At 36.7% G+C, this 60,948-nt stretch overlaps 5 protein-coding genes and 1 long non-coding RNA gene across 10 annotated transcripts; 2 read left to right on the top strand and 4 right to left on the bottom strand.

Annotated features, from left to right (window-relative positions):
- Positions 1-1,768: 1,768 nt before the first annotated feature.
- On the bottom strand, positions 1,769-4,764 carry LOC147852646 (uncharacterized). Its single transcript, XM_087333437.1, has 2 exons — positions 2,242-4,764; positions 1,769-2,209 (listed from the first exon to the last, which is right to left on the bottom strand). Exon 1 carries the CDS (start codon positions 4,762-4,764, stop codon positions 2,281-2,283), a length of 2,484 nt encoding a protein of 827 aa, XP_087189563.1. The 3' UTR covers positions 1,769-2,209; positions 2,242-2,280.
- Positions 4,765-6,220: 1,456 nt separating this feature from the next.
- LOC147852645 (glyceraldehyde-3-phosphate dehydrogenase, cytosolic-like) lies at positions 6,221-10,715 on the bottom strand. The gene is made up of 14 exons (XM_087333140.1): positions 10,555-10,715; positions 9,567-9,637; positions 9,116-9,186; positions 8,997-9,035; positions 8,791-8,891; positions 8,597-8,709; positions 8,378-8,477; positions 8,102-8,248; positions 7,957-8,017; positions 7,760-7,857; positions 7,353-7,495; positions 7,006-7,089; positions 6,825-6,914; positions 6,221-6,581 (listed from the first exon to the last, which is right to left on the bottom strand). Exons 1-14 carry the CDS (start codon positions 10,696-10,698, stop codon positions 6,518-6,520), a joined length of 1,326 nt encoding a protein of 441 aa, XP_087189266.1. The 5' UTR covers positions 10,699-10,715; the 3' UTR covers positions 6,221-6,517.
- A 4,805-nt stretch (positions 10,716-15,520) lies between these two features.
- LOC147852644 (uncharacterized) lies at positions 15,521-22,570 on the top strand. Of its 5 annotated transcripts, none has more exons than XR_015531305.1 (3): positions 15,521-15,784; positions 16,853-17,081; positions 17,444-22,570. It is a non-coding gene; the product is annotated as an uncharacterized LOC147852644 (long non-coding RNA). The 5 variants fall into 5 exon arrangements; XR_015531304.1 differs by having other exon boundaries at positions 17,164-22,570; XR_015531303.1 differs by having other exon boundaries at positions 16,853-17,102; positions 17,394-22,570.
- A 620-nt stretch (positions 22,571-23,190) lies between these two features.
- Positions 23,191-31,794, bottom strand: LOC147852643 (transcription factor SRM1-like). Its single transcript, XM_087333407.1, has 3 exons — positions 31,241-31,794; positions 26,113-26,650; positions 23,191-24,014 (listed from the first exon to the last, which is right to left on the bottom strand). The coding sequence occupies exons 2-3, from the start codon at positions 26,592-26,594 to the stop codon at positions 23,549-23,551; spliced, it is 948 nt and encodes a 315-aa protein (XP_087189533.1). The 5' UTR covers positions 26,595-26,650; positions 31,241-31,794; the 3' UTR covers positions 23,191-23,548.
- Positions 31,795-38,251: 6,457 nt separating this feature from the next.
- Positions 38,252-42,351, top strand: LOC147852642 (short-chain dehydrogenase TIC 32 B, chloroplastic-like). Its single transcript, XM_087333065.1, has 8 exons — positions 38,252-38,562; positions 39,823-40,054; positions 40,244-40,323; positions 40,494-40,647; positions 40,734-40,812; positions 40,903-40,987; positions 41,546-41,592; positions 42,039-42,351. The coding sequence occupies exons 1-8, from the start codon at positions 38,448-38,450 to the stop codon at positions 42,210-42,212; spliced, it is 966 nt and encodes a 321-aa protein (XP_087189191.1). The 5' UTR covers positions 38,252-38,447; the 3' UTR covers positions 42,213-42,351.
- An 819-nt stretch (positions 42,352-43,170) lies between these two features.
- On the bottom strand, positions 43,171-49,083 carry LOC147852641 (CBS domain-containing protein CBSCBSPB3-like). Its single transcript, XM_087333042.1, has 14 exons — positions 48,866-49,083; positions 47,917-48,085; positions 47,693-47,825; positions 46,953-47,123; positions 46,767-46,845; positions 46,509-46,625; positions 46,350-46,416; positions 46,132-46,237; positions 45,888-45,946; positions 45,607-45,716; positions 45,005-45,135; positions 44,350-44,420; positions 44,136-44,225; positions 43,171-43,536 (listed from the first exon to the last, which is right to left on the bottom strand). The coding sequence occupies exons 1-14, from the start codon at positions 49,009-49,011 to the stop codon at positions 43,312-43,314; spliced, it is 1,674 nt and encodes a 557-aa protein (XP_087189168.1). The 5' UTR covers positions 49,012-49,083; the 3' UTR covers positions 43,171-43,311.
- Between the last annotated feature and the right edge of the window lie 11,865 nt (positions 49,084-60,948).

The raw sequence follows: 60,948 nt of genomic DNA, 5'->3' as shown, positions 1-60,948 counted from the left end.
GATTAGGTTGCATTTGTGCCACCACACTCAACCATCATATAAGTTCAAACCAATATTGATCAAAAGCCCTCGTCCACTTTTTTGACTAAACCTCGAGTCACCAATTTTGGTTTGGGGTCATGCGCATAAATATGCTTTCTGATGAGAATGCCATAACTTTTGCCATTTGATGGCGCTTGTAATTTTGACAAATCGGAGAGCAACTTTATAAATAAATGTATCAATACTCGCGCTTCTTAATATATATGACATTAAAACCCTTATGGTAGAAAGGGACCATGTCTCTATGTTTAGCTTGGTCTACTTTCATGCCCCTTTGCTACCCTCTACCCAGTGAACTCCAAGCAAGTAGATATGTCGTTTTAAAGGGTGGACCTTTATGATGATATTTATTCTTTCACTCTTTAAATAATCATTTGTGGTGTTCATTTCTACCACATGCTCATCCCTAGAGTGTTATATGTCAACGTTAATTATGGTTGTGTCATTAGCTCATAAGTGTGATTAATCATGTTGCAATTACAGAGGTTCTATTGTTTGTGATCGACGGACTAAACCCTCTAGTATCCATTAATGAGTGGACATTGAACAATGTTGTTATCTCTTGTAGGTGTCTAGGATTAACAACGATAAGTCAACCACAACATAAAACAATTACAACAGAAACCCACATGTGAACAATAGATGGAAAAAGGCACTAAAGTTAAAGAAAGGAAAATGTGGTTCGGATTTAATAACCAAGAAAAAACCAAATTATTGGTCAATAATCACAAATAAACAAGGGAGCACATAACATAGAGCTTGAAGAACTAAAACTCCTTTATTCAACCTCTCAAATGTCTTGATGAGATGCCCTCCTTGTCCTCTTTCTCTTTAACTCAATATAACCTCACACTAGTTTGGTTGAGACGTCCTCGATGTCATATTTCTCTTCTTGTTTCTTCTCTAATAACTAAAGTATTGCCTTGGGATTCAACAAATAGCTCATTGAAAACTTCAATTGACAACTTAGTCTCTAGTAGCGGATCCAAATTAGATGTGTTGCCTCAAGGTTATAACATGGAGTGTTGAATCTTTACTGGAGTTATACCTCCACACTAAGGTTGTGTGCAAGATCAAACTATCATCTACCCCTCGTCAGTGACATGGGCATGAACAATCATCAACCACTCTTAAGTTGCTAGAATTTAGTAAAATGCTGTAAATGAACCTATATTGACTATTTACATGCCAATGCCAACATTGCACAAAGCATACAAGTACTCAAAACATTAAAACACCAATAAGATTCTGATTCCCTAACCATATTTCCTAAATTCAGACACACATGTAACTACTTGAAAAGGGACTATTCAAGGGCATCTTTGGAACATGAAAATTTAGGGTCATTTTGGAGAACTAAAGGCAAACACAATACTACTTTTCTATATTTTAATCCAAGATTTATCTATTTGATTTTAGGAGTTTTGTGAAAAATGAGGGCTATTTATTTTCACTTTATTTTATAGGGAAATTTGTAATAAATTCATAGCCTATAAAAGTAGATAGATTTGAAACCTAGAACTTCCCCTTGAACATGAGTGCCAACATTCAAAAGTTGAACATGCAATGTTCAAGCTATCACGCTACAACTATGTTAGTCTCCTGTTTCACTGAATATGCAACACGAAAAGGGTTCTTGTTCTCAAATAATTTACTCAAGCTTCTCACAAAACCAGCAATTATATACAAGTTGTGATGTGCTCACATGTGATTAATTATACTGACGCAACATGAAAAGGGTTCTTGTTCTCAATTAATTTACACAAGTTTCTCACAAAACCAGCGATTCAATACCAAGTTATGACAAAGACTTCAGCTTTTCTTGGCATGGTACTGGTCCAATGAATCAATCTCTCAAAACAAAATTTCTTTGTGGGTTGTAAGTACAAAAGAATGGCATCCTTGTTACACCAGTGAATGTGACTGGTGTTTATTGCTAGAATAAGCTGAATTTACAGGACCTCTCGGTGAAAATCTTATGCTTTGACCTTCATCAACTTCAAATCAATGAGAAAATTTCAAGCCAATGTCTGAATAGAGGTGGTTTTGATGGGTCATAGATCATGAGTTGCATCCAAAGTAGAGCATTTCCATTCCTTTTCTCCAGAATTTCCATTGCCAAGAAAACAATGTGGTTCCATTTGGGCTTAGTGATGTAACAATGAAGGTTTGCCACTCTGTAGTCTATGTATTTTCAAGACAACCCAATGATTATCTATTTAATCCTTCCAACTACAGTCAGTCCGAGGAGGAGGAGCAATCCATACCTTTCAATGCTAAAAAACAACCAAGTTTTATGAGCTTGTGGAGGCCTTGTAATGCTCCTAACTTTGCTTGATCAGCCGATCTGACAAGATCCTGAAGTAATTCAACTGTAAAGAGACACTCGTCACGATAACCTTCACTGATAGGAGGACAAGTTATAAAAGAAGACATTGATCTTCCAAGTGAAATAAATGCCCTCATTTGTGTTCTAATATCACCAATGGCTTTCAAATCATATCCCCCTCTAATTCCTTCCTCTTGTAAGCTTGTTTCAGCTACATCCAAGGCTTTCACAACATCCTTGGAGGGATTTGAGCCATTATCAACAAACCTTAGCAACTCACAATAGGTTCCTTCATTCAATGGCTTGTGTTTGAATGCACCTTCTGCTTTGAAAAGACTAAGAAACTTAGTCTTCTCATCCCCCATTAGACCCTTTGCACAAGCTGTTATATACATTAGCATGTAATGAGTTAACCTCGAATGCACAAACTTCTCGAAGGTTCGGACAGCAAATTCTTTGCGAGATCCATCAATGATCCTTCGCAAGTACAAATGGTTCTTAGCATTACTCTGATCTGAATCTGAATCATGAATGGATTGAAACTTCTGGCTGAAACCAGTTTGCTCTCGAAACTGCTCTCCATTTAGACGTCGAGTGTGCTCTTGACATTTCTCTTCACTTTGCCTTCTCCTCTGGTCTGAATAAGGCAAGCATTCAATCTTCTGCCAAGAACCAGTTTGCAATCGAAATTGATCTTGGGTTTGCCTTTGAAATTGCTCTGCACTTTGTCTTCTACTCTGATCTGAATAAGATAAGCACTCAATCTTCTGCCCAAAACCAGTTTGCATTTGAGTTTGATCTTGGGCTTGCTCTCGAAATTTCTCTTTAATTTCCTCTTGAAATTGATCTTGAATTTTTTGTTGAAATGGATTTCGATTTCGATTTCTACTCTGACCTGAATCTGAATAATGTAGGCATTCAATCTTCTGCCCAGAATATGTTTGCATCCGAATTTGACTTCTAGTCTGATCTGAACCTGAATAACGCAAGCATTCAACCTTCTGCCCAAAACTGCTTTGGTCTCGACTTCCATGCTGGGTTTGATCTCGAGTTTGCTCTTGTATTTGCTCTATTGTTTGATCTTGAAATTGGTTTTCATGCTGATCTGAATCTGAGTAAAGCAAGCATTCAATCTGCTGTCCACAACCAGTTTTTTCTCGAACTTGTTCTTGGGTTTGATCTGAGTAAGGCAAGCATTCAATCTTCTGCCCATAATCAATCTGCTCCCCAGTTTGATCTCGAGATTGATCTTTATTCTGACCTGAGTCTGAGTAAGGCAAGCTTTCAGTCTTGTCCCCAAGATCTCCAATTTGACAGCGAAATTTATCCCTAGTTTGTTCTCTACTCTGATCTGAATAAGGCAAGCACTCAATTTTCCGCTCATTAGCAGTTTGTTCTCGAATTCGATCTCCAGTTTGATCTTGAAATTGTTCTCGAATTGACTCTCGAAATTGCTTTCCAGTTTGATCTTGGGCTTCATCTCGACTTTGCAAGGGAATTTTATCTCGACTTTGATCTTGAGTATACAACTGAGGTTGGTCTCGATTTTGCAATCGAGTATGTAATCGAGTTTGGTCTCGATTTTGATCTCGAATTTCTAGTCGAGTTTGATCTTGACTTTTCAGTTGAATTTGATCTCGACTTTGCAATTGAATACGATCTCGACTTTGCAATTGAATGTGTTCTCGAGGGTGTAATCGAGTTTGATCTCTACATTGATCTGGAGTTTGCTCTTGATGGTTGAGCCATCTCATCGAAGAAGGCAAATTTTTCGTGTTTAGTTGCCTTAATGAGCATACTTTTGGATCAGAAGAGTTACAAGACCTGAACTCTCTACGGTCAGGATGAAGCCTTCTATGAATACTCTCTCTCTTCCATTTCTCTCTCCAAGCATCTAACTCTGAAGTAGAAGAAACTTTGTCATCATCCAAGGTCTTCCTTATAGTTTTCAGCTTCTCTTTCAATGAAGTTCCATGTAAAAACCCTTTCATTTCCATTGGAAGAATAGAGAGACGACTCAATACTGCATTCACATTAGCATATTCCATCATATCCATATTGTCTGCACCATCTTTAGGTCTAGAAAACATAGGGCCATTATATCTGTGTGGATTATTACTACCATGATCTTTGATCCTCGGTGGCGGACTACTGTATCTGTTCTGAACCAAAGAAGCAGAAGTTCCATGGAAGCTTGTCCTTCCAGCAGACAAGCTTCTTGTCCCAGAATTTAGACACACATCTCTTGGCCTGGACAACAAAGTTTGCTTCACACGCAGGCTAGCGGAACCACCAAAGGTTTCATCGTACATCGATGAAGAGACACGTCTAGGAGAGAGATCATGTAATCGCAACCCTAAACCTAAACCTAATTCTGAGTAATCTTTATGCATCGCCCCTCTCTACGTATTCTCATACTGCATTATGTAGATAATGAAGAAGGAAGAACCAGAACCAGAAGGAGACCGAGAGGAAGAAGACATACCTATTATTACTTAGGCTCGTCCTCCACATTTTCCATATCTCAAGAAACCCTAAAATTGCAGAGTAAGGTCTGAAACGACGCCAGCGATTGAAGCAAGCCACATTACGATCGATAGTCGAATTAATTACTCGATTTTTTAAAAATGTGCTCGGATTATTTTTTGTTTTTTTATTTGGCAACTATTAATTAAATTTCATTTCACTTAGTCTTATTCAAATAACAAGGCTTTCACATTCTTCTTTTCGCTCTCGAGTCTCTCGTATTCGAAAATATACGCATGCGCGCGTGCATGCATACAGAGAAATGGAAGCCTTTAATTAGGGTTTGAATGTTTTCTGTGTGTAGAGAATGGACGCTCTGTAATTAAGGTTTGAATGTTTTCTCAGTATAGAGAAATGGAAGCACTCTAATTAGGGTTTTGCAGTGTTTTCAATGTGTGCATACATATACACATAAACGGAAGTTCTCTAATTAGGATTAGAATGTTCTCTCTGTGTAGAGAAATAGAAACTCTCTAATTAGTGTTCTCTGCAGGGTATGTATATTAGATGTACTTTGTATATTAGAGTTGGAGTGTTTTTTCTGCAGTATATTATGCATATATAGGGTTACACTGGTAGTTCTTTAACTGAATACAAATATTTCTGTAAATATCTAGAACAGGAGCACCAGATTATTGCTCACCTGCGACACTTGCCCTACCCATGTACAAATTGTGGGATGAGATCTCGAACCCCAACGAACTCAGTCTTCTGCCAAACCTTAGAAATTTTGAGATTGGTCTTCTAATAGGAAAAGGATTTTGTAGCTTGCATGCCAAACATCAATGGCAGAACCAGATTTAGAGGAGCAAGCTCAAGGTGCATGAAACAATGGCCTAATACAACGCAAGCAAATGGACCAAAAAGGGTGTGTCGCACAGGAGCAGAATCAGTTGTCATGACAGCACCACTCAAATTGACAATGTAGGTTAGTGGCCAAATAATATGTGCAAAGGGTAAGTGAATTAAGACATTTCGCAATACTTTAAAAGAAGAAAATTTTGAGTCATGATTATGTACCATGAAAATATACATAACGCAAAGTCTAAATTTCTAAAATACGAAGCCACATATAACATGCATGTATGATGCATGTTTGACACAAAGACCCGCAAATTATAACCATGAAAATATACATAACGGAAAGTCTAAATTTCTAAAATACGAAGCCACATATAACATGCATGTATGATACATGTTTGACATGAAAGAGAGGACTAAGGCATATATTAAATTAAATGTCTTTAACAATCATTTAATCTCAAGATTTCTAAAATACGAAGCCACATATAACATGCATGTATGATACATGTTTGACATGAAAGAGAGGATTAAGGCATATATTAAATTAAATGTCTTTAACAATCATTTAATCTCAAGATCCAGCAATTATGTGTACTGTTGCATCTTCTGAACAAAATTGTAAATTAAAAAATCCCCAAACTCAGTTAAGTACGGAAAATCTGCCTCTTCTTTATTTCAGATCCAGAGGCCTATATCTCTGATGAAATCCTCCATTATTTGTATCAAGACACTCCCCTACATCAAATAATTCATGTAATATAAAAGGGTTTATTTCTAAGCTCTCATCCCTCCATAGTGCGGACAGAATGTTGCTTCTTAGTTAGCTTTGTTTGCAGCCACTACTTGAGCAATGTGGCTGATCAAGTCCACGACCCGGTTGCTAAAATTCAAAAAGAAGACAAAATTGCAGAATTATTAAAGTTGAAACAATGACTGACGCAATGCACAAGTTGTGTGATTATTAAATAAGAAGATAATGCAAAACCGAGGATTCAAGAATGCTTTTACTTTTACAATACTTTTTTAAAAGGATAACAAATGCACAAAGTTAGTGTCCATTAATAAGATGAGACGCCCAATCTTAGAAGGTGTATATATAAATACTAAGAGTATTGATAATTACCTATATCCCCACTCATTGTCGTACCATGACACAAGCTTCACAAATCCACTGTTCAGGGCAATGCCAGCTTTTGCATCAAAAATACTTGACCTAAAACAAGCAAATAACCCACGTTACATGAGAAGTCCTTCCATATAAATAATATACAACTGAAATCTGGCAGCAAATATATATTAATTACCTTGCGTCACCAACGAAGTCAGTAGATACAACATCATCGTCGGTGTATCCAAGAATACCTTTCAGAGATGTTTCAGATGCCACTCTGAACAAAATTAATCTCAAATATCATTAAGAATGAAATAGCCTTTACTTCACATGTTAATCCATAAATTCCATGATTCACATTACAGGTTTCAATAGGAATTCTATGAGTTTACAAGCCTAACGATATGTCTAATGGATTCAATATGCTCACAAGATTTAATGATAATTATTAGAGGATTCAGAAATTCTCACAATTCACAAGCCTAATGGTAAGTCTAATGGATTCAATATGTTCACAAGATTTAATGATAAAGTGTATACTTGATAGCCGCTTTGATTTCATCATATGATGCGCCCTTCTGAAGACGGCATGTCAAATCCACCACAGAAACATTTGGTGTTGGCACTCTGAATGCCATTCCTGTTAACTTCCCATTTAATTGAGGAAGGACCTTTCCTACTGCCTGAAGGTGTCAAAATGAAGTTCCATTTGTCACCATTTTTATATATTCTCCAATACAATCTATATTTACATTCACTGATCCTAATCAAGTCAACGTTCAATCAGGGTACTTTATTCTGACCTTGAAAAGATAATTATATAATATAAATGATCAAATTCAGAAAATAGTACAAGGATTAACAAAAAAATCTAAAGCAATTAATTGTAAGAACCAGAATGTGTACTATGCATGTAACTCCACAACAAATAAAGGCTTTATTTCAACCTTAGCTGCACCAGTGGAACTTGGAATGATATTTTGGCCAGCGCCACGCCCACCACGCCAGTCTTTGCCTGAGGGACCATCCACAGTCTTTTGGGTGGCTGATAAACTCACAAGAAACTTTTCAATCAATACATTCTGGCCAAGAACAAGTATTTATAGACCAAATTATTACCAAAAATAAGATGAAAATCCATTACCAGTAGTTGCATGCACTGTTGTCATCAAACCCTCCGCAATTCCAAATTCTTGGTCAACAACCTGGAAAAACACTTCAAATTTAGAAAGATAATTCCTCTTCATTTCATCTTTATCTGAATGATTTCCAACATTTGAATGTTTAACCTTTGCTAGTGGTGCAAGACAGTTGGTGGTGCAGCTAGCATTAGAAACAATTTGCATTTCTGGCTTGTATGATTTCTCATTCACACCCATCACAAACATAGGTGCATCTGCTGAAGGTGCAGAGATAATGACTTTCTTTGCGCCTCCCTATATTTACCAACCATTAGTACCAAATCATTCTCAATTTTATTAGATATCACAAGCTACAGTTGGCCATCATTACAAATCATTCTCAATTTGATTATCCATCACAAGCGAAGTTGCCAAATATCTTACCTTGAGATGTGAGGAAGCCTTCTCAATTGTAGTAAAAACGCCAGATGCTTCTACTACATAATCCACTCCAGCATCACTCCATGGAATCTCAGCTGGATCTCTGAAGGCAATCACACAAAACGATTTGAAATTTATGGAATTATGATTAAAAACCAAATTTGAGCGTTGTTCTACACTCACACGAAAACTCAAATCTAAACATGAATTTATATCACAAACCTCTTGCCGAAGACCTTGATGGTGTGACCACCAAGCTCCAAGGTTGACTCATCTACAACCTTAATATCCTCTTTGTAGACACCATGAGTTGAGTCATACTTGAACATATATGCCTGCAGATAACCTGGTTTAGAGGCCTATCATAACCATAGCAATAGTGTCTCAGATAGACTAGAAAAATGAATAACATATACCATGTATTTTGTGTCAATAAATGGATCATTTATAGCAACGACTTCAATATCATCCCTAGCTAACGCTACTCGCAAAACCAGTCTTCCAATGCGACCAAACCCTGAAATTCAACAAACATCAAATCAGCATACAATTTATTTCTAACTGATTCATCAGCATTTCATCGTCATTAGAAAAAACTGTTTTAGTTTCTGACAGATCTCACCATTAATTCCAATTTTCACAGCATCTTTTGATTTTGGTTCTGGTTCAGAAAAATGTAGACACTCAGAATCCTTCAGAAAACAAAATTCAATTTTCAAAAACAAAGTTTCAAATGTATACTTTGCGTTTTGACAGGGACCTCAGTAGCAACTGCACGGATGGCCTGGGAATGTTTTGCTGAAAATTGTGACCTACGAAAGAGGTAAACACATACTCAGTACAATTAACTTAAAACTGCCTTATTACTATCCACTTTTCACTTTACTCTCTTTCTCAATGTCCTACAAATGTCTACAATTTAAAAGTTTTACCTTATTTTCTGTATATTCTTCCCATTTTAATCAAGGTATATCGCTTAGAGAGAATCATGCATGAAGTAACATATTGCACCAAAATTTGTGTAGGTATTTCCTTTTTATGTAGGGAATCATACATCTAAGTCGAAATTCATGGAATAAAGCAACATATTACAAGGAAGTATGTGTGAATTTCATTTTTAAGGACAAATCCATGCGATTCTGTTTATGGAATTCTCATTAAATTTTTTACAAGAGTAAAGTATGAGAAATACCTGGAGCCTGCAGCTCTGAAAGTTGTAACAGAGCTGTAAAAGTCCGAAGATTTCAAGTTCAATCCATCGCTCTGGCAATACAGAACACAGAACAAATCAAACATGAGAATGCGACGAACAAATATCGTAACAAAAAGAATATATAGCTTATTTTTCAGTAGGTGGTACTATTGAACTGAATCGTCTTTACAATCCTCAGTTAAAAGTTCTCAAATTACAAATTCATGACAAATAGGGAGCTAAGAGATCACTCTGAAAGAACAAAACGGAAAGCTTTGAAAGCCTTCCTTGTCAGATCTATGATTAAAAGGAAGAACAAACGTTATGATGGTGTAGGGGAGAGAAGCTATGGACTCAAATGTGTCAGATTAGAGAACATTTGTAGATAAATCGAGGATATGTTGAATGGGTTTATACAAAAAATGTGAAGAGATCGCAAAATCTAACAGTGGCACGACCTAAAAGCTAATAAAGCATTCGCATAAATGCAAAGCATGCATGAACGGAAGAAGCTGAAATGCATGCACACGCAGTATCACAAAATATTTGCTGACTTTTCAAAGATAAGTATACAAAAAAATGTGAAGAGATCGCAAAATCTAGCAGTGGCACGAACTAAAAGCTAGTAAAGCATTCGCATAAATGCAAAACATGCATGAAAGGAAGAAGCTGAAATGCACGCACACGCACTATCACAAAATATTTGCTGAATTTTCAAAGATACTGTGAGAGGAGAGAGAGAAACATGTATTAACAATGAAGGCAGATAGAGCGAGGGAGGGAGGGAGGGAGGGAAGGCATGCGCATGCGCATGCGTGTGCAATATAGAGAAAATGCTAAGGAACCATGAAAAGAAAGAAACATGCGTTAACAATGAAAGGAAGGAAATGCATGCACACGTAAAACCACAAAGTGGTCACGAAAAAATACGAAGAAATAGTGCAAAAAAAATAAACAAACGAAAGAAATAGAGAGAAGGTGAGTATACCTTAACAGGAGCCGCGAATCTGGCAGAAGAAGAAGAAGAAGAAGAAGATGATGACGAGCGAGGGAGTTCAGATAGAGAAGCAGAGAAAGCAGAGGTTGAGGCGGAGACACCAGATCTAGCAATCATGGTGGAAGCAGCAGCCATGGAGAGACAGAGAGGCAAAGGAAGGAAACAAAGGCAGAGGAACGCAGAGGTGGAGATGAAGAAGCAATTAGGGTTTGCAGAGAGAAAGGAGACACGAGTGAGTGAGGAAAGACTGAGATTTCCGTTCGGTATTAAATACAAACCCGCCCACAAAAGGGCGAGAAATCAGACATAAACCCTTAAAATGCGTGCCCTTCTACAGGTGGCAGACCTCACTGCCGTCCGATCTGTTGCAGTCATCCGACGGTCCAGAATAGTCCCTCTATTGTGCAACGCACGAAAGCAACCGTCGGATCCTTTTTGACCCTTCTCTCAATCTAAAGGCTGCTTTGCAAACCCCCCCCGCCCATTTGTTTTGATCCTTTCTTTGTGTGTTTGTCTATTATGTTATGTGGTGGCCCACGCAGTAGTCATATCCTTGTCCAAAAACCTCACATCTGTTTGCGACTCTTTCTGTGGCTACTTTTGTCGTGGTGCCCAACACTCTCTAGGAGTTAGATTCTCCCGTTAGGTCACGACCATGCATGACCTCGAAAACACACACTTTATTGATTGCCCCCCTCGCAACATGTTTCCGGGAGATATGTGATTCAACTCGAATGCTTAAAACATTGATTACCTTGTTACCTCAACTGGGTGATATGTGATTCCTTATGTTACTTCCGGTAGAAGATACCCTCTTTCTAATTACCTTGATCGAGATATACATGCTTTTCTTGTTGCCTCAATTAGGAGATACCTACCTTCCTTATTCGAAGTCTGGTTTGTTCATCGTGTTGCTTCTAATTTTATTAATTGTGCCAACAGTTTTGCTTTCTAGCGAAATGAGGATTCATTGTTAAAACGTGGGAGTCAATGACTCGTTTCCTAATTATGTAACCTTAAATAAATAAAAATAGAGGGCATGATCGTGTGTTTTGATGTGATTGGGAACATTTACATATGTAGTCTAAGAGAGCATACATGTATGAAAATTGAATTTTAATCAAACATATACTTTTCAATATTCGGATACATAAACAGCATCTCTCGGTATACTTCCCATGTTTTTTATTATTTGTTGGTTTATTGCCCATATTAATTTTCTATTGTTTAAGGTGTTCTTTATCCCTCACCATTTTGAGTTTATTGCATCAACTATTGAGAGAAGGGAATAGAGTCTAATGTAAATATGATCATTTCTTGCTAAAATTAGTCCTATTCTCTCAAAGTGTCCTATTATTCCATGCATGAAAAGCAAACAATAAGATTTATTCATGGAACATTATTTCTATCACATACCATCATGTTAGAGTAGTAGTGGCCCAATTTGCCAATGGTTGGTTGGAGCTTTGCACTACAAACACACCCAACGAAAAGCTTTTTTAATCCTGTCACAAGCCCCAATTAGACTTAATACCGCTTTCTCATCTAATTACTAGAAGTTTGGGCTCCCAAGGATTACGAATTCAAAATTTCTTAACTTGCCAATTAGGTTTTCAAATCATCGATGAAGAAACAATCAGTTTTACAATAATTTCATGTTTAAAATGAAAACACCTCAATTACGGGTACACAATGGCATCCATATTCATATTTGTATTTGTTTCTTCTGTGCGCGTAAACAAGCATTGAGAAATGTGATCTCGATGATAAAGTCTAAACTACTTGACATTTTTACCATGGGTATATATTAATATTCTTGAAACGATCATGAATACTTTTATTGATATTTCTCAAACGATCACATATATCGTGGATATCACCATTTAATACGAACAAAATTTTGCTATAATCAATCATATCAAGTGTGTCTCTATGAACAAAATGGTTGGGATTAAAGATTCAAGAAGTAAACACAATTTTGTTTCCATGTTGCCTATTGTGAACAAGTCTTTTGAATTATGACTCTTTTTTATTCATACCGCCAACGTTATGATGCAAAATCAATCCATAAGAGGATTATAATTCTTATGTGTATTTTTCCTCCAATTCCTATATGATAATATTGTAATCTACCCCGTTTATTGTTGTTCATGTAACAATAACCAAACTCATTTCCATACTCAAAAACACTTTTCCAAGCATTCTTCTAACTTATCCAATAATCGAATATTGAATATATGCATACACATTATCAACGTGTTTTTCATTTATTGTTTTCATGCATTAATCCTTCCATATTTATTCGTTGCAACCATCCATGACCTGTCATTTGCTAATAACTATGCAACCATTTTTTTGCTTACCATTCCCCATTTTACTTTGAAGGTACGAATGATTGAAACATGGATATGTATTAAATTTCACTTTCCCAAATTTTAATTCTTCTCTCACCTCAAGAGTTTTACTAGTCTGAGTAGCCGACAATTGTATAATATTCAAAGTCACATGCTACTTCTTGTTTCTAGATATTTTTAAATGACACGTGAAAAGATCTCGCTCAAGAAGTTTGTTGTACATTTATTGAGACATCCCACCTGGATCCATACCCATGTTTATTTCGATTCCTTAATGTATGATAATGTAGAAGGACCAAGGTCCCACATTCATTCTTATAGTAAGTTGAGAAGAGATCCAAGTAAATCGTAAACCCATGCTTGAAATTGTGCTTTATTATGTCTCTCGTATGTCTTAAGTCTTAAGCAACATAATGTAACATTTTTCGGTTTTAACAATCCTATGGTTTTTAATATTTCCAAACTAGAATATTGGTCATAGGCCAAATGTATACAAGAAACTTGAACATACAAGGGGGACTACCCTTTATTAGGTAGCAATGGTTAATGATCAATATGAAATCAACCCTTTATGATTTCTAACTTGTATAAAAGGGTGATGACACCAATGTAAAAAGGGCCTTTGGTTGCCCCAACTTTGGGACCACCTTTTGGTTCTCATTCCCTCCCCTTTTGCATCCACAAAGAGTCGGGTTCATTTACATAGTTTTTCCATACTAAATATTTAAGATATACATGTTTTTTACTTAGTATTTGTCTATTTATTTGAGATTCTTTGTTAGTAATGATTTACTTAATTAAGGAAAATATATATTTTAATCGATGTTCATGACTACGTACATGTTAATTTAAAGTTTAACTTAAAAAGGCTCAAAGGCTCCCATGGTTACATGGATGGAGTCAAGAGAGAAGTGTTATTTTGTGTTGAAGTATGGTGTGGTCTTTTGCCATTGGAAACTAATGCCTCGGTCCTTGGTTAGCCCATCATGAGTAGGACCCCTTTGACCTTGGTAGTAATCCTTGAAAGTGCAAAACTTTAAGGTATGAGTTGCATAGGGCCATTTGTGGAAACTTGTTTCAAAAAGACAAAAAACCTTCACAAAACCATATATTTGTAACCATCAAGGTGTACAACATATTAACACCTTGCTACAAGGAGGTTATGCATTGAACAAACCAATTTTGAAATACATATATATGAGAATAATCTAAATATCTTTTAGAAATAAGAGTTTGAAATCGACAATTATGTTATAAGCATAACCTTAAGGACCAAATTTGTAATTGTTTTTGATGGGTTAAGGGCAAGGGTAGGATTTTGGACAAACCCACGAGGATCCATGACACATGGTTGTATGGGAGCCTTGGGTGTTGGGCTATATAAAAGGGATAATCCCCCCCCCCCCCCCCCCCCAATTACAACATCTTGAGAATTTGTCAAGATTTTTTTGATGAGGCTAAGTCTTCTTCGGATCCATTATTCAACTACCAGTGTAAACCACAGGGTAATCTTGGGTGGTATTTTATGTTTGTCTCATGTCCTTCGCTCAAGGGGGGAGGTTCATGTGGAAAAGCACCCTTAATCCATTAATTCCTCAATCTATCATTATATTGCTCATCATTAGTTTGATCCATAATAGGTTTTTTGGATATCATGGTAGTAAGTATCTAATCATAAGGGAATTCCCGACTTTCAGTATTTCATGATAAAAATATCATGTTTATAAGCCACAAAAGTTGCTCATGCAAAGCTATGGAAGAGTCATGATGTAAGTTAGTACAACCCTTTTGATTTGTCTCTCCATTCCCCTTGCATGTTTGTTCATGTAGGGTCTCTTAGGACTTAACTTTCAGACACTAACATGATGGTGAAGTAGACGTGTGATCTCACCATAATAGTTCTTACTACTTTGATCCACAAGATTGCATGCAAGAATTTCTCATGCATATTCTTATCCTCTCAATTCTTCACATCTTAGACTCCAACCTTTGATCCGAAGCAAGTGAAAGAGATTGGCCACTCTATAATTAATTTTTTTTTTTGTTGCATTGTTTCATTGGAACTATACAACCTTGACTAATGACAACATAAAGGAAGTCAATGAAACAGTTTGTTATGCTAATGAGGTAAAAGGTGGCCCGCCATTTGGTCATTGAATTTGTTCTCTAGACTTCACAATGAACGAATGAATAATACACGAGGTCTCTAGGTATGCAATTTAAGAAGTCACGTTACGTGCGTGGTCAGGTTGATACTCTTAACCATAGTATAAACCATACGCACAATACGTGCATTCGCATTCGAGAATGTTTTAATCATTTGACTATGGTAAACACCCTCGAAGTATGGTAAATACCATGCTTTTGTATTCATTATTTATTATAAGGCAAATTTATTTTAAGGCAAGAAAGTTAAGGTAAAAAGTGTAAAAAAACTTAAGAATGTTTTCATAACATACGCATTCTCTTGCATTCGCATAAAAGAAGGTTTGCCAATGCATTCGAGTATATTACGTACTTATGCTCTTAACGACAGAGACTGAATTCGTAAGGATATAAGAAAGGCTTGTTGGCCCATCCGTTTAACGAAGAGTTCATGAATCTTCCTGCTGGCTTCTTCTTCTTCTTCATCGCATCAGACCTGCATCGTCTTCGATCTTCTGCTTCCGCTTCTCCTTTCTGTTTGTGTTCTCTCCTCCACCGTTGTAGTTTCTTCTATTCCTGGTCATCACGATATCTGAACAACGTGTCGCTGAGCCCCAGCAGGGATGGGATTTCATGAAGAAAAGAACAGCCGAGATTATCAATATTCTTTACGGCGTTTCGGAGCATCGATTCAACCCCGAGGAACAAATGACGCTCTACACGTAAGTCTTTGTGATTTTTCTCTTAGTTTCTGTTTGTATCTTATCTGCTTTTTCCGTTACTTATCGTGGTTTCAGTGCAAATACTTACTCTTCTTCTTCTCTCTTTCTGGTTTAAACCTGTTATTGTCCACTACGTATTCTTAGATTTCAAGTGTAGTTCCTTTTCCTTTTTCTTCATTTTTATCCCTCATTCAATGCACTTCTCTCTTTCTCCACAGTGTTTTTTCCTTTCATTACCTGAGATTTAACGTTAAGTCGGATGGCCTTCAAGTGTGGTATTTCTCTTCATTTTTCGTATTTCCTTGTGTTTCTACATGCGATTTAGTGCTAAATCCAGCAGTTTTCAAGTGCATATCTTCGTTCTCTTTCTCTTCCTTTTCCCTTTGTTTTTTCTTATCTGTGACCGAATACTAAAATCTGATGGTTTTCAATTGCAGTTCTCTCTCAGTGACATTTTACCTGTTTTAGTTGTTATTTAATGTTAACTGTAGTGTTTTTGACTGAAATGGTTTACTCTCGCATCACGTTCACTCATTGCTTTTATCCGAGATGTAGTTCTAAATGTAGTTTGCTTTTACGTGTCACTTTTATATGTGATATAGTGCTAAACGTATTGGTTGTATGTGTACCTTTTCTGTTTCTGCATCATTTTGCGTTCTATTTAATCTGCGATTTAATCTTGAAATGCAGTGTCTTTCACAGTCTACAAATGCGTCTGGTCGTTTGATATCATGCATTACCTTCTTTCTCTTCCTTTTCCCTTTGTTTTATCTTATCTGTGACCTAATACTATAATCTGATGGTTTTCAAGTGTACTTCTCTCTCAGTGACATTTCTCTTTTTTAGTTGTTATTTAATGTTAATGTAGTGTTTTTTGACTTCAATTATTTACCCTTGCATCCCGTTCATTCATTGCTTTTATCTGAGATGTAGTGCTAAATGTAGTTAGCTTTTATGTGTCATTTTTATATGTGATTTCGTGCTAAATGTATTGGTTTTATGTGTTCTTTTTCTCTTTCTGCACCATTTTGTGTTCTATTCAATCTGCGGTTTAATTTTGAAATGCAGTGCTTTTCACAGTCTACAAATACATCTGATCGTTTGATATCATGCATTGAGGACTATATCAATGCGATGGTATCTTGTTATGCTTTCCATAAGACATTCTATAGTACTTGATGTCATTTAATGACCTGGAAACTTGCCGTCCAACAAGTCTTACCTGCAATGAAAGAGAAATATGATGCATATATGTGGAGCGAGCTTGCAAGGCGGTGGGACAACCACAAAAGTTATGGTGAGATGGTTATCTAGATAGGTATTTCATTGCTAGGTGATCTCTCCCCGGTTTGTGTTATGTTGGATTGATTTGCTTCCAGGACCTGGTCAATATTGCAGCATATGTTGGGAATATTATATTCTGGTCTATTCTTTCCTCCATGTAATGAAACTGTATATTTATGTACAATCATTTCATATCTACTAAGACACACAGTTCTTGCGCTGGTAAAGACTTCTGTTTCTATGCAAATCTAGCTTCCAATCGTCTTTTGTTCACTAATTCTCATAGCGCGGATATTTGTTGATCACAACAAAGAAAGGAAAGGAGAAAATATTGATAGAGCTTTGCTCAAGAATGTCTTATGTATATTTTTGCAGATAGGCATGGGTGGAGTGAATGCTTATCAAATGGAATTCGAAGCATCTATGTTAGACATACTACTGGATATTTTTGGAAAATGCTGCTGCTTGGATAGAAGAAGATTCATGTCCAGACTATTTGCTGAAAGTGTCATTGTTTCAATCATACCAACTTGGGCTTGAAATGTCTATTCCTTGTTTTTTCCACACACCAGGTTACTTCTGAACCTCAGGGAGAGGAATATTTGAAGTGAGAGAAGAAAAGAGTTAAGACATTATCTACATGCCAGCAGCAAACTAAAACTCTTGGAGGTAAGGGAAAATATTCAAGATGACATAGTGAAATGAAAACAAGAATGAAAGTGTATTATTAATAAAGATAGAAATTCTGGACATGGATGCAGAAGGAAATATACTCCAGCATTTACTGGTTTTGTGATTTAGAGCTGAGAAATATGTGATGCTAAAAGGCTGATTTAATTTAAACCACAACATTTAGAATTTCTTTTCCCTTCAGAAAGGTCAGCATGAGTTTCTGACTCAATATGAGCAATACCCTTCGTTGGAAAAGGAGGATTCAGGTTGCCATGCATTATTTAGAGATGGCAAGGTGAGGATCTTAATAATGCTTATGATTTATGTAATATCAAATTCATGAAAATAAGTTCTTAAGATTAAGTTTGGATCTCGTTTAGAAGACCTATCAAGGATGTATAGGATATTTTGCAAAATAGAGAAAGGTCCTTGCTAACATTTTTTAAAAGATGCCCTATTTTATGCTAACATAGTGGAAATGATTTTTTTTTCCCACATGTATAATTTTGATATAATAAGCATCAGTCTTCTCATAACTTTGGATGTCTCAATTTTGTGCCACTATACTATATAAACCTCAGGCAGCTTGTTAGTTCGCGCGTCGTAATTTTTTCACTCTTGCAATCGATAAAAGCCTCTGTGATTGTGAGGAACAATTATATTTTTATCTTTGAACGGTTCATTGAATGAGTTCAAGCCATCTCTAATGACCAAGGGTGGAAATTGGAAGCTATAATTCAAATTTGAAAATTATTTGCAAAATTACACATGGAAATGAAAGCAATTAAAAGTATATATGGGAAGTAAGGACAATGTCTTGAAACTGCCTCCAAAGAGCGCCATGGCAAAGACAACAAAAACAAATTTCTTTCATTGAGCAGGGTCCAAGACATCTAAACAACCATGACCAGATGCATCTAGATGTGCATGTAGAGAAAAATCAAGGGGCAAGAGAATGTGAACCCATATTTTACCCAGCCAAAATAGTCTCCACAGGAAAACTGCAAAACTAAACTTCTTTCATCCTGGTAGGTCCAGGACGTCAATGAATGTCGAATTATATCTTTGATGCACATGTACATACCCACTGTATATAAACTGGTGGTTGGCTGAATATTTATTAGCCACCCAGGTTGCCTCAAGATGCGAGAAACAGAATACCATGTCAATTGGAATGCCTCACAGATAAGACCATCAGACATGATTTTCAGGAATTCTTACAAGCTTTATAAAATCTTAATCGGATGAAACCATCACTATTGACCCTAGTTCTGCTGTTTGCTCATCTAGGCAACCACACTACCAAAGGCAGAGAGGTTCCGAATGTTGATATTCAGAAACATGCTTAGCTTCCCATTTTAGCCTTTTATTTTTGTTCTACCATTTAAAAACTATTCGCCTGTATTTAGGAGATGATACTTGGAGATAACCTGGAAGATGAAAATGTGGAGAGCAGGGTCCAAAAGTGCAAGGATAATAACGAGAATCAGAGATACACTTGGAAAGGCTTGAAAGTGCTGGAAAGGATTAATGGATAAGCCACCAATATCGATAAATTAGATAAGGTGTGTTTATGAGTTTCCTCCCATTAACAAATGAAATGGGAATGTGTGAAGCATGAGAGGAGATTGAGCATCAAGTTTGAGGATCACATGCCACATTTTGAACCATTATTATCAAGACAAGGGGACATGACAGAGAATGAGGATGTCAATAATGATTATAAGACTCTGAAGTAGAAATGGAATGTTTGATGATAAAGCTCAGAACACAACACAATCAATGAGAATGATGAGCAATGGGTAATGAGTTGTCTAGGAGAAGAAGTTTGTGGACCATGTTCAAAGACAACAACAGTGGTTACGAAGCACACTATCTTCTGTCACAATATAGCCACCTACAGAGTCTGGGATCATGTAGAGAACTTGCCCTCTGGGAAACTGTAGACCTTCTTTGCCAAAGCATGCGCAAAATAGAGCTGTGCCCAAGACATCTTCAACTTCTTCCCAAAATTAGGTTCAATCTGCCTTATATTTGTTCTGCAAACTACTTCGTGGTTTTCCCGTGAAGAATGCACACTAAAAAACAGAATTGATGAGATTGGATAATATGCACTACTTTTCTTTTTCAAAACATCATCCAGGGTGGTAAGGCATTTGTTGCTCAAAACCAACTTCTTGGTGTTATCTTGAAGGGTTCACGTTAAAAATTCCTTGCATGATGCTCCTCCATTTGTCGCTCAACCCACTTCTTGATGTTCCCTTGCCGGATGCAGACTAAGAAAGAGAATCAGACAAGATTGGATATTCGCAGTCCAGTTTTTTCATATTTTCAAAACCCCATGCAGGAGGCTCCTCTATATGTTGCTCAAAACTCGACGAGCACACCATCTTCTGCATATTCCCAAAAAGATTCATTGAGAAACCGCAGGGAGGAACGTATATTATTATCCTTGATTGACTCCACAAACATTCTGATTTCTTTCCCTTTCCCCTTTGTAAGTGAAAAGTCAGGTGGTATGAGTCCTTGCTCGTGGCTTTGAATGTGAAAGGGTAGAATTCGGAAAATATATCTACTTGAATATTAGCGAGAGAATTCTCGCACTTCGATCTGAATGTTTCAAAAGACTCCTTTTTTAACTCAAATATGAATAGAGTTATTCAGCATATAATGTTATTACAAAAGCATGAAGCTTTCCCGATTCGTACAAGAATCAGTTACATTGTGAAATCTGCAGGTTTTGAACAAGAACCTCTGCTACAGCATATCAGAGGACTAAGGACTTGAGGCAAATGTAGGTGATGGATAGGGTAGAGTTTCAGCAGTGGATATAGTGGATGAGTCAAAATGATATCTATGGATTAACAAGGCAATACTTAAGATGAAGACGAGTGAGTATTGCAAAACAGGGATGCTGATCCGACTGCCAATTGTAGCCTGGTCTCGTCACTGGCAACTTATCTGTCCAGTCACTCAAGACGTTTCTGTTTTCTTCTTTCTCGACTAAAACCATATTCTTTCCTCCCATCCAATTGGTTCTTTTCAATAATTCCCTTCATTGATATGTTCCAAAAGCTCCAGTGATTGAATTAATGCCACATCTTTTAATCCCATAGCCCTCCCATCTTCTTTCTTTGTGTTCTCAAAATAATACGGACACTCTCTCACACACAATCATATTAAATCATATACACAATGTATGTCAAACATGTAAACACTTGGATCGCACACAACTATTCATAACTCCCCTGCCACTCAAAGGGACAGAAATCTGGAATCCGATCCAACAAATCAACACAGAAACAGAAAATTATTCTCTTCTTTCGAGAGGGCATATTTCCAAACATATGGTCTTTTCCCCTTACAATACTGGGTAACGCCCCTTGGACACTGATGATGTGTCTAATAATTTGTCAGTATTGCACATTTTTTTGGGTCTATTGGTCTTTCTTTTGGATTTCCATTAATAACTTTGATGAAGTGAAAGAGTTAATTTGGTAGTTAGAAGCTAAAAACTTATGATTTTTATCATATAATAGAATCTAGTTCTAGATGATGCATGTCCACTTAATTTTCAGGGTAACAGTACATAGTCAGGTATGTGAATCCATTTTGATTTAGTACTTTCTAAGTGTTTATTTATATTTTTGACTACCTATACTCAGCTAGTTGTTTTTATGCCTTAATAAAAATATTCATCTTCATCTGTTTATAATTGTGCCCCCCTAATTATGATAAAGTGAGGAACAAAAATAATATATAGTCATAGATGTGAATTCATTTTAGATCTGACTTCACTTGCAGATATTTGTATGATGATTAAGCATGAATGTTGTACACAAACTAGGGGCTATTATCTGTCTGCTTACAGTTAACCAAGTCTCCATGTTAAATGCGTGGAGACATTTAAAGAATTCTATCAGGCCAAGATGAAACATTGTAAACTCAAATGGATTTCCTCATTGGAAGATGCAACATAAGTAGGAAGTTTGAGGCAAGACTATTGAGCTTATAGTCACGCTCACGACATATCAGGTAATCTGCCCATTAGAAGAACTGAGACCATTTTCCATTGCAACGAAATTCCGATTTTCCAGCATTATTTTACAGGCTGCAGTATTGCTTCTATTCAATTCTGCTGATGACTTGAGCAACTCAGATATTCAGAATGAATTGAACGTTACTGATGAGGAGGTCACAAGGCGTATTCATTCATTTGTCACATGCAGATCACAAAATACTAATCAAGGACCCAGACACCAACTCTATAGGACAAAATGACTTCTTCAAATTCAATGTTACATTCATTACAAAATGAAAGAATCAAGTTAATGATTTTTAAACATAACAAATCAAGTTTGTCTTAATTTGTGTTGTCAAGATTCCTCTTCCTCCTGTGGACAAGAAAAAGAAAATAATCAAAGAAGTAGATGAGAACTGGAGATATTCAATCGATGCATCTATTGTAAGACTAATGAAGAGCAAGAAAGTCTTGCAACATCAACAATTAGTGCTGGAATGTGTGGAACAACTGGAACGAATATTCAAGCTATAGAAGCTTTATCATCAATTGATGATATAACATAAATTTGAATGTAATCTGAGATAAAACATTTCTGGAGCCCAAGTTCAAGATTATAAAGAAGAGAATCGAAGATTTGATTGCAATGGAGTACATGAAACCAGATGGGGAAAATCTCACCTTGTCAAATCTATTGTGAGAGTTTACTCTTTGACATCATGGTGATAATGTAGGATGTAATTGTACCTTATTTATTTATTTATATCAAATCTTTATAATACATTGTCTAATTACAGATCAATCTCTAACTTATCTTTGCAAATTGAGCTATTGAGTTTTCCTATATTAAAAATATCTACTACTATCTGAAACTACTTTGATGAACCGTGACAAAGCACTATGATGGTGATAAATTGACGTCTACCAGGGACCAACATGATACATGGAACCAGCAAATGTATAAGTGGGGAAGCATCACTAGTGGTATCAGGGATGGCTCCACATCCATGAGTCATTACTGGAGCAAAAAATGCGGTCATTACATGTCATAGGGGAAAAAGAACATTAACAGTAGTCACATTAGGTGCAGGTCTTCATAGGGAAAAAATTACGTTCTACATGTCTGGCTGTAAATGCAAATGAATTGTTGTCTAGTCTTTACCTGCTAGTTTCCACCTTTGGAAATTGGAATATGAGAAGTTCGAACTACCATGTTCATGGCTCACATGCATATTAATAGTTTTCTTGAAAAGAACTTTCTATATTTACAAAAACAAACCTTGTACATTTTGTTACAACTGATCCTCTACGTATACTTCCTCTTTCTTAGACCTTGTTTTTTGTGGTAAATTTTCCAACTGTTTTTTGTTCTTGCTTTTATTTGATAACAGTATTTTCCTTTGTTGTATGACAAAGCATGGGTTAAATAAATAACACAAGGAAAAATTTAAACTAGACTACAAGCTACATGATACATGCTAGAAGGCAGAACATCAAAGCTCATTGATCCTTCCGCAGAAAAGTCTTACAAATGCTAGACTATTTTGATGATCGTTCATGCTTGTCAAATGGATTATGGATGCCACATGAATTGTGGATGGAAAGTTACTCAATTTCTCTATATGCTGGATGGCAGAACATAGACAGATAGATTGTCAATGGAACATTTGTCATTCCCAGGTATGGCATATGATGATGATACATGCGAAAAGCTCAAAAGACATGAAAGTATACACTTCCCTTGAAGTTTTAGACTTCTAAACTTTTTGAGCACATCACAAGAGATTTTACCGCTGGACAGCTGGTTGTGAAACTGGTTGTTGAGGAACTGTATATACCACAGGAACTCCATTGATGGGTGATCCAAGTAAACCATGACCGGGTGAAGAACCTCTAGAAATGTATGGCCCAGGTGGTTGAAGAGGAACTGGTGTACCAATGGTTGACCCGCCTTGACCAACTATAGGTTGACCAACAGGTGCACCATATACAGTGGTACCTCCAACAGGTTGACTGACAAATCCTTGCCCAGTCACTGGCCCTTGACTTGGCTGACTTGTATCACCATTATTGTTCACACTTGTGATGTCATGAATGCTCGATCTTCTCCTCTCTTTATTTAATGAATTTAAACGAATGAAATACTTTTGCGCATGACTCGCAACCTGTGTTGGAGTCCTTGAAATGACGAAATTCCTTGAGATGCTGCGCCAATCTCCCTTTCCAAACTTGTCCAAACCTAGTAGAAACAATCTTTCATACATAAAAGATTAGTTGTTAGATCATATGATAAAGGGTAGTATAACTTTACAGAAAGAAATCCCAAAAGAAATACACAAAAAGTGGACACATGGAAAACATATATCATGCGAAAACCTAAGACACTCACATGCTTTAAAATTTGATCTATAATCATAGTTTATATCATAATGGACTTATAATTTATTGCACGTAGAATTAAAGATTCAATTTACTGTAGAATGCTTTTTAGGTTTGATAACAAGGCATTTTTTTAGAAAAATCAAAACCAGCCTGAAATGATATTGAGATATTGCGTTTCCATCTAAACTAAAGGAACTCAAGTTAAACATGTACCCTTGTTGCCATGTCTTCGAGTGAAGCATCTTCTCCGACTTGTCATTTGTGCAAGCTTATTGAGGATTACTCGAAGGTAATTTCATGTCTCTTAATGGTTATATAGAGAAGGGTCGTTTTCCTAGCAATTCAAAGTACAGTCATATTTTCCTTTGCAGTACAATAAATTATTCACCTTGCTTTTGTCAACAGTCCTAGTGTCACAGTTGCCTTCAGAGTGAATATACTGTAAATCATGAGGTCACTGACTCCATAAATCTGCTGGCACTGCGAAGGTGTTAACATTCATACACGACCTTATGACTTTATGGAGACTTGTATTTTTATTAGTCACGGGTTATTTTTGACAGGTGAGTCATGAGTAGTAAAACAAAGAGTTCGCCACCAGTTTAGAATACTTCTATATGGAATAAGCCCAGAATTATGGTGTCATGGAGTTTGTTGTGTTAAGATAACACTCTGGATAAATCAACTTTTGTATTGAACATAGTATGAAAGAGATTCATCCCCACCTTCCTCCAGTTTATCCCCGGGTAGGGTTCCAAACTTAGAGGTGGCAACTAAACAGCTAGAATTTTTGCTTAGAAGTAGAAATTCTTGAAAGAGTGCGTAATAGCTCACTGATCAAGAGTTCATGCACTCAGAATGTGATCATGATCATATAGGCTAGACAATTGTTAGGAACTTTTCACAAAGGAATGTAAGTCAAAGAGTCAAACAAACCTCCAGGCTTACAAGTAACCTTTCAGAGGGTTTGACAAAATATATTTGGAGCCACTAAGCTCTTGCATACAATGAGAAACAACACAAGGGCCTAATAAGTTAATAAGGCCAGTATATAGACATGTGATTTCTATTAAGTACATGACAAAAGATTGACATCCTTGCCTGCTAGCGCTATCACAAAGGAAAGAAATAACATCCACCAACATACATATGATGAAGAAACGTAACATTAAGACCACGAGATGCCCTTCAAAGAATGGAGTTGTCCATTTATTGAAAATGATGTACAAGAGCAATCCAAGATAGAAAAGTTTAAATAGCAGTTAACTAAATGGCTATCAAACTCTACATGTGTATGGCACTCTTCTGTTAAGAGTTTTATATCATCAAATTTCTATGAACAACAGGCTAGATATTTTAGAGAATTTAAGAAAGAATAGGCAACCATAGTATTGGCTTATCAACCTGGCCACTCAAGCATGTTAGTCCGGCTGATTCTCCCACTGTGACGTCTACTTTTAAGGAAGTACAAGTTGGATCCACCTTACTTTTCCAAGCATTCCAAAAATATTTTTGAGTATCCCTCAAATGATGGCTAGCCCATTTAATATGGACTGGGTAAGATTTTCTAAGATGAAGTATTATTAAGTGGGCCAATAAAGGCGCTGGCATCCCCCCTATATGTGCTAATTATGAGTTCAGTTCAGCATATCCTAGAGACAAAAACATCCTTTGGATCGTACACAAACCTATGTACTTTGATTTGTAGGATACACACATACAAATTCAAACATCCAGAATCCAGATATCAAAACTCATATGGCATGCATATCATCATCAAATGGTTATGCTTGTATATCCCCACATATTACAGTTTAGGTTCAACTTTGACCAAACAGTTGGTCTTCATGACTGAACCTAAATAGGAAGATAGAACCACACAGGAGGTCTTATTATAATGGAAGAATAAATCATATATCCAAAATGAATAAAGCAATGTAGAAATCTGAAAGAGTGAAGGAAAGGTTACCTGTGCTCCTCTTCAGTCCAAGGTATCCCTTTCCTCCGTTCTTGATCTGCTGATTTGTTGTTCCCATTCCCAGCCTTTCCACTGCCAACATTTCCGCCTGATCCATTGGAAGTTCCATCTCCCACAATGCTATTCTTTATGTATGAGCTGTCATCTGAATCGATAACTGGTTCTAGTCCACTTTCTGACAGTATTGGATATGTAGGAAGAACAATATTTCCCAAATCAATATTGTTTACATCCTCCACAAGAAATGCATAGTGTCTCATAATTGCATCTGCATCTTTTCCTGGAACCAAGGCCGCAACATTTTCCCATCGTTCTGGTATATCTAGGTCATGAACGGATAATGCAGTCTCAAAGAGCTTTTCTTGTTCTCGAGTCCATGAATCTGAATCTTCTGTGTATGGATGAGCTTCTGATGGAGACCCAGGGCTAGTGGTAGAGCATGCTGCTGATGGACTTGGAGATAATGTGCTCATTTCCCAGTGGCAGGAATGCAAAATATAAGGCAGAAACTGAATAATTTTGGAATCAACTGCAATGATGGATACAGAAGCCGAGTAATTAGCAATAAATCGATGAATACATCCAAATAAGAATAGAAGAGTCCATCTGAGAAGCAATAAATCTGTTGGGGGCAACCGTCGTTTCTGACACATAGATATCCATTACTGCATAAAAACCTACTCTATTTATGGTTCCAAGTTTTCCATTGGACGAGTATAGGGGGAGAATACTGAGAACTGGATCCCTCTTCAAGTTTATCTGCCTGATTGAGTAAAGCTTCACATAATTCCTAGTTCTTTTCTCTTGAGAAGTCTCTGACAAAGCTAGTTGGTACCTTAAGTGAGATTACTGACTTCCTTTTCTCTTGAGAATTGAAGACTCATTCTAGCTGTTGTGGTTTTTGTGGTGGTTCATGAAGCTCCCCAATAATGGAAGAAGCAACCTGTCTGTCATTTTCCCCCTTCTTCAATAGATTGCCCACAAACACAGACGAGAAGTCTCTGACAAAGCTAATTGGTAGCTTAAGAGCCATTGCAAACTTTCTTGATGACTATGAAAGAGCTATAATACCTCAGGAGAAAGTTAATCAGTGATGAGAGAAGAGAATTGTCAGAAAGCTAATCGGTAGCTTGTCAGTGACATTACTGACTTTCTTCATGACTATGAAAGAGCTGTAATACTAAACCAGTGATGAGAAAAGAGGATTTCTCAGAAAATTGTAAGAATATGAGACCTCCCACTTGAAATCCAGGTGCTCTTTTCAGATTGTCAGAAGCACGTGTGCGACCTTTTACAATTGTACATTTTCTAGAGCTACCTTGAGCATATGCAGCATGTCCTCAAGACAAGCTATTATAGTTGTCAAAACGTGTATTTTCCGTATAGAATACATTTTAGAATACTCTTTCTACGTTTTAGAAATGCCATTTCAGAATGTTCCATGCATTGAACATATTCTACATATTTAACTAGTATCTAACGTTTCCAAAAAAAATTAAAATTTGGCTAAAAAAACAATTGCTAGATGCAATACAAATATAAGCATTATTTAATGTATTCTATGTGTAATGTATTTAATGAATTTTATCTTTAGAATAGGTTTTCTAAGTATTTTTTAAAAACAGTAGAATACCTTTATAATACATAGCATACAATATGTATGCTAAGTATTCTACACCTATGGAATCTATACAATAACATTAATGAACTATAACCTTTTGCAGTGTGTTTAGGAGTATTGCAGGCCAACTAAAAAATGGAACAAGTATTCATCCCAATTTGTTTGCTGCTTATTCACTTAGGCTCTAAGCATATCGTCTAGGATCTTGTTAATTCTCATGGTCAGCTCATCCATCTGAGGATGATCAGCTGTTCTAAGGTGGTTTCAAGCTTGTCGAGCATGGCTGTCCAGAAATCAATCGTCAAACAAGCTAACTATGGAACCTTAACAAGTGTCTGAGTTGAAATGAAATGACGACCTATCAATGACAACTCATAATGAATCATAGCCTTTTCATATATATATATATATAGGTTGATGATAAATCCATAGAATGGCTTTCCCCACTTCCCCTGTGGAATATCCAGAATACCCCAGGCTTTTAACCATATTATGCTTTATTGACCTACATTTAGTGTATGCTATTAGAAATCTTCTCTCATCTCTGGCTGTTTTTGCTGATTCGGATCTCATTCAGCAACAGATGATATACTAATATTGTGGCTGCTTACCCGTGATACACCGAGATACATTCAAAGTGACAGGCTATGATAGACCATAGAAGCCGTGCTTTCCAGGTAATAAACAATCCCATGACTCCCACCCAATGTGTGTTTCAGCGGGTCTCACAGTGATCCAAGCTGCTCACGATAAAGCTTCATTTGAGTTTGATAAAGGTGATCTCAAGCTAGCACATTGATCTTTTCTATAGTAAGGCATCCAACACTGGGATGTAAAGAACTAAGGAACGTGTGTGCATTAGATACTAGATTAAGTAAGTTATGTGTGTGCATTAGAGAGAACAATTAATTAACAATTATCAACATCAGATAAAAGATGGGGAACTTGGTTTATATAGGACATACAAGCAAATACACATAGAAGTTAGGATCAATCTACTAATGAATGGGAGGTTGAGGAAATATCTAAAATATCCACTTTATTAAGATGAAGGCATCTCCAACTCATTAAGGAAAATGGACTTGAGAGGACACATGGCAAAGCTTGTTATCTTAACATACGACAATCATGACATTCTTTGAGGAGTCACCTAAACTCTCAACATAGCATCTTTGTGTATACTTGGTAAATGAAGTACATGACCCTTCATTGATCCCCCTTATCCCCATCAGTTATGAGCACCTATACTAGTGGACATACGTATGAAACAAAATAGCACATTGAACATTTGGTTATGGCTCTGGTTGCAGGATTTCTGACCGGCTCCAAAGCTCAACATCTCGATTCGTATAAAAAAGAATCCATTGGAGCTCTTAATGACATATACTAAAGCAGCGTAATTTTGTCTTTGTTGCACAATAAGCAGTAGTAAGCCAAATTTCAATTAGAATTTTCAAAAATAGAACTAGGAAAGAAATATAGACTCATAATAATGTCTTTCTCACATCAGTTAGAGATTGAGGTAGGCAGATATACATGAATATCTCTAGAAAAAGAATTTGCCAATTGAGTCATCAAGGAGTGGAATCCGAAGAACATTGTCATTGTGGTGTCTTTTATGAAATCAGAGGGAGATACCATTGATTCTTTAAACAAAGCTTTGGCCCACTACAAAAGGTAATGGAATATGAGGACCAACGGTTCCTAGAACATTTCTTGCTCGAACTCAAGAGACATAGAAAATTGTTGAAGGACAATAATACAGCCATACAAGCTCATCCACAAAGAACAATCACAACTTTCTTTGGCCCCATCACTCCTACTAATGCTACAAGTCAATCAAGGGATACACAAATGGCCTCGTGATCAGGACATAACAAAGGGATTACAACAGATCAGGCAATAGCAACTTGTCGTGCACATAGGCCCCGGCCCCACAGACCATGACCTCAGCACCCTTGTCATTGACAGATAAAGGCCATTATCTCCCACCATTGCAGGTGCTTCCCTCACTTTGGAGACCTCTCCATTCTGGATCGACCTATGCTAGAGATCTTTCCAAGATAAAAGTTATAATATATCTAACTTGAAAATCTCACATGTGCCAAAAACCAGATTCTTTTGTCTCTTTTTATCTTACTTACTTTTATATTTACTGTGTAATATTTACAGAAAGGGAGTAAAAACTCCATATTTATATATCTTTGGCACAGGAGTACAAAAAGCTTCAACTAAAGTCAATGAAATCAGGAAGGAAAGAAATAACGTGTTTCTCATGCAATCAAGTAGGAGAAAAGCTTCAACTAAAGTTCTACATAAGGAACTAGAAAGGAATTGATGGCTACATAATTATGCCTTTTTCACACATTCAATAAACTCAAGGCTCCAACCTTAGACACAATCATGCAGAAGCAAGGAACCGGTAGACCTCAACATCTCGCTCCATATCAAGAAATCCCATTAGAGCTCTTAAAGGCATAATCTAAGGCCACATAATCATGTCTTCCTCACAAAATAAAGCAGCACTGAGACAAATTTCTCATAAATTCTTTGGAAATGAAATATAGATTCATAATAATGTCTTTCACACACATCTCGGTGTTGCATGCTCAAGCACCAGTGGACACAGTTTCAACTAGATCCTTTAATTATCTTAAGATGAAAAAGGAGACAAAGACTCCATAATCATGTACGTGTCACACAGTCAAGCAGGAGAAAAGCTTCATCTAAATACTTCAAACATGGAACCAAAAAGGAAATAAGAATTCCATAAACATGTTTCTCTGGTATAATCAAGAAGCAGTGAGATGAGCTTCAAGTACAGTCTGTCAAACCAAGAAGGAAAGAACGACTACATATTCATGTCCTTCTTGCACAAAAAAGATGCTGAAAGGAAAGCATCAACTAAAGTCTTTGCATATGGAACTAGAAAGGAAATCAAGACTTCATAATTGTGTTTTACTATCACACTTCAAGCAACTAAAGGCTCCAACCCTTTTCTTACATTTAAACCGAAGTCAGCAGATTTTCAACCAAATGTTTCAAATATGCAATGCAGGACTTCATAATCATATCTTTCACACACATTCATGCAGCAGTGATGAAACCTGAAATCTCCAAATAAGGCACCGGTAAGTACCATTGAGCAAAGCTTCAACTAAATTCTTCAAATGAAATAATGAAGAAGGGCATAAATACTCCATATCATGCTTTTCCCAAACAATCAAGTATAATGAAAAATGGAGCCATGAAGAAAATAAAGGTTTCATATTTTCTCACATATTCAAGCAGGACAGTTAAGACTTCAACTAAAATAATTTAAATTGGAACCAGGAAGGGAATAAATGCACGTCCCCCTTGCACAATCAAGCATCAGTGAGTGAAGCTTCAATTAACTTCTTCAGAAATTGTGTATTTGTTTCCCGATTAAGCAGCAGTGAGCAAATCTGGAACTAACTTCTTTAAACATAGAACCAGAAAAGAAATAAAGACGCTGACCTGATTGTGTTCGTCATCAGAACTGCGTTTTATGTTGTCTCCATACCATGGATTTAGTCTTTAGCAGCTTCTGCTGCACTGACATCGTTTATTTTCTCATAAGGAAATCATGACAAAAAAGCAAACAAAAAAGTGACGCTGAATTAAGCTATCAATATGGTTAAAAATCCAGTCAGCTGGGGGATATGCTCATAAGAATGGCTGGTCACTCGAAATTTTGCCATTTGAAAGTAAAAATGAAGCTCTTATTATGTTTCTTCTTCTTCTTTGCGTTTTTTCTTTTGGAACCTCTCCTCCGTATTTTTCTGCCTCGATCTTCTTCTTCTGATTCTGCTTAAGTTCCTTCTTTTTCTTCTTCAGCATATTTGCAGGAGCATTAACAATACAGAGAGGTTGCCTCGTTCCATAGCCGCGATTCCGAGAAAAACACAGTTGGTAGAGATTCTTCGAAACCCTTGGGGGATTTGGGGGGGGGGGGAAGACGAAATACAGTGAAAGCGGACTTGTATGCCAGTGATGAAGAAAGAGACAAGAAGAAATTGAAGGGAACCTCATCCAATGAAGGGGGGGGGGGGAAACAGCACATGTTTTTATTTATTTTGAAGTGTTCGATTTGGATTGGGATTCAATGAATCTCTTGTATTTTGCTTTTTGTCCATGTCCAACCATCCCCCGTTCTCTGGTCTGTACAAGAAACATGCATGCATAAGTTCTTGGTGCAAATGTACTAAATCTTAAGACCCACTTTCACGACCCAATTCGACTTTTCACTCAGTGTGCATTATTACAATTTACAATGATCTCCAACCAAATTCCAACTAGATTTGGCCATTTGTAGGTAAGATCAACATTCAAAATGTAGTGTTATACGTACACCAATAGGCATTTCCCATCTCTGGACCGATGGATATGCTATCGAGACTACAGACTAAGTTGGTCAATGAGATCAACATTCCAAGTGTAGTGTTATACGTACACCAATAGGCATTTCCCATCTCTGGACCGATGGATATGCTATTGAGATTACAAACTTAGTTGGTCAATGAAATCAACATTACTGAGTGTAGTGTTATACATACACCAATAGGCATTTCCCATCTCTGGACTGATGGATATGCTATTAAGATTGCAGACTAAGTTAGTCAATGATCTACGCCATTTTGAAACAATGGCAGAAGTGTGTGGTGATTTCACATAAATTTGCAAAAGTAACATCACCCACCCACATAGTTTTCACCTTATCATCGGCTCAACATGTTGTATCTTGTTACCAAATTTAAGGTTAGCAAACCCATCTAAACTTCACCAAGAGTGTTGGAATGTATGTTGGTAAATCATCAAACGGCCCATTTTACCTAAAATAAATGTTGATATGTGTTCACATATGTTTTCTATTGTATATATGCATGTGACGCGTCTATTTGCAACCAAATAATAAAGAGGCATGGTGAAGGAATCGCGCCCACAGACAGTGCAGGGTGTGTTTTCATAATCTCATGCGATATATACCGCAAGGTCCTATTCCACAAAAAGCGCGCACTTGTAACTAACCCTACCATTGAAATGGCTAACTCGAGCCCATGTTCTAACCCAGCCCCCATTTTCTAGCCCAACTTTAGTATCTAACCGATGGTGACTCATATATATATATATATAAACTGTGATGTGGGAGGAGAAATTTGAATCTTTATTTCTATGGTGAGCAAGATTGGGTGAAACAAAGAAGATAATTGATTTCTGACACAAAAGCAAATTGAAATCCTAGCATAGAGGCAGTTTAGGGTTACACATGCCACGGTCCCTTCCCTTCCTACTCATGAGACATGGTCCCCTGCCTAACAACAAAATATCTGCAAAAGATCAGTATAGACATGGTCATGGTGTCATGATGAATATCATTTTCAATGATCATATTCTTTCGGTCTTTCATTTGGTCATAAATTTGAGGATGTTAGCAACTCCACAAAAGGATGATATCTGCAATAAAAGGTCAAAAAGAAAGACAAGAGGGGTAGTGGAAAAGAAAAATGGGTTGAGTGTTTTGCAATGATCTTTTGATGGTAGTCTAAAGGATGCATGCAAGATCATAGGTTGTATGCAAGTTATGGTATCTGACAAATAAGCTCACTTGAAGAAGCTTGGGATATTTGGAATAGTCTTCATATTCATGATGTTGGGACATGGACCACGCAATTTGTTGCTTATACGGAGCATGCAGGTATGGTGAGGAAACCCTCGAATGCTCATGGAAACATGGGGTTATATAAGATGAGCAAAGATTTCCATAATGATGTTGTTAGGAAGGGTTTCGATACAGAATCCTTCTTTGACAACGTTTTAGTGGATCATGTTGTTCATTGTTACAACATACGATAGTCTTTTAGCTCAAATTGAGCATACATTACACATTTTACATATGCAACTCTATAGAAGTTTTAAGTTGTGATAAAAATTTGAATATATGTGGTCTTCCCAATATATACGCGGTCTTTTGAATATGTAGTATTTGGAATATATCTGGCTTCAATGATTTGTGATCCTTGCCTTTGTAAAACCTTTTCGGTTGAGAAGATAATTGCTCCTCGCTAGGGCACTGATTACTTCGTGGAAGATGTTCTCATGTTCCAAATTGGTGATAGAAAATTCACTTGTAACAGGAAAAGCCTTGTTGCTCTCTCAACTCCTTATGCTTCCAAGAAGGGGCATTACAAAGTTAATGATGAGCACTCAGTTTGGGAGAGGAAAGAGTGTGCATACAAATCGGCGCTATAAATTTGAAGAAAGACAATCGAACAGTTCATTATTAATGTACTAAAAATAAATAACAATATATTCCAAGAATTGAGAGTGGCCCTTTAAATAACAATGCCCACAAATGAGATCTATCATGTGTAATTTGTTCTCGAAATTAAAGACTTCTTATTGCTCTTATGTTCAGAACTCAGCATGAAGTCATGATAAAAGAAACAACTCAATGTTTTTTATTTGAGAACTTATCATGAATTATGCAAGCACCTGAATTTCACGTAGATCCTTATTTTAGCTTTGTTCCATGTATTTATGCTAATATTCATTCTTTAAACAAAACCAAAAAGTCTACACAAACAAAATCCTATCTTACCTTTCTTTTGTATTCAGTTGCTAAATTTTAGTCTTGAAAATCAAATATTTGGATGCAGTGTGCACCTGCGTTTTTGACAGATTCTTACTTGCATTTATTTTTTCTCTTATTGTGGTAAAATATAATCTTGAAATTTGGAGGTTTTCCTTAATGTAGAGGTCAAAGCTCTAGAAGTGGTCCCCCCCCCCCTCCTTTTGAGAACTCTTCTTCCATTCTAGGAATCATGACTCTTTTTTCAGCATAAATACCTATTTTGATAGAAATTAGTTCTTTTCTCTTTCTTTGAGAACCTTTCCTCCATTTTGGAAATGATGACTTTTTACATGTTGTGAAATGCACATAAGAGATCAAAACCAACCTACTTAGCTTTTTACTTTTTGCTCAATTTATAGTTGATACAAAGGTACCCACTTGGGTTGGCTTAGCTAAAAAGGGCGTGCTAAAATGGTGGGTCCGCTTAGGTACATGCATCCTAAAAAGGGTGTGCTAAAAGGGTGACACAAAGGAACACATGCACACCACATTTCCCCTCGAGAGAAATAAGGAGATTTACGACATGGGGAAAGGACGAGGGTCAACAAATGGGCCTAGGGTAGTATATGGCTTGATGCGGGCAACGTGGGAGGAAGCAAATCAGCCGTTGGTATCATGTCAGAGAAAGTACGTGGTGAATTTGATGGCACAAACTACAGTGAACAAGCCGAATTCCTCGATGCTTCTGGTGTTGTTGTGCGACTTGTAGGTTTTGGGAGCTGGCTGTTAGAACCAAGAATTCATGACACTGGCTTGTTGAAGGGCTGATTCGTGCGGCAACCTCTTGCTCAAGGGTCTTGTTGAGGCGGTCTGTGAGGCCATTGGTTTGAGGATGGTATGGAGACATAAACACCTGCTAGACACCTATTTGAGCTGCAACGACGTTGAGGACATCCTCGTGGAACTAGCGGCCTTGATAAGATAATAGTTGGATGGGGTTAGTTACGGAAAACGAGCTAGCAATTGGGGGACAGAGATCAATCCCTCCTATGGACTGAGGGCCACCTAGACTTGGCTGAGATGGGGCACAAGAGGGCTATAGGTGGATGGAGATCAATCGCTCTTGTGGACTGAGGGTCACCTAGACTTGGTTGAGGTGGGGGAAAGGAGGGGTATCGTGTCGGAGGGGGATCATGAAAGATCAATTGGCAGGGAAAGATCAATCCCTCCTGTGGACCGAGGGCCACCTGGACTTGGCTGAGGTGGGGGACATGAGGGCTATCGTGTAGGAGGGTGATCGGGGGAACTCGTGGGACAAGAAGTTAGTGGGCAACCTAAGGTGAGGGGGAAGAGGTGGATGCTTGGACGTGGGGGATTGGTACCCCGCTTCTCCACCAATATGTGAAATGCATAGAAGAGATTAAAACCAACCTACTTAGCTTTTTATTTCTTGCACAATTTATAGTTGGTACAAAGGTACCCACTTGGGTTGGCTTAGCTAAAAAGGGTGTGCTAAAAGGGTGGGTCGGCTTAGGTACATGCATCCTAAAAAGGGTGTGCTAAAAGGGTAGCACAAAGGAACACATGCACACCACAATATACTTGTTACTTTTTACGAATTATCTCACATTTCTTGTTGTACATCACAACATATCAACGAGAATCTCTCAATTAGAAGATATTGACACCATGGGTATCATAGCTGGTGAGCCACCCTTTAAGCGGTGTTAAATGGAATAATGTACCTGAGTATAGAATCCATGCATGCAATAGCTTATCTACCAAGAGAGCATACCCACCACATGCCAATCATTGCCACAATACACTCTTCCATTCATAGGGACACCTCCAATTATATCCCTTTTAGCACTTTGTCTCCTTCAACTAGGATAGAATTTAGTCACTGGCATTCTCCTCTATTGCTCTTAGCATGATTTTAGTCATAGTATCTACTTGTGAGTCATGCATATTTTGCACCTCGTTGCTTTGTGCATTGACCATCTAGTTTGGGAATATCAACTTTCCAAGAAAGGATCTACATACTTTTGTTTATGATCATATGCCATCTGCGCATTTGTAATGAATATTGTATAAAAATTATCCCATGAGGTTGGCAATGTGTACATCAACATCATGCCTTGCAATGCCAATTTCATCAAATCAAACTTATTAACTAGGTGGTGACCAAATTACATTTCTTCATCCAAATGTCATGTGCAACAAATGTACCAAACATGCATCGTTGGATTCAACTTTTTTCTTGTATGTATCACATGACTTCTTCCAAATCTTTTCTAAGATTTGAGAGTCTACAGCTGAGAAGTAGACATTATCCGTGAGATGAAGTTGGGTTGTATAGAATATCGTTAACTAATCGAAATTCTCCATAGATCTATTTCCTTTGACAGACTTCCATTGTCTCTTTGAATTAGAACTTCCATATGGCTATGTTCACGTCGTCAAACTTTCAACCTTTTGGGTCTACCCTCCTTATAATTGTAAAGTTCACTCAAGAGCTTTTTGTGTATGATGAGCTCTTGCCTCACGCAATATCATTTATTTATTTTATTAATGATTGATTAATTTCCTACTTGTCTTCTTCTTCCACTATTTTTGCTTAACCTCCTCAAAGCATTATCAGGTTTGCAAATGCTCCTCCTAAATAGCTTAGTATTGTGGAGAAACCTCACTCTAATTACCGGTTGTTCACATTTTTACTTATAGAACAAGTTAGGTTTTTAAGATGCAAGTAAATCAAGCTCAAACATGATCAAAGGTGTCCATGAGGGACTTGTTGGAAGTAGTTGATCGCTTGGGGATTGTCTCGTGGCATGGTCAATTGAACCATAATGTTCTCCTAATCTAGAATATGCTCTCAGTTGCACGTTGATTAGTAAATTCTTCAACATCAAGAGTCACTTCTCAACTCCACAAATGTGAAATGTTTCACTATGGTCCCACAAATAATTTTTTCCGAGAATAATAAAAAATATATTTGTCATTATTGAAACAACTATCAACGATATAATATAAGATAAGATTAGTACACAACTACCCATGTATCTTAGGCCTATAATATATATGCATGCACATATACATCTTTATACATTGGCATTGGGACGACCTTATTTAAGAAGCCACTTGTGTTGGACAAGCCACTTGTGTTGAGCATTCTTATCTTTGGTAGAGGAAACCCACTTGTAATGGTTTTTAGGGTCACATTAGGTCATGTTGCTAGCCTTCCAAGAACTATATCGTCATTTCCTACGCCCACTCAATTGATTCCAATTGAAACAAAGAGGAGAGAACCATGTGGGTAAAGAAAACTTGAATATCATTGAGCATTAATGCGAGTGACAAGGGCCTTTTAGTGAAGAGAATTGAGAACGACAATACATGAACCTCAACCATTGTCATGTCTAGTGGATCGAGTGTTCAAATCCGAGTTGAAATGGAGATGGAGACAACGGTGATCCTCGCGTGGCTACAGACTGTAGCCTACAGTAAATCTCAGACTCAAAAACAGAGAGAGGACTAGTACTAAGAGACGATGGCGATAGACTTTGTGAATGTCGGTGTTGAGCATTAATGTGATAACACTCCAAATTGGTCAAGCCTCCTACGAGTACCCACCCACCCCCCAATTCCAATTATGTTATGTAACAAAAGAGAGGTGGGGAAACCGAAGTAAATTGATCAATTACACATTTATGGCATATGATGGATGATTCCAATTTCCACACATCGTATATGTACATAATAAACAAACAGACAAAATAAATAAATAAATAAATAAATAAACAAGCAAATAAATATATAAATAAATAAACACACACACACAGACACACACACACACACACATATGTATATATATTATATTGTGTTGCCTTACAAGTTACCACCTCCCCAACGCACGCCTTGAGAAATTCAATATTTTTGCATGCTCCTTTTAGCTTCATGTTGATGCTTCTGCGGTCTCTGGATTAGGGTTTGGTTCTAGGGTTTCTGCCGTTCCCATTCTCAGGTCCTTCCTATTTTCACAACGTAGTATTGTCTAAAGGACTAGTGTTGCCTTCTCCTTTTTGGCCTTCTGTATATTCATATAAACAGGCTATGGTAGGTTGGTTCCTGAGGAAGCAGACAATGCAGCCAAGGTTTGGCTTTCACTCCACCGCTGAAGAAGTCACACAAGGCATCGATGGTTCTGAACTCACGGCCATTGTCACTGGTGAGTTCTCACAGTCTTTGTCTATTCTATTCTTTTGCTGTGTTTTTCTTCTTCTTTTTAATCGTTCTTATCGCTAATGATCTAGTTATAAATGTTTTATTTATATTGAAGCAAATGAGCATAAATAAACCATTTTCGTAGAAATATTGTATTGGTACGCTTAAAAAATCACTCTAAATAGAACCATTTTATGGGTATAGTGCGCTCGATATGGATGAAAATCACCGTGAAGGAAAAATTAGTATTGATTTATTGTGTAAATGGATGATCTCGTTGTAGGTATATGGAAGCAAAAGTGTATAAATGAACAGTTGCTGCACATATATTGCACGCCTTTCCTGACTGGGAAATCACTGTAAAAGAAACGAGTTTGTATATTTATTGTGCAGGGATGATTTTATTGTAGATATGCTGTCTATATGTATGCAAAATGAGTTAAATGAACCATTTCTGTTAGATTTAATATTTCTACATCCCTGGAAAATGTTTTGTAGATACATTGTGTATGTGGATGTATTATAATTCAAGGAAGCATTTTCTGAGATATATTATGCAAGACATTATGAAGGAAACTTTTTAATGGTAGTTATATTGTGTACATGAATGTAAGGATATCATTATTGAAGATATGCATTGAAAAACACAGTGGATGAAACGTATTCATAGATATATTATGCATATGTAGATACAAAATAGTGTAAAAGAAACATTTGTATAGATATATTCTATTTGTACGTGGATAAATCAGTTTAAAGGAAAGGTTCTGTATAGATGTATTGTGTTTATACATGGATATAAAAAATCATAAAGGAAGTATTTTTGTAGATATATATGTGCATCGTTGAAAACAAAAGTGTAAAAGAAATGTTTTTATTGTGCTCGTGGATGGGTATTCATAAGGCAATCATCATATATATCTGAATATTTGATATTGATGGACATATGAACTCAAGGTCGTCCTATACATAATGTCTGAACTGTATTTATTAATATCATACCTATAGTGCATCGTGCTCAAGGTTTGTAGCTAATGCCTTTCTTATGCTGTGAAAATTGTAAAATGTACCCCTTTCCCATTTTCACGTGGTGCACGTAGCATATATTGCTAATTGGTACTTTAATTATTAAGTAGATTTGATTTATTGACATTGTCAGGGAAAGCAGAAAGGGCTCTTTTTGTTGAAATATTTATGCCAGAATAGAATGCTCCAATTATGGTCTATTTATAAGGTCTCTGAAAATCAATAAAAAACATTTTAGGTGGTGCCAGTGGTATTGGTGAGGAGACATCTCGGATATTGGCATTAAGAGGAGTGCACGTCATTATAGCTGCTAGGAACTTAGAAGCAGCAGAAATAGTGAAAAAAAAGATTTGCAATGATCAACCTGATGCCAAAATTGATACGCTAAACTTGGATCTTAGTTCTTTGGCATCAGTGCAATCTTTTGTAAAGAGTTTTAAAGACATGAATAAGCCGCTAAACATCCTGATGTATGTATTTTAAAATTCATTTTTAAATGTTTTGGTTCCCTTTTTACACTTCTAAAGAATTTTAAAGACGTAAATAAGTCGCTAAACATCCTGATGTATGTATTTTAAAGTTCATTTTTAAATGTTTTGGTTCCCTTTTTACACTTTGAAAGATATGAACCAATTTATTGAATGAAATATGGTGAACAGAAACAATGCAGGTGTGATGTACTGCCCATTTGCATTGTCACAGGATGGTATAGAAATGCAGTTTGCGACGAACCATGTCGGTAATTAATCTTTTCTTCCCTTGTTCCTTTATAATTGGTTATACTGAAGCTAATTAAGTGGAGTTCAGGATAAAGTGCTGCGATTAAGTTTATAAAACTGATACTTGTCTGATATTATGCAAGTTAAAAAGTGATGTAATGCCTGAGATCTACGTGTGAATGGTTTACAGGGCATTTCTTACTAACAAAATTGCTTCTTGACATCATGAAAGAAAGTGCTGTCAAATCCAAAATTAAAGGGAGAATAGTTATTTTAACATCCTGTTATCACAAGTATGGATACCGTGAAGGGATTCGTGTGGATAGAATAAGTGCCAAGGAAGGGTAAACAAGAATAAACATACCACATTAAGTTATTTTATTTGCATGTTTTTATGACAAATAATAAGAACAATATTCTAAATTTGTAGGTATGCTCCTCTGAAAGCATATGGTCAATCCAAGTTAGCAAACATACTTCACTGCCATGAATTGGCAAGAAGGCTGAAGGTTTCAATTTACAATCTAAAAATTCCCATTCTTTTATGTTCTGGAGGTAGCCGAAAGGGAGTCCTTAACAGATAAAACTACGTATTGCAGGAGGAGGAGGCACTAGTTACTGTGAATAGTGTTCATCCGGGTTACATCTTCACAAATCTTCAAAAACACGTGTTACTGTTTGCCTGTAAGTGGAAAAGGAAAAGGAAATTATAGTGATGTCTATGAAAGGCCAGATGACCTATGAAATCAAAGAAGTTGCCTCCAGGTGATCAGTGGAATTCACTTGGACACGGGTGAATAAAGCATGGCTTGCAATCTACCACTATATGACAACTCCAAATGAGAAAATAACTTCGGATTGAAGTCTGTACATACATAGGATTTCTAATGGCATCAACTTTTTGTGCATGAATAACTGCCTTTTTAAAACAGTTGAAAGAGACAACTAATGTGTATCAATTAATTGATACAATCCACTATATCACGGGTTAACATTGCATCTTGTTGGCATGATAGGTCCACAGAATAACCAATAAAAGAGAAAAGGGTGCAAAATTATGAGCTTCTATTATCTAAGTGACATATAGTAATATTGGTGTTTCCTCGCAAACAAAATTCTACAAATTCTCACTGCATTGTGCACTTTGCTAGAGGGGGCATCTTCCCCACAGAGGAAAAATGCAAAGCTTTTTCTTGTTTTGAGTAATCATTATTTACCTTCATAACTTTATGTTTGGTGTAGATATATGGAGGGTGGTATTCTTCTACCTATGGAAAAGCATACCTCAGGTGCTGCTCTCTTCTGATTTAGTTATCATTTGTGTCTACTCTTGTGGAATTGAATCACGAGGCAATCACATTTAATGGGTGCTTGATTGCTACTCATAACAATTTATTGAGTGGACAAGTTGAAATCTCAATCTAACGCCTATAATTAGGCTTTCGTTTTCTTGCTTAAAAGAATGCATGCTAAAATAAATTAAAAATTTAAGCCTCGCATATCATATGGCTAGCACGAAATGGGAGAAATTTTACTGGCTAGCACTTTTGAAATTCCTAATACTCATGAAACTTTAAATGTGCTCAATAAGACACCGCAAAGAAATATACTTAAAAATAAAAACTTCGTGAGACAATTTAGTATTTTTTTTATGGTTCAAGTGATGCCACAAAAATCTGACTATGAGATGGCTTCTAAAATGCATCTTTTTTTCTCTTTAAAATATCGTGTCTAGGGAGCTGCCACAACTTGCTATGCTGCACTTCATCCTGATTTTGAAGGAGTAAGTGGTAAATACTTATCAGACTGCAGAGAGGATAGCCCTATTGAGTTGGCTACAGACCCCAAGCTAGCCAAAGACTTGTGGGAATTGAGTGAGAAGATGGTCTCTCGCTTTTCATGTATTTGATAAGAACATTTTAAATCAATAATGTTTCGTTTTGGCTTGTCAAAGAAACATTCTTTTTGTACTTCGATGGATCTACAGTTAAAAAAAGTGTGTACTTTGTTTGGTTTGGTTTCCATAATGCCTTGCTGCCCTTGTTCGATTAGTGTCAAATTCAACCTTTTACATGACCGCCCAAAACAATGATTATTTTGTTCTTCCATGGAGCATAGATCCATTGTAAGTGAAGGAATGAAAGCTTTGTCTCTAAGGTATAACACTATAAGAAGAGATCTCTAGAAGTCATTGTATTCTTTGCACGTCTTCCATTGGCATGGGTTTAAAGAAACGTTGGTCATTGTCATTAATTAGAACCTTGATATTGACTGGCATACATACACAATCAACCATATCCATTCTTGTAATCAATGGACTTGCCTATTCCCCCACTATGTGCCAGAAGAGGATGTAACCTGTTTATATAGTAGGAAATTATGATACAACTATATATTTTGTAGGACTTATGAAATGTGCTGGTTTTTTCAAAACATAAATTAATTCCCTCCCATGTGTGGAAATTATCATGAATAACTCAAATGGGGAGTTATGATATGCTGATGTAAAAATAGAAGATGTTTGCACTCATATTTGTAATGACTGTCCTACTGTAAACTAAATGAACAAATTTTTCCTTGGGGCTTTCTCACTAGGACAAGCACACTTTAAAACCTCATATCTTCCTAAATGTGAGATTGCATTCTAGAATGTCGCATGTCTTTGAGATGACAAACCAAAACAAATATAACTAAATTAGTACAACTTCCAAGGTACTAGAGAATCTCATTACCTAAGCGTTTCATATTCTGAACTTAGATGACTGAAACTTCTGCCTTGAAAGATCTTTCATATTCAAGATGGAGAGAACTTCATATTACAGCAAGTAGTGAGGTGTAGAGATGATGGGAAGAATATACGACGATGCTACAAAAAGAGAGAGCAGATCTTCTTCAAAGATGAGAACATAACATACATACATGCATAAAAATGCAATCAACCACCACGAGGGTTTTATGATGAGAAGATTTACAATAGGTGGTGTGAAATTGCATAAAACACAGAAGGATCAAGGGGTGGCTTTTTTGAGGTATGTAAGAACGCTTATACCAAGAACAACTGCAGCCCCAGTGACAGCTACAGTATAGGCTGTAGAACTCCAATTTTGTTGTCTTCTCCCATTCTTGCCCTCAAGAGATATGGTGGGTTGATTCAAAACAGGGTTCTTAGAAGATGATATATCATCACCATAGTCATCATGAGCAGGACCAGATTCTACATGCAACTTCAAAACCTGGACACATGAAATGATTCAATGTTTCAGGTACGCAAAAATTAATGCATACTTGACAAATTGTGTGGTTCACAAAAACTAAAATATGTGGGTTCACACATACTTTGTAACACATATGTGGGGTCCATACATAAATTGTAACACATATGTGGGTTTCACATATCATAAATATGTGGTTCAGGTTAGAAAGAATTCGACCTCAAGTAATGCACTAAATGGTGTAGCCCTCAATGTCTCTTCACCGTTCTTATCTTTATCCTTTATCCTTTGTCCTTAGGCCATTTCTTTTCCTTTTGGGTTTTTGATAGATGAGAGGATTTAGATCCAGATGCTATATAGGATACAATAGAGGTATATACGATGTTCTGTCTAGTTTGTGGAAGAGAGAAATCTAAACCCAAATTTTTTACACCATACTTTGGAGGTGTACACTATGTCGTGATGTACAAACCCTAAAAATCCTAAAATTCAATATTAATGATCTATAAACTCATAAACTTTTATTTAGTGTTGCATAATACATCCTTAATCCCACTCATACACGCATGTTATAACCCTATCCGCATACACCTTCATGACATGAACCAGATTGTATTTACCTTCCATCCCAGTAGCTTGGCATGATTCACTGCAGCAACAAGGTCACTATCTGTGGAAATAATTACACGATCACCTTCCTCATCTTGATACTGCAGAAAACAATAAAGAAAAATATTGATATATACTGATACTTGTGATATGGATCACATAGTATGTTATAAATCAGAATTGTAGACAGTATTAAATTAGATCTCAAAGAGATATCTAAATTACCAATATATGTGGAGCTTCTTTTCCAACTCGTTGTGTGACAGCATTGAGGAGCTCCGCTAGACTTTCAGTTCCTATGTCATGTTTCCAGAATGCAAAGATGACTTTAGCACAAAATAGGTCATGGGCATACAGTAATTTTACATATTATTTACATACATATATGAATATACATGCAGACTTTTATGTAAACACATGTACACATATATACATGTGTGTTAAGGGCATAGCCTTAAGGACAACGGTGAAGGGTAATCTTAATGGATCTAAGTGTATGTATGATCAACAGGAAACGAGATACCCTAAGACTTGGGACAACACTTAAGGACTTGGGACACGTGGTGGTGTAGAATATTAAGGAGTTAAGCTGTATAAAGAACTAGTGACCTCCTTCTATACCGCATCTTAGAGAAACTGCTGAGGGAAAGCTCTCATATTTTGAATCTGTCATTGACTGACTTCCAAGGTACAATATAAGGCCATAATCAATGGTATGCAAGGCCAATGGGGTTTTGTATTTGTCTCTTTGTCCTTTGGTCATGGGTGATTAGTGTGGTTAAGCAACTATATAGCATTCTTTTTCTTTTATTATTTAATTAACATTGTTCAAATATGGATATATTCCATGAAGATGGGAAAACAGGGCACACATCCTTACCACAGGTGAATCGGTGAACTCGACCTTTAGGATCCTCAAGTTTGTATGCAAAAGAAGTTCCAAAGCCTGTTGTACGAGATTTTATGAGGTCTGGTCCAAACTCAGCTGGGGATCTTGGTACAGAATTCTCACTGAAATTTCATTATGTTTAAACTAATTATTAGAGAAATGAAATCCTACGGATTTTTAATAGTTTTAACTCGGGTAAAATATAGTGATAAGAAGCATAACAAAGTCAATAATGAACTCATGGATTTTACTTTGGATCAAAAGGAGTCTCTAAGATGTAGCCCCTATAGGAAGTTGGGAAATTTTGTGAGAAGAATTCTTGAAAATAAATGGTTTAATTCAAATTTATTTTAATATAAAAACACCAAACATGTGTACCTATGTGTCGATCGTTCTATCAGTTGATCATTCAGTTGCTTGAAAGTGAATGGTTAAGTTCAAATTTATTTTGATATGAAAAGACCAAACATGTGTACCTATGTATCTATCAGTCTATCCATCCATTGATCGATTAATTATCTATCCATCCATCTACCTATGTATGTATCTCTCTAACCATCTATTGATCTATCTATTTATATGTAGATTCTAACCTGTGTGCTTCCTCTGCATCTTCATGAAGTTCTAGAGCAAGAGCTGAATCCCAAAATTTTTGCATCATTGTATTTGTCACATCAGAGTTCCCTCCATTGTTGCTTCCCAACTACATAGATAGAGAAAAGGTTCAAACCGCCTTCAATAAAACCATGTACCAAACTGTCTCTCTCTCGCTCTCACACACACACACACACATGCACCCTTCCAAAGGGATTCTTAGAAAAAGCAACAAAATAACCATTATACATAAAAAAGCATTTGGCATCTATTTCGTTACCATTGCAAATGCTGCATTCATGAGATAGAGCACATCCAAACAAGCTACAACGACTCCATCTATAGCAAAAATAATAATCAAAGAAAAAAGTCAGGCTTCCTAATTCTCTTCCAATGAATTTTCGTTCCATAAATGCCCTAATTACCTTTAAGTAACTTCTTATAACTGCCCTAACTCAAATCATGAGGGAATTCTTTATAAATGAAAAACTTTCTACAGAAACATAAGACTTGACTCCCACAACCTCGATCAAGCACGGGAAGATGAAGAAATTTCCCATCATGCATGATATGAAGAGCATCCACAATTGCAGTATCAACAGTAGCACACTCAGGATTTGGGGTCATTACCTACATCCCATATCCAAAAAAATTGTTACTGTTTCACCTCAATAGATTTCATCACAGATTTACAACAATGCCTAGAAAACAATGTAATGAATTTGATGCCACCTCAACCTACTTTTTCAATAGGTGTAGTATCAATTGGAAGATTTTGAGCTATTACTCTCGTCAGTATATCCTTTGGCCTATTATTGTAAAAGAACACCACATCATGTGAAAAACGTAATCTACAGAATGTTATGATTCATCGGTGAAGCAAAGGATTAAGAGAAGTTACGTCAAGATTCCTTTGGGTTTATTGTTGCTTATGGTGATTATCACGGCATTGACTTGAAGTTCTTGCATTTTTTTTGTAGCTTCATAGACTGACGCCGAGGGAAGCATGGTAGCCACTCTAGAAAACCAGAAGTTAATGTATCAACATATCACGAAGAGAAAACAAAAGCTATTTCTTTATTACATTTAGATAAATCTAAGTTTTCCTATTGATCAAGTCTTTCACTAGGCAGATGGTACATTTTACTATTCTTTTTACTTGGAATTTTCTTGAATTATTGACTCAAGGGGCGGCCGAAACAGTTTCTCACGAAGCACATCCACAATAGTCAATGGTGCTGAATGGAGCCAAAAAGAAGAGATCAAAGTTAGAAGGAAAAAAAGCACCTCCTATATATACATTTAAAATAACACCTTGGAAATGAAAGAGATATTTCATATATACCTGAAATGACGTTACCATATTGAACCTCTACACCTTGAACTGCAGCAGCAATGGCATCCCCCTTTTCTGCCACCTTCTCCAGTCTGACAATGGCATCATAAAGACATTTGGTAATGTCTAAGAGGGCTGTAACCTCACCATTTTCCACCACCGGCAGATGCCGAAACTTGCCTGAAAATAACCACCATTATTTTAATTTGAAAAATGGTGATTCGATCCTAGGATTGCACAATCCTAGACATCGTGGAATCAACCTAATAAGCATGAATTAACTCATGGATGTCAGTTGTAAAAAGTCTTGATGATCTTCTTATTCTCTCTACCAAACAATATGGAGGTGATCCATACATTAGTAGTGTATATACCGAAATGGATGATAAGATAAAAGTGCACATAGGTAAATACCTCTTTACTAATAATCAAAAGCCTTACGTCTGTATTACAACATAGTAATCTAGATTGTGATCTGACAATGGCATGCAATCGTTAATGCCCCCACTCTAAACAACTTTTCTCTTACTAATGTAATTGCTCATAGCATTCATAATATCACACTTCAACAGCTTTTAGAACGATAAGAATCAGATTTTAACTGAAACCACTTTTTTCAAACAAGTACCCAATACAAATCTCAAGATACTTTTTTTATTTCCTCATGAGTCATAAAACATGCAAAAATGCTACTGCATATCCATCTCAAATATTTGCATCATTAATTATTAAAAGTAAGACACCTTTACCTTGAACCATCTTTTGTAATGCTTCCACAGCTGATGAGTCACTAGGTACAAACATTGGATTTCTTGTCATCACTACAGAAACTGGGGTTTCCTCAGGCTTCAACCCTTCGGCAATGACCCTAGTTGCCACATCCTACAAAAATTTGAAAAAATAGGTTTAAAATAATGTTATGATATACTCATATGAAAAAAGACAAGCTTTAATCATTGCAAAGGATTCTCACATTGTTTGTAAGGATGCCAGATAATAATGCACTTGAATCGGTAAGAAGAACAGCATTGGTTCTACGCGTTGCCATCCGTCGACAAGCCTCTGATACCATAGTGGTTTCTGGGATTGTCAAAGCCTTTGACAGCCTCAGTTGTTTTACACTTCTCTCACTTGATCCAGGCCTATTAAACAAGGTCAAAGTTGGCTTGATCATCTGTATGCACGTGTATGTGTACAAGTACGGTATGTGGTATGTGTAATATGTAATGCATAATATGTATATGTATAGGTATATGTATATATGTATATATGTATAATGTATATGAACAGTGTTGTTATGCATATAAAAGATATAAACCTAGCCACACTTTTGGGCGTTATGTATGATGGATGGTCTGAGTTATAACGAAAGAATGCTAACTAGCCGGATTATTTGATGCAAGCATTTGGTTTTTTACATTTTCAGCATTATGCACTCATATTATATAGAGCTCAAGAATTGAATTTTGATTTTACCTTGGACAGATCGAAATTATTTAACTTTTTGTACATATAAGGGGTCATCGTAAAAAGCCAAGAGCCAAGGAGCAATTTTAAAGCTGACAAGCAGGTAAAACACGAACACATAGAAATACGCATACACATACAGAAGAGTTTGAGGACTCATTATCCCTCCTTTCTTTGTGGATTAAAATGATGTTCTTTTCTAATATAAGACGACGTAGTAGATGACTGAAATCTCCTAAGAACCATTAATATACAATGAAACTGATCCGAAAGAAGGGGAAATTGAGGTTATTTATAAGGGAAATCCCTACACACGAAATGTTATATAATGAGTTAGAATGGGAAATAATGAAACTAATGGCAAGGGCACAGGTCGATCCTCTCGCTTATGATATTATGTATGCATATACGAGTGTGTATCTGCTTATGTGTGTGTATGTGTATACTGAACTTACGATCGAGGTTTGCGTCCAGATATACTACTGTTTGATTGAGAATCGATGGAGAATCGTCTTCTATTGAGTGAAGGTTCTCTCTTGAGGGATGCAGGATTTGTACGCCTCGGCGAATTCGTTGCAGTACCATTGCCATTACTACTCATTCTGAGTCTAGAGAGAGAGAGAGAGAGAGAGAGAGAGAGAGAACCACAAGCCAGCAGGAAGATAAACAATGAGAGGGAGGGGAGACAGAGAGTGGATTAATTAATGGTGGCTACACACGTTCTTTTTTACAATCAAATTAACTACCCAATGATGAGAGGAAGAATGGAGTTTGAGTTCCCTCTGCTTTTCGTATATGTATGTATGTATGTACAACATACATACATTATACATTATATGTGTAAGTGATGTATCTCTCTCCTCTGTCGTTTCCAGAAATTACCAAAATACCCCTTGGCATTTACCTCAACTTTTGCCTTTCCATCTTTTCATTTTACCCCACCCCTCTTCTCAGTCTCTCTCTCTCTCTCTCTCTCTCTCTCTCCCCATATATGTATGTATCATGTATGTATGTATGTACTATGTATGTGTGTGGATGTATGTATGTATGTACGTATGTATGTGTATTTTTAGGTACATATGTATGTACCTAAAAACTCCGCTCCGGTGTTTTCCCGTGGCCTAACAAGTTCCTGATGGGTTCCCGAACGTGTTTGCCCAATATTCTGAGAAACAATCACATTTTTTATGGCTGCAGAAACAGACAATTTGGTTATTGTTGGAGTTACCTTACGATCCTCTTTGTTTGGGGCTGAGCTTTGATGTTTTTTAGCCCATTCATCATCGCTCATATATCCTTTTCCATCTTTTCCCCCGCTTTGTTACCACTATGAATCATTCAATTGTTAAGGTTTAAATGAAAACTCATCATTATCATTCTATTATTGTACTGTGTGTTTTTTAGTGGCATCGCATGGGCAATGGAGATTGAAATATGTGTCCTTCACTTATTATTGGCCCACTTACCTAATCATTCGATAAGAATAACATTGTTTGAGTAACATTTCTCTCCTAATATTTGGTATTGGTGCCACTAAACTAAAACAACTTTCAATACAAAGGAGGGGAAATAGAGGAGAAATGGGGGGCATTTTTTCATCCGATGCGTGAATCCAACTTGGGATGGTTTTTTATCCAAAAAAAGTGATTCCAATATACATACTTGCTTTTCCCTTTACATATATATTTCCTTTTGATATTGTAGGTCAAATAACTAGTCAACTTTTGCGTGTATACCTTTAAAATGCTTTCTTCAAGTTCAAGTCTTTACCTTCGACAAATATTGCGAATCTCTTATGGATGTTTATTCTCTCAAGACGAATATCGAGAATCTCTTATCTATGCTTCTCTTAAGACAAATATCGAGAATCTATTATCTACGCTTCTCTTAAGACAAATATCGGGAATCTCTTATCTATGCTCATTCTCTTATGACAAATATGTATATTTCATGGAGCAAACATTTGTAATAACATTGCATTATAAACCATTGAACTTCAAACCTTTGTCACGGATAGACAAATAGATTGGATGATTTTTGCTTTCTTTATATTTATGCGTAGCTTTTTATTGAGACCCCATATTTCATGTTTTCTCAAGGGAGGTGTTGAAGAGATGCATTCGTAGAACCAGAACCACACAAGTCACAAAAAGGAAGTTGGTTAGATAATAGCATGATAGAGACCCATGCAAGTTTTTGTAACTTTGCATGTAAGCTTGAGTCATTGACCTTTATCATCGTGTTATTGAAATGTTATTACAATAGATGAAAGGCACAAGGTGTATGTACTTACACATGTATTCGGGATCAATCCAAAAATTGTATGACTACAATATGTTGCAAGAGATATGTCTAGTTACACGTGTTAAACATCTTTTGATCACACGTGGAACATACACATCATAAGTTTTAGTGGTTGGTGTTGCTTTGAGGGCAACTATCTAAAATGTTGCAAGTTGAATTATTGTATGTGGTTGAAAATGTTGCATTGAACAATCATAAAATCTTCATTAATTTCCTCCACCTAGTTGTATGCAATTAAGTCAACATTTGCCTTCATTTTAATTCCGAGCCACATGATAATTTTCGAATGGGTATTTTGGTGTTTCGCGCTACTTTTTACAGTAAATAAAACAACAATGCACTCATTGTCTATATGTTTGATTTTTGTCAAAAAGAATAATCATATGTGGCTTGCAAACATGTTGGTTCCTTCTATTTCATGCGTAACAATTTTTATTATTCATCATAAATATTGTCAATTTTATCCATTTCTATAGCAATTGAAACATGTAGAATTAAATGTTTTTCTACCACTAAGACTCAAAACCCATATCAAATGAAACAAAATATGGGCCAAAAACTTGTATGTACATAGTGAATAATTAAAATTGATGCCACTTCAACATGTATAGCGTTTTGAAATCGTGTAGTTTATGGGTATCCCAAAAATGGAATAGTGGGTGAATCTGTCATCCTCAAACAATAACAAGTAGGTGAATCTCTCTCATTCACTTGTACACGACTACAAATTTGTTTTGCCACTCACTTTCATTTCCATTACCACACATAAGTGTTTTGGAGATCAAGCCTAGACTAGAACGTAGAAGGATGTATTCATTCATTGATATACAATTTATTGGAGTGACCCTACATTGTTTTCTATTTAGATTGGACAACCAGCACCAAACTATGAGGAAAATAGTATAATTTGGGATCATGAAATCTATGCAACATAGTTCAATGCACAATTGATCACTTTTTGTAACCTATTTTATAATTTTGTTTGTAATAGTTGAAAATTTTAATTTCAATCATAGGTATCTTAAAATTAGAAGTTACTTAAAGTTTTTCCCCCTATGTAAACGAAAACCATTACCTAAACAATATAGAGATAGAAGCATGCAATATCAAATCGTGGATGCATTGATCACGTCTATGTATGCTTTGTTTTATGATATAATGAAGATTTACCCATGGGAAACAAATTTATTTATTTTTTCCCAAAAAACCCATGGGAAACATTACTTAAAATTATTAAGCATGTGAGTTGATTATTACATAAAGAAGCTAGAGAGAAGCATGCAATATTAGATTATTGCATTATGGAAATATGTAAGCATTTTATGGTATAATCATAGGAAGCAATAGTATTTGGAATGATAGTCGTGTTGATTTGGGTTTCTAGAGCCAAGATTATGGTTTCTAACCTACTTATAACAATGTTTTATATCTACTTCTACTTTTACACAAATCATTGGGATCATACCTATACAAATAGTGTGTCATTAGGCAAAGGAGTAGCCAACTATTTTTTTCCTTTAAATCCATGATGCTCCAACAATCTTTTCAATATAAGAAAAGAAGTGCAAAAGAGGATATGATAAAGTCAAGGTTATATACATGCTTCTGTTGCAACAATAAAGCATTTTTTATCGTATTGGTTCACCTTATCTTTAGCATACAAAATGTTAGAGGTTTGTGGGACTTTAACCCATGACACCAATGAAATACACATAAACATTAACCGTGAGAATATCATGGAGGACATAATCATTACTGTAGCATTTTTCATGCAATATTATACATGTTCACGTTATTGTGACACACTTTGCATTATAATTATCTTAGCATGTTGTATGATAATTATACATGATCGCCAAGTGGAAAGCTTGCATAAGGTTATGAGCAATATATACTTAGAAATCTCAATGTTGACAAACCATTATGGTTCACACATCGATATTTGACCTAATTGTTGCTCTTCTTGTTCTCAATAAAATTCTATTTCTTGGTTTTCTTTTTCAAACTAGTGTTGTTTTGTCTTTAGTCCTTCACCAACCCATATAAGAAGAAGAACAAGAGGAGGGTGAATAGTGACTAGTATGGAGATTTATCAAATCATTTTCTCTACAAAAAAGGAGAATTAACTATAATCACTAAGGTTGAACGTGACCATTATTATGTTGGTTCACCTATGTTTCATTCGTATTTATATAAAGAAGATTATGGAACCTATGAATGACATCGTAGTTATATTAATCTTCCTTAATAAGCAAGATGTTGTCTGCTTATGATGTTGCACTTTGAATGAACTCATGGTTCAAATTTTATATTTTAATGTAGAGGTTTCATGTAGTGGTTTGATAAATAAGGATTGACAAATCCCTTTATTTTCACTCCTTAGTAATCTATGGGGTCCAAATGTTACAAAATATTACTAAAGTCATATTCACCATAAGTCATATGTTTGCATGTTTGGATGATGATTCCCCATTCAACCAAACATTTTGTTGCCTACCATTGCACTAGGTTTTGACAAAAATAATATATCAAATTAATGTGTGAGCGCTTATCCTCTCACTTATGTCTCTTGTTTCATAAAAGTATTATGTCTCTATTTTATATGTGAGCTTAAACACACAAGAAAACGCGAAAGGGAATGAACTTGGGACACAAAAATGCTTTTATATTATATTATCAATTCAAAGCTTACAACAATCCCAAATTTGGGACAAAACAAAACCCAGAGTTGGGACAAGTCAGAATGAATCGGGACAAGTTGGCACAACCCCCAAAGTTGAGTGAGGGAGAAGAGAGAGCGCTCCACACTCCTTGAGCAAATAAAAGTGCATCTCAGAAATCATGAATACTCAAAATGAGGAAATGATCCTCCTTATATATAACCAAAGATGGCCATTGGGACTAGCTGTTTGGTAGTCCCTTGGGAGTACCTATTGGGACAAGGTTTGGGTAGACCATGGTGGGGCCCCTCTTGGGAGTCCTAGACAGTTTTGGGACTATATCTCAGTTGGGACATAATAGGGACACTGCAAAAGCATACTATTTTTGTGTCCATTGCTCATTTTTTCTATTCACTCACATGATCCTTGTTTTTTACCTTGATCAATCCACATTTGTTGGATTAAAGCCAACTTATTCTTCCTAGTTTGGGACATTTGTGGATATTGCAACTTGCTTGTGTCTTTAGCACGTTGTCATATGTTCATGTCAACATGAAGAGAACGACTTCCAAAAACTAAATGCTCTAGAAGCACTCAAATGGCAATCATTACCATATAAGAGGAAGAAGTTCATGTGGTGGGTGGTGGCCTATATAATATTGCAGAAATATACAACAAAATGCATATCCCAATCTCGGCACGAAAGTAATAGTAGTAGTGGAAGAGAAAACTCCATAAGAATGGGTAGTGTCATGAATGAGAGATTGTGCGAAACGAGGGAGGCAACATTCTCAAATAATAATAATTTAGTAACACTTTTATTACTAGTGGGAAACCTCAAAAGTGAGGTGAAAACCCACAAAGAATACAGAGAAATATACAAGTGTCAATTAGACACTAAAGAGCTTAGAAGCACTCAAAGTAAAGATTGTAAATTTGCAGTGTGATGTCTCTAAGTTGCAGACAATCAAATAAGGATTGCCTGAGGGATTGCTTAAAGAAGCTAACTTCATGCAGTTGGTTTCAATCAAAGACCTTATTATTGCAGGTCATCCAAATGGTCTAGAGTGCCCAAATTCGTGTCCATTGGAGAAAATTGGCATTGTTGGATAGGGGGCACGAAATTTGTTCAAATAGCCGAAAGTGTTTCCCAAACCTTCGGCCAGGAAATCTGTGATAAAGAGATGCACTTAGTCTTTGTACAAATGTTGTAGTGAATGAGCAAGTCCATAATAAGTGTGGGACTGTTTCCAATCGTTCACCACATCTTGCACAATGTGACGAGGCTATCGAATGCTTTTGAAGATTCGACCCAATCGGGAGCACACCCATAGGAATACTCGTTGTTAAGTGGAAGACCAGAGGTCCATAAGCTTGTAAGTCTGTTTTTCCACCAGGACTATGTTTTGTGTAGGTTCCATAATGCATTTGCATGTTCGTGAAACCACGGGGCAGGTTGCAACAACATATACACTGAATGTTGTATAATCTTATTCATTGGAATAACAATGTTCCCTATTTGTAACATCCAATCCTGAATCCTGTGATCTCCATCAAGAGGTGGAACAAGTATTAAGGAAAGTACCAACTCTGTGACTTGATTGCAGATAACGCGATGATGTGACCCAAGACTATAACGACATGTCATGTCATTGAAACATAATAGGTGACCTTGGTAATTTACCACATCTACAATTGATTTCAACCCCTACTTTGCTATAAAAATAGCTTTCCTGGGCTCTTGTTCAACAAGTGACTGTGGAATATAGCACTCCAATGTAATCTTTCGAGGCGTAAAGAGTTCCCTGATTTTGAATTTCTACCTCTCCATTTTATGTAGTGCAATACTTCCTTCTAGTGCTTTAGAAGCTTTGAGTTAAACGGACAACCTTTGATGTCGCCATCAAGCTTTCCAAACACTACATCCCAATGGTTAGTATCCCATGAGCCAAATGACTTGGTTTTCAAATTATCAAACATATCAGATAGCATTCGTGCCCAAGGCAATGTTTATTCAGCAAATTTTGGCAGTAAAGTAGCTTTTCTAACCAACATATGCAATTGCAAATTAAGATATTTAGCCCTCCACAAAATCGTGGAGTGCATACCTTCTCTAGCAATAGGGGTCGTACACCTCTACACGACTGCTTAGAGCACCAAAATTTGCTTATGATTTCTAAGTTAATCTTTTGTATCATGTGTTTCGGCCAATCAATCATAATTAAGTAATATTGCATGTAAGCCATGAATATAGATTGCGTTATCCTCAATCTAACATGCAACGACCATGTTGCAATCTTCCAATAGCTTAGCTTTTGTCTCACTTTTTGCAAAACCCATTCAACCTTACTTTTCCCAGTAGCATTCCATCCCAATGGATAGCCAAGATTTCTAACCACCGATGAGGATTTTACCAACCACAACCAGTTGATACACGTGTGTACGTGGGTGGAAAGATCGAAAGGACACAAAAACCCCAGATAAAAAATGAAAGTACAGAGACACAAGATTTTAACATGGAAAACCCTGAGAGGGAAAAACCACGAGAGTCCACAAACTCCAAAGAAATCACTATATGAGTAAGGTATACAATAAGAAACTACAAGGCAACGACCTTGAGTTCTTCTTCGTCAGATTGACGGTTACAGTGAGGTCTCTCTCTCTCTCTCTCTCTCTCTCTCTCTCTCTCTCTCTCTCTCTCTCTCTCTCTCTCTCTCTCTTCTGGTTGGATGCAAGATATAGAAAAATGGTTTGGTAGATGGGATGCAAGAGATGTGCTTCATGATGCATCACTAGATTCCTCAGTAAATGAGGCCTTTTTACAACGCCAATGTATCATGACATGGGACAAATGTGGAGGATCACGCTTCACACATTATACTACACATGTTGCACCTAACTACATTTAAACCATATTCTTTGCGGAACAGGGATACCGTACACATCGATACATGTTAGAGCCCACCCCGTTATCTACCATTCAAACCATTCCTTCCATGCGACTTAGCTCACATGCATCACGATGTGAGACGGGGCATTGGGGCACAAGTGATGAGAGTGGCAAGCTATGCACACTTTGCCCTAAACAAGTTCAAGAGTTTGAGTATCACACTTTGATACAATGCTCTGTCTTTGATCATATTTGACCATGCATTCCACATCTCTTCGACCAAGCCCAATCCTAGCATGAATTTTTCTCACAACCACAATGTGCACTCTCGATTGCAACATTCATTGGTAAAGTTCTTGAACATCGAGAGTCGCTACTCACTATCACACGTATCACGTCAAATGTAATATTTTTGGTTTCATAGGTCATATTTGACCTCTGAAGACGATAATATAATATATCTATCTATCTATCTCTCTTACTCACAGTCGTCGAATCGGTTGTTGGTCGATTATCGGTTCGTTGATTTTTCGGCCTTGGCCGTGTTAGCTATCGACTGATTCAACTCCTTATGCAATATCCAAATTTCAATTCAGACAAGCCGATTATCATCCAGCTCCTCAGTCGATTCCATCCGATCCGGTTCGTGCTCTTCCCATCCGGAGGGACCTATTTCCCAACAACCATTTCATTTGGGCTAACAACTTGACTTGGCCACAAAAGTTGATGCCAACTATATGATGTCAAGGGTAGGAGTCTGAACTTGTTGAAGTTAACATATAGTCCAACATCTAACCCATACAATTTGAGGGCATCCATAATCACTCTCATATCATTTTGATTGTTTTGTGATAGGAATGATGTATCATTTGCATATGCCTAAGCCACAAAATCATGATCATCTTTCATTTGCAAACCGTGATGTTGACCAATTGATACTAGATGATCTATGTACGATAGTAGTGGATGAGTTGCAATTGCATACAACAATGCACTTACATGACAACCTTGTCGTACTGATGTGGCTAAGCTCAATGAATATGTCAATTCACCATTGATAATTCATGACGATGTGCTAGACCCATAAAACCAATAGATTGCTTGAGACATTTTTGGGCCAATCTTAGTTTGACGATTGTGGCTTCCACAAAATCCCATTGGATGGTGTCAAAGGCCTTTTCAATGTCAATTTGCATGATCAATACATCTTGTTTGGTGTATTTGGCATACTCCATTCCAATATAGGCATTAGCAATATTATCTGTAATTTGCCTTCGGGAAATGAAGTTGTGCTAGTTTACATGTATGCCTCCTAACAAAGTGTCCTTAATACAATTAGCAATTATCTTTACAATAAGTTTATAGATCACTGACATGAGAGTGATTGGTCGCTAATCCAAAAAGGATTCACACAATTTCTTTTTGGGTATTAATTTGACCAAACCTTCTTTCCATGAGATAGGCATACCGCATTGTTGCCAACCATTATTTGCCATAGATAGGATTAGATCCTTAAGGGTCATCCCAAAATTCTGCAATGAACTCTAACGTAATACCATCCCAACCAGGTGCTTTGCCTTTTCCCAGACCCTTCTGAGCCTCCAAAAGTTGCTCCATTGTGAATGTTGCATCCAAAGGAATAACTTTATCAACACAAATAGTGGGTTGAACTAGTGACAAGAATGTATCTCTGGCATGTTTAACTACAGATGTGAGAGAAATAAGTTACATATTCCTTGGCTAGTTCAAGTCAGTTTATAGTCCACGAACCATCACCACTTTTGATGAATTTAATGGATTCCTTTTGTCATTTAGATGCAACCTTTGGAAGAAGGATTTAGAACAACATCCTTTGTCTTTCAATGGAAACTGTCTTGACCTAACTTGCCATTTTTCTAAATTATTTTTGTCACGTAGCATCAATGTGTGTTTGGCCATACACAATGCATCCTCTTCATGTAAAGTCAGAGATCTTCTATGTGCTAACTCCGTTAGGGCTTGACAAGTAAATTTGGCTTGTTGAGTGCAATCTCTCTGTCTTGAGACACCCCACTTCCCATACTCTTGTATTATTGTTTATAAACTATGTACAAAATGTACCCACACTATATCAACGTCTATGTTGACTTCTACATACAAAGGAGGTATTATGTCATAGACCATCCTCTTGAAGAGTTCGTGATTGAAGTAATTGTTAATGAGCATAAGTCTGAACCGTTGGAGATGCTCTTCATAGGAATGATTCCCAAAATGAAGGTCTAGCTAGACAAGAGCATGATTTGACAATTGCAAAGCATGATCTATATATATTATACATGTGAAATTTTCATACTGACTCTAAGCATGGAACAAATACCATCTATGAAGCCCTTCATAGTATGAGGAGTGGGTGGCGTGATGAAAGGTAAACCTAGGAACATGAGGGTGCATCATTTTCCATAAATCAACCCAATCCAATGAGCTTTGCATATTATATCATTGATCTTGTTCTTCTCTCAACATATGCGAGTGCCCACTAGTGTTATCACTTGCATTTGGAGAGTTGTTGAAATCTCCACATATAAATGCATTTTGTGGCCATGGATAATCACAAATGCCTTGCCAAAGTAAAGCTCTTTCCTTTGATGCATTCGGGTCATATATTCCAACAAAATAATATGTCTCTCTATTTATCATGCATTGCACAACCAACCACCTCCCACGTTGATAATTATCGGCAACCGTTGGATTTAGCTCATGTTTTATGAACATAAGCACTCCAAATGTTGTACCTTGACCTACATAGAAGATGTCAAAGCCTCTAAATGAACCAACTTGACTACTGAATTCAACTTGTTTATGTTCTTGAACACAAATTACATTGGTTTGAGAAGAGGTAATATAGTTCCAAAATAGTTTCCATTTACTAGGGTTACAAAGACCCCGTATATTGAAGGAAACACATTTGACTTGTTTATGCATGGTTAATACGGTTGACGATATAAAACAAAGCAAAATACTAATCTAACTACACGCCATGCTTATTTGCATGAAGACTAATATTTGCATTTGATCCTTGTTTGTAAATGTCCACATATGAGCCTCTACTCACCCTTTTCTAGGCTTCTAAGACTGAAGAGACCATTGAAGCATTAACCTGTAAAGATGAACCTTGATTCTCAAGTGCGTGTGTGTAGTTCCTCCCCACCACAAGTGTCTTGCTTCTAAAGGATTTCTTAGATATTTTCCATCCTTTAGTGTTCTCTTTGTCCATGTCAGAGGCTTGTCTCAAATCGTGTATGTTTGATCGCACATTATCACTTGTTTGCAAGACTTTACTTTTCACTTTGTCTTGTACTCTTGGTTTCTGGATGGGTTGCATCATAGATTGGTTGGTTGCCTTTGAAGAGGAAACCTAACTATTTTCTTTCAGTGCTGCAAGTTTCAACATTGTGGTTTTGGGTGGCTGAATAGTTCGCATTGGGAATTCTAATTGCATACAAACAAACTTGTTACATGTGTCAGGAATAGTACTGAGACAGAGAAGAAATTAGTACTAAGAGGAATAGAGGGTGTAGAACACGAGAGAGAGAGAGAGAGAGAGAGAGAGAGAGAATGATGATGATAGCGATATATTATGTGAGAAGAATATACAAGGAAGGCTAGGAGGCTTAAGATTGGCATTGAACCAATTTGGTTCGAAATAATGCCTTGTGCTTCCTTTTATAGTGTTCTCAGGAGTACTCTTGAAGTTTCTAGAATGTTCCAGAGAAATCTGAAATATACATCAATTTTCTATAATAAAACTTAAATGAACATAATATCTTTCGTATTATAATAGATGGTATAATGGTGAAGAGCTCGACTCATGTAACATAAGGTCACGGGTTTGAGACTTGTCATATCATGACACTATCCCCCCTTTAAAACGACGAGTGCCACGAATCGTTTTGGAGTGAGGACCCGGTTTCTCTGGATATTGGCGATGGAAGTCTTCAAGAAGAGCACGAGCATTGGTCACATTCTCTATCGGTTCCTAGGTATGGTCGCTGGGACTATATCCTAGCCAATCGACTAAATAGTAGAGCTTGTTGCAAACAATCTTGGAATCAAGGTCCATCTTCAAGTTTGATCGGGGGTGGAGGTTGTGGAATACGTCTTGAGATGGTGTTGTCTTGATAGGGTTCGAGGAGAGAACTATGAAACACTGGATGTATGCAAAGTTGCGGGGGTAGATCAAGAAGAAAAGCGACATCATTAATCTTTCCGATAATACGGAAAGGGCCTAGTCGCCGATAATCCAACTTCTCGCAAGGACGAGTAGTCTTGATGTGTCGTCGTAGTAGCCATACTCGATCTCCAATGTTAAAACTGAATGGAAGCCGATGACAATCAGCATAAACCTTGTGTGTTTGTTGAGCTTGTTGTAGATGAGTAGATAAATCTCCTTGTATCTTGCATAACCGCTCCAAACGATCCTCTGCGCAAGGATTAGTGGGTAACTCTGGGGTTTCAAATACACACCACCGGGGGTGTCAACCCGTATAAGCATAAAATGTCGTAACTTTAGTCGATGAGTGGACAGAGTTATTATAGACAAATTCGGCGAAGTGGAGAATATATGCCCAATCATCCTGATGATAGCTTAGAAAGCACCGAAGATACTGCTCTAGCGTTTGATTTGTTCATTCTGCTTGGCCGTTGG

This window comes from Azolla caroliniana, unplaced genomic scaffold (assembly GCF_043228905.1).
Source record: "Azolla caroliniana isolate FFs.n. ecotype wild unplaced genomic scaffold, voAzoCaro1.0.p SCAF_17, whole genome shotgun sequence".
Taxonomy (NCBI): Eukaryota; Viridiplantae; Streptophyta; class Polypodiopsida; order Salviniales; family Salviniaceae; genus Azolla; species Azolla caroliniana.
The sequence above is the reverse complement of the archived record's forward strand: the minus strand, read 5'-3'. Positions and strand labels throughout refer to the sequence as shown.

Excerpts from the sequence above, each read along its gene's own strand:
- LOC147852645 (XM_087333140.1), bottom strand. The coding sequence starts at position 10,698 with ATGGCTGCTGCTTCCACCATGATTGCTAGATCTGGTGTCTCCGCCTCA. Across the intron at positions 7,858-7,956 it reads AACAGTGCATGCAACTACTG|CCACCCAAAAGACTGTGGAT; the intron begins GTAATGGATTTT and ends TGAGTTTATCAG. Across the intron at positions 7,496-7,759 it reads GTTCCACTGGTGCAGCTAAG|GCAGTAGGAAAGGTCCTTCC; the intron begins GTTGAAATAAAG and ends TGACACCTTCAG.
- LOC147852641 (XM_087333042.1), bottom strand. The coding sequence starts at position 49,011 with ATGAGTAGTAATGGCAATGGTACTGCAACGAATTCGCCGAGGCGTACA. Across the intron at positions 45,136-45,606 it reads GATGCAGAGGAAGCACACAG|TGAGAATTCTGTACCAAGAT; the intron begins GTTAGAATCTAC and ends ATGAAATTTCAG. Across the intron at positions 44,421-45,004 it reads AGTTCACCGATTCACCTGTG|GAACTGAAAGTCTAGCGGAG; the intron begins GTAAGGATGTGT and ends AACATGACATAG.
- LOC147852646 (XM_087333437.1), bottom strand. The coding sequence starts at position 4,764 with ATGCATAAAGATTACTCAGAATTAGGTTTAGGTTTAGGGTTGCGATTA.
- LOC147852642 (XM_087333065.1), top strand. The coding sequence starts at position 38,448 with ATGGTAGGTTGGTTCCTGAGGAAGCAGACAATGCAGCCAAGGTTTGGC. Across the intron at positions 40,324-40,493 it reads GTTTGCGACGAACCATGTCG|GGCATTTCTTACTAACAAAA; the intron begins GTAATTAATCTT and ends AATGGTTTACAG. Across the intron at positions 40,988-41,545 it reads ACACGTGTTACTGTTTGCCT|ATATATGGAGGGTGGTATTC; the intron begins GTAAGTGGAAAA and ends TGTTTGGTGTAG.
- LOC147852643 (XM_087333407.1), bottom strand. The coding sequence starts at position 26,594 with ATGAGCACATTATCTCCAAGTCCATCAGCAGCATGCTCTACCACTAGC. Across the intron at positions 24,015-26,112 it reads TGGACTGAAGAGGAGCACAG|ATTGTTTCTACTAGGTTTGG; the intron begins GTAACCTTTCCT and ends TATGTATGAAAG.